Source organism: Vicia villosa, unplaced genomic scaffold (genome assembly GCF_029867415.1).
Source record: "Vicia villosa cultivar HV-30 ecotype Madison, WI unplaced genomic scaffold, Vvil1.0 ctg.002054F_1_1, whole genome shotgun sequence".
In the NCBI taxonomy this organism is placed as follows: Eukaryota; Viridiplantae; Streptophyta; class Magnoliopsida; order Fabales; family Fabaceae; genus Vicia; species Vicia villosa.
This window is the reverse complement of record NW_026705823.1, coordinates 190,778-262,866: the sequence shown is the minus strand read 5'-3', so window position 1 is coordinate 262,866 and position 72,089 is coordinate 190,778. Positions and strand designations below refer to the sequence as shown.

Here is a 72,089-nt window from a genome sequence, read left to right as displayed (position 1 = left end):
CCAATCATGCAACGCCCAGTCAACATTGGTAGTAAAAGGGTGTGGTGAAACTGGCTTTACACTTTTATAAGGGTGTCTTCTTAAAAAAAAGATTCAGGGGGACAAATCTGAAACACGCCCTAATGGGAGGGGGTGAATTGCATTTAACCCAAATAAAATTTGTAACGGAAATTGGTGACTAAATTATGATTGAAGATTATTCTGTGATAATAAAGTGAGTAAACGGTGAATCAATTGTGATTGTGGAATCACATTCTGTGATGATAAAGTGACTAAAAATATTCATTATATATTTCTAAATTAAACACTAAATTTAATATTACTAATTTTTAAAATATAAAAATACCTTATACATTTCTATTAAAATATTTATTATAAATAAGAATATGATTGGACTAATTAGGAATTTAAACTTGACCCAGTTCTCTAGTCATTTTCCTATTTTATATCAAACAAAATTGAGATAAAATAAGAGAATTATTGTTTAGAGAGTCAAACACTCAAACTTTCTATACAATATTTCATGTGATAGAATTTTGAATAAAAAAAATTTACAAAAGTATATTAACTCTTTAATTAACTTTCTATAATACTGCAAGTTTATGATAATATCAAAGTAGTAAAAAATATTTTTTTCATTCTTGTTATTTATTTTTAACTATAAAAATTTATTAAAAAATAGTTTATAAATTTAATTATTTTTTTGAAAAATTCTTCAATTATATTATTAGTTGTATTATTTTTAAAATTAAAATTAATATTGCTAATATATTTTAAAAAAAGTATCTAGTAATACTAATGTCAATTGAAAGTATGTTTTTCACAAGATATATGTTGGACACAATGTATGAGACAATTTGTATAACATTATTATAATTGATTAATAGATACTAGTAAATGAATCATTAAGCAATAAAGAACACAAAAGATTGTTAGCTCAGTTCGGTGTAAGTTGTAACGTCACCTACGTCTGGGAGGCTTCTAACCCAAGAAAGGAAATCAACTCTCAATAGTAAAAGTACACATAGTCTTTGATTAACAAATACTGTTTAATGCCTCTCTTCCTAGTACTAACCGTGAATTTCTATCCAAGACTCCCTATAGAATGACTCCACTCCTAATAGTCAGAAGGACCAATGGGCTTACTCTGAACTCTCCCAGTTCAAGACTGCTTTCCTAATACTACCCTTGAAGATTCATTCAGGCTACTCCTAAATAAAAGACTCCTCTCACTTTCACTCAAACATTTTCCCTATGTTTGGACAATTACAATATGATTGAATGGTGAAACAATCGTAACACACTAATACTATGTTCTCAAGCTTATATAATTAGTATCTTCGAACAAATTATTACAACAAAAACAATGATTGTACTAAAACAAAATTCTCCTAATGAGTAGATATTTTCTTTTGAGGTCTAGGTCTTCACAAAGGAGATGAACTCCTTATATAGCCACAAAAGTCCAGCTCCAAAAGCCCATCATGAATTTCGATTGGACTTCTAAAAAGTACAGAGTGATCAATCTTCAATAATAATGATTTCCAATCTTGATTTATCACTCTAAATAAATTTGAATCTCTTGATTATTCTTGCTTTATTTGATTTGGATTACATCCTCAAAAAAACACATGATCAATCAAATCCTTATTTGGAAGATTGAGATCCTTGATTGATACAAATTAATTATTCCACATGCAATCTTATTTAAATGAGATCTTTTCCAAATCCAAACTCAAGCTAGCACACTTATATCTATGATATAACAGAAAAGGAATAAATATTAAAAGGACAAGATATGCTTTAATTTATCTTGCTCACCAAGTAACAGTCCGAGACAGATGTCTCACAGATTGTTGGAACATCTGGCATGACATCTGTCCACGTAACAAAATTCTAAATTTTGAACAAATCAAATAAAATCTTTACTTTATATAAAACATAATTATAATTTCTCAAGTAAAGGATTCAGAATAAATCTCTTGCAAAAACTGAATCACACTCTAAATCATCTTCTATACAGATTGGAGATTTTCTCATCAAGCGTAAATTTAAATCTTATAATTAAAAGCAAATCCAATAAGATCTCTTCATGGAATATAAATCTTCAATCAATATCTTAGCAAATCAATTTCAAAATAATATTGGGTATGAAAAATTTGAACCAAATCTTCCTTCAAAGTGTCGCAGCCAAAAAATTACAGAGTCGCCAATATATTTTACTCATTCCTAAGGAATAAGGGAAATATTGATAAAAATCCTACAGGAAAGGATAAGAAGGTCATCGCAACTGAATAAGAGTTCGGAAGTTGGTTAAGTGAGGGGAAGGTGTTTGGCACCCCTCACTTGTGTTGTACTCAACGGGAACCTCCTATAGCTACGGTCAAGTGTTTGGTTAAGGGATGTTTGTTTAAATATTTATTTCTTGCCAAAATGTTTTAGCTACAAAGAAACGTTAAAATGGGAAGATAATTAGTTTTAGGTTAAAGGTCTCGCCTTGGTTTTGCAACCATGTGCCTACGTATTCTCATCAGGTGAGAAAGTTAGAGTCAACGTAGTTCGTAGTTTGGTTGGTTGGTTACTTTGATGGTGTAAGAATGTAATGAGTGGATTATTTACAAGTTGGTTGATAAGTGGTCTTTGTATCGTTTTCGTTCATTATTTGCATCGCTATTTAATCGTTTTTTCGTTGTATTTCCCTTCATTTCTTTGCTTTATGCTTTGGTTTGTAGCTTTAGTCTATTTCAGGTTCAAATAAGTTTTCTGGACGATAAAAGGGCAAGAATTTGAAGAAATACGAAGAATCGTGCGAAGGACAGATTCCTCCAGTACTAAAACCAGGGCTCTGTTACGGGTGCGCGTAACGCGTGTTATGGCCCGTAACAGGCCCAAGACTTGGTTCCCCCTTGATGTCTTCACCCATACAAAATCCAGAGCTCTGTTACAGGTGCCCGTAATAGAGGCTCGTTGAAAGTTTTGATTTCTTTCCTTTTTTGTCACTAGACATCTATTTTGGTACTTTGAGGTATTTTGGGATTGTCCTTTATGGCATTTAAAGTCTAGGATATTCATGTTTTACAATTTTGGCTATTTATTTAGTTTTGAGAGAAAGAACAGAACCGATTTTTATCGTAGAATTCTTGAAACCTTTTTGAATACTTTTATAAAAGTCTCCCTTGGAGCAAGGGATCCTCTTTACCATTTATTGCAATTTTATTCAGGTTATTACTATTGTTATTTTTTTCTCTTGCTACTATTATTATTGTTATTATCATGTTATTGCAAATTGCACCGTCGGTGTTATTTCTTACTATAAGTGAGTAGTTTCATAAGGATGAAGGGTCATGAGACCTAACTCTTAAGCCATCTATATATATATATATATATATATATATATATATATATATATATATATATATATATATATATATATACATACATATATATATATATATGATTTATTGCTTATGAGAATCCAAATGCATTTATTTTACAAACCTGAGTTTTTATAGTTCACCCTTGTTACAAAAGTAAAAGACTTCTCAGGTATCGATAATGATTCGAAAGAACTTGTATCGATACCCAATAACAGGTTTCTAAACAATCAAATTCGACGATACAAAAGTACTCGAATAAGATTGAGAAATGCTCCATTTCTATAGCTATGCAAAAGTAATGACCTTCTAAATAACTCTGCGCGAGCGAGAGTCGACGAGCGTCTTGTTTATCGAAGGTAGGACAACACGTTGGCGAAAGCAAGTGTTGTCCATATTTATCTATTTTCTATAAATTATACAAGAATTCTCATAGAAAAAGTAATTCAATTACACGGAATTGGTAGAGAAAGAGATCATGACCCCGAATCCTGTTTGTCTTAATTAATTCCAACTTTATCTCATTTAAGCTGTTTTCAAAATTGCTATTCTAAATAAGCTGTTTTGACTTAAGTGGTTTTTTACTTAAGATTTTTTTCCCAATTATTCGATTGCTCTAGCTTTACAAAGTTAGGATAGAAATTGGTACTTAACAATTGGTCGCTAAGGTTTGATATTTTTACTACTCTAACATTTGCCGTACACTTGCGGCATGACATTGTTGTGTAAAATTGTACCGTGTGTAAATCAAAATTGGTGTAAATGAGTGTCCTATTTATAATGTGAAAAATTAAGTTAAAATTTGTAAAAAGAGCATAAAATCAAATTAATCATAATCAATTAAAATAATCAAATGCCCAAAAAAAAAATTATTTGATATAAGATTTATGATTATATTTAATCAATCATATTAGTTTTTTTCCTAAAATTGAAGATCACTATCCTAAAAATGAAATACCTAAACAAGGAACAAAATCATTCAAAATAATTTTTTTGTATTTTATACTTTTGACTAATTTTTGCGTTGAATAGTGCATTAAATGAAAAAAAATCAATTTTTAAAAAATACCTAATTAATAAATACAAAAAAATTAATAATAGAAATAAAAAATAAAAATTTTGTGACTTTGCAAATAAAATATGAAATTCTGGTGTTTAGATCTCATATGTCCTAAGAGATGGCAAGACAATGATCTCTAAACAACACACAATGACAATGTATACAATAAAACAGGGCAGAAACTTAAAAGAACACATGTAATTGTCCACCCAGTTCGGTAAATAACAATACCTACTATGTGAGCTACCAAGCCAGGGATAAGTCCACTATGATAGTATCAGTTTGAAGTATTATGCAAACAACCTCCAGTTTGAAGGATAGAAAAACACTTAGAAAGGGGGGTTTGAATAAGTGTAGCTTTAAAAACTTGACAGATAAAAATAAATTGCACAGATATTTTTATCCTGGTTCGTTGTTAACTAAACTACTCCAGTCCACCCCCGCAGAGATGATTTACCTCAACTGAGGATTTAATCCACTAATCGCACGGATTACAATGGTTTTCCACTTAGTCCGCAACTAAGTCTTCCAGAGTCTTCTGATCACACACTGATCACTCCAGGAACAACTGCTTAGATACCCTCTAAGACTTTTCCAGAGTCTACTGATCAACACGATCACTCTAGTTACAACTTGCTTAGTTCACTCCTAAGACTTCCTAGAGTATTCTGATCAACCGATCACTCTAGTTCCTTACAACTTAATGTAATTCTAAGAGTTTACAAATGCTTCTTAAAAGCGATAATCACAACTGTGATATTTCTCTTAATCGTTTAAGCTTAATCTCACTAATATATTACAACAGCAATGTAGTGAGCTTTGATGAAGATGAAGATTCTGAGTTTAGATTTGAGCAGCGTTTCAGCAAGTTTGATATAAGTTGTTTTGGTGCAGAATCGTTAACCTTGCTTCTCATCAGAACTTCATATTTATAGGCGTTGGAGAAGATGACCGTTGAATGCATTTAATGCTTTGCGTGTTCCGTACAGCATCGCATTTAATGTTATACGCTTTTGTCAACTAACTCGAGCCTTGTTCACGCTGTGTCTACTGACGTAGCCTTTAATAGCTTTTAACGTTCCTTTTGTCAGTCAGCGTAGCTTGCCACTTGTACTTCCTTCTGATCTGATGTTTGTGAATATAACGTTTGAATATCATCAGAGTCAAACAGCTTGGTGCATAGCATCTTCTGATCTTCTGACCGTGAAGTGCTTCTGAGCGTGATACCATCTTCTGAGCTTCAGTGCTTCTGATCTCATGTTCTTCTGATGCTTCCATAGACCCATGTTCTGATTCTGCTTCGACCATCTTCTGATGTCTTGCCAGACCATGTTCTGATGTTGCATGCTGAACCCTTTGAGACAAAGCTTCTGAGCGCTGAATTATGCGTACTCTTTATATATATTTCCTGAAAGGGAAATTGCATTGGATTAGAGTACCATATTATCTTAAGCAAAATTCATATTATTGTTATCATCAAAACTAAGATAATTGATCAGAACAAATCTTGTTCTAACAATCTCCCCCTTTTTGATGATGACAAAAACATATATAAATGATATGAATTTGCGATCAGAAAGAATAGACGGCAAAAGACAAATTACACAGCTATAGCATAAGCATATGAATATGTCTCCCCCTGAGATTAACAATCTCCCCCTGAGATAAATAATCTCCCCCTGAAATAAATACTCGAAGAACTTTAATAAAAGACTTCCCTGATTATTTCGGTAGAGACGATCATATAAGCTTCTGTCTTTAGAAAATTCCTAGCTTCTGACTTCTGCTTCCATTGGACAGCTTCAGAACTAGAATTTCTTTAGATCCTTAGAACACTCACAGCTTCTGATTCCTGCTTCCATCTAGGACAGCTTCAGAACTTGAATTTCTTTGATCTTCTGAACATTCACAGCTTCTGATTTCTGCTTCCATTCAGGACAGCTTCAGAACTTGAATTTCTTTGATCTTCTGAACATTCACAGCTTCTGATATCTGCTTCCATTCAGGACAGCTTCAGAACTTGAGTTTTCTGGATCTTTAGAACATTTGCAGCTTCTGATTTCTGCTTCCCTCGGATAGCTTCAGAGCTTTGAATTTCTACCAACATCACTTCATGCTAGATTTGTATCAGAACATTGTTGAATGTACCAGAGCATCATCTGAGCATCTCTACATCCTGAAATGTTACAGAACAAAAACTAAACGACAAAAGTCAGCATGAATGAGTTAGAACATAAAATGTATGTTTGAACACATTATATGAATCAGAGCCATATAGGCTGATATAATGTATCAGAGCAAATAATGTATCAGAGCCATAACATTATATGTATCAGAGCAAATAGAATTTTGTCAGAATAAATAGACAAATATAGATCAAATTCTATTATCAGTGCTTCTGATTCATTCTTCTTTCTTGCTTCTGATTTCTGAAGCTTGACAGCACTCGGCTTGCTTCAGTTTCCATGGTTTTGCTTCTTGTGTTTGCTTTGAAGATTCTCTTCAGTATACCTGCAAAACACTTAAACCATATAGAACTTGCAGTTCTTGTTAGTAAATGCAACTGATTAAATCAAATCATTTATCATTTATCTTCTCCCCCTTTTTGTCATAACATCAAAAAGAATATTTCAAAAGAATTCAGATGCATAAAACGACAAATAAAATGAAACACACGGAGAAAGAAGATGATTTCATTGAAGTGCAAACAGCAGGTACAGAAGTACATGAAGATAAAAAGATCAGATGCACAAAGACAGATGCAACGAAAGGAAAGAAACAACACAGACTCAATCTAAGATGGCCCTAGTCTTGACAAGATCTTGGTCAGCATCTCTTGAACCATATTGTTGTGTCCTTCTTGCCTCACCATGAAAGCACTATACTGATCATTGAGTGAGCTTTGCTCATCCTGTCTCTTCTGAATTTCTTCTAGAGTCCTTGCAAGACGAGAAGATTCATCAGAAGAAGCTTCACCGCTTTCAACCACAGGAATGGCAGCTTGATCTGTAGCTTCCATGGATAGATCATTTGCAGGGATTTCCTCAACAGGAACAGTTTTGGCAACATGATCTTCAGCATCTGCTTCTTGCATAGAAGCATCTCCATATTCTGCAGCAGGAATTTCCGAGTCTCCATTCTCAAGTGCCTGAAGAATGGCGGCTAGATTCCTGGGAGCAGAAGGACCTTCAACTATTGGTGGGTCAACAACTTCTGGAATGACCAAGTTTGGATCTTTCTCAGACGGGTTTTCCCTCAGATAGTCAAAGAGAGTCTTGAAATCTCCGAGCAGAACAGGATATTGAGGTATCCAAACCACAATCTCCCTGCAAGGATTTGCTTCCAATGCCGCAGCGAGTCTTAATTGTTCCATCTCATCCAAGAAGGGCTTCTCTTCCAAAAGATATCTTCCTTTGAGACGAGCAAACCAGAAGTCTTCATAATTCCTCAGAATTCCACGAGGCCGTGGGGCAGCAGCTACACAGGCTTCCTGAAGTTCTAAAAACAGAGCATCTGATTCTCTGCGAAAGATCCTCCAGAAGTTCCGCATAGCAACATCATTCAATCCAGAACTTTCAGCGAGTCTGAGAGTATCAAAGGTACTTCTGAGATTCCTCTTTATGTTTTCAAAAACTACACCAATAGGATATACGGAGCGGGATTTTATTTGGGTTTTTGAAAAGGCAGGTTTGGAAGTGAAGTACGGATGAGGTTCTCTATCCAACCTATAAGAAGATTCTGCTTTAGTATCAGAATCTAACACTACCACTTCAGCTTCAGGACGAGGCTTGGGAGTGTAGTTGCAATCACGGAGCAGCTGCTCATGTGATGCAGAGGTTGGAAAAGGAGAATCACAAGGATTGTTTTGAGAGGTGGAGGGAGTATGTTCAAGAGTGGCGTTGAGAGAAGGTTGAGATGGAAGGAGAGTTTGAAGGGGTGGTATATCCAGAACAGGATTTATGGTAGGTGGAGAGGAAGGAATAGTTAAAGGAGAAGATGGAGGTGTAAGAACATGGACAAAAACAGGTGATTCTGATGTGGCTTTTTCTGGTTCAGGTGTAGGGACAATCTCTATTGGTGCAGCTTCTGAACAAACAGCAGGAACAGAATTAGGTTCAGAAATGCATATACCTTTGGAACCTCTCAGAAAAGCTTTGGCCACATCCTCAGTCTTTTTCTGCTTCTTACTCTTCGGCTCTTCAATAACCTTTGCTTTGCCGCTAGCGATTTCTTTCCTTCTGACATAAGCCAGAACTTCTGGTTGATTCTCAGCCTCTTGAGCAGCATTTTCTTCATCTGAGCTTTGAATAATCATCTTCCTTTTTCTGATTTTCTTCTTCTCAACAACTTCAACAATCTCAGCATCGTCATTTGACTTCTTCTTCTTTTTCTCAGCTTCCTTCTTTTTCTTCTCAAAATCAGCAGAGACAGCCTTAGCAACCTTTGCAATGACTTCTTCTGGGATCACTTCTTTATTGGTGATAGCAGCAGGATGATCAAACTTTCTTTTGGTCCTTTCCTCCTTCTTACGATTCACTTTAATAGGAGCACCTTTGTCTTGATCTTTAAGACTCTTATCCTCTTTTTGTGATTTCAGATACTTAGTTCTGACTTGTGGTACCTCACTGTTGAAGAAGGTTTTGAATTCAGCTAGAACTGGCTCTCTTCTGATTGTTGTTCCAGCAAGAGGTTGAGGAGTCTTAATGATAGCCTTAATCACGTTCATCCTCTTTAAGGTGAATGCGTTCAGACACGCCCCAGATGTGACAGCAAGGTCTTTCACAATACCTTCGGATTCTAGACTCTCAACAATCTTGGAATGCACCAGAAGGTTTGTAATGATTCTACCAAAAGGAATGATTGTTCCACCATTTTCTTTTCTGAAAGCGTTTCTGGAATCCTTTACTGCTTTCCACATATGGTTGAAGATAATGTAAACCACATCAACCTTCTTCTGAGTGGCAATGCAATAAAGAATATATTTTTGCTCATTGTTTATGAAGTCAGCGGCATGTGTCGCTTTCCTATGGTAGAAGCACCCAAGAATGATCTTTGTCCAGATTTTGTAGATATCTCTCAACTCCTTGACGTGTTTTGTTTTCTTGACATTTGAATAGAGAGTGGATAGAACCTCTTCCCAATCTTCCCTTTTATCGATTTCAAAAGCTCCTTCCGCGTTCTTCAAATCAAACATCACTCTAAGGATGTTTTCAGTAATAACAACAAACTTTCCATGGACGAAGGAAAGTATTGATTTTGGAGCAACCACCGCATGTGCCCAGAACTCCTTGACAAGATCTGGATAAACTGGGCCAACGAACTCAGCAAACAACGAGGTCCATCCTTGAAAGATGATGTCTTCTTTAAGATTAAATCCATGTTCTTCAAGGTTGTCAAAGTCAACAATAAGTTCACATAGAACTTCTAATTTGTTCTTGGGAATAGAGCATGCAACAACAGGAGTAAGTTGCAACGTTTCTTCTTGGAGATGATGAGGAACAGATGACTCAGCATTTTGGGATGAGAATGCAGCCATTGATGCAGAATGACCAAAAAACGAGCAAGAGAAGCGAACTGGGTTTTCGATTAGGGTTTTTAGACAACGGCTAAGAACTTTTCAAACGAGAGAATGCAAGGAGAGAGAGAGAGAGACAAAGGAGCGAAAAAGATGTACGATATGATTTGAAAAGAATATATAGAGACGGATTTGAAAAGAAAAAATAATAAGAAATATAAATTGAACAGTTCCAGAATCAAAGGAAATCAATTTTATTAAATGATGAGTGACGTGAGGAGAGAGAACGTGGTAAATGAAATGATTTGAAACAGTTACCTAGGTCGGCGTCTTTTCAACTGCACGCTTTGTACTAACCGTACAGACACGTGTTCACCATCAGATAATAGATGACAGCTGTAAATTTCAGAATAGACTTTTCGCCTTCAGATTCTGATTACTGCTTCTGATCTGATCAAGTTTCTCTTTTGGAAACACTCCTTCTGAAGTGTGCTGATATAAATCTGAATGATCTTCTGATCCATTACTTCTGATATACACAGCTTCTGGAGGTTCACTTCTTTGTTCTGCAGCTTCTGATAAGACAAAACTGTATCTGCAGAAATTCTTAAGCTCTTTGTTTCATCAGAAACAAGTTTATCATCAAAACAAATGTGTATTGATTCGTCCACAATCAATGTTTCAATGTTGTATATTCTGTAGCATTTAGAGCATTCAGAATAATCAAGAATGAAACATCAATGCTTTAGAGGCAACCAAAACAGATGGTTCCAAGACTAATAAACTTTCTTTTCTGAATTCCTACAAACATAGTTTCTTCAACAGATTTAAGAACCAGAACTTGGAAGACAATCTTTCTTCCTTTCAAGTGTTGAGACCAACTTGAATCCAGGTGACATGTCATGTTGATTTTTATCTTCCTTGTCGCCAAGAGAATCTGCAAAAGAAATAGTCTTTTTCTTTGGTACCCACATTTTCTTGGGTCCTTTCTTGTTAGTTCTCCTCAAGTTCTGATTGAACTTAGGTTTAACATTGTAAGCAGAAGGAGGAACAGCATGATAATTCCTAATGTGAGTTTCATGATATTTCCTAGGTTGTGTCACATGCTTTTTGGTGTGTGTTATGTGAAAACTTTGATCATGTGAAGTGTGCCTAATATCATGGGAGTGGCCATACTTGAACTGATCATACAATGGCTTGTATGTGATTTTCATTTCATCAACAGGTTCAAGTTTGTATGGGGTTTCACCCTCAAAACCAATGCCGACTCTTTTGTTTCCAGACACAGCATATATCATAGAAGCTAGCTGACTTCTGCCAATACTTCTAGATAAGAACTTCCTGAAACTTAAATCATATTCTTTCAGAATATGGTTTAGACTAGGAGTGGATTGTTCTGAATTAGAAGGAGATCCAACATTATTGGATAATTTTAAAAGTTTTTCTTTTAATTCAGAGTTCTCCAACTCAAGCTTCTTTGTTTCAAATTCAAATTGCTTTTTCAGCTTTTTGTATTTGAGACTAATCTGAGACTTGAGTTCCAGAAGTTCAGTTAGACCGGAAACTAACTCATCTCTAGTAAGTTCAGAAAATACCTCTTCAGAATCTGATTCTGATGTAGATTCTGATCCGTCATCTTCTGTCGCCATCAGCGCACAGTTGGCCTGCTCATCTTCTGAATCATCTTCTGACTCATCCCAGGTTGCCATAAGACCTTTCTTCTTATGAAACTTTTTCTTGGGACTTTCCTTCTGAAGATTTGGACATTCGTTCTTGTAGTGTCCAGGCTCATTGCATTCATAGCACATGACCTTCTTCTTGTCAAATCTTCTATCATCAGAAGATTCTCCACGTTCAAATTTCTTTGAACTTCTGAAGCCTCTGAACTTCCTTTGCTTGGTCTTCCAGAGTTGATTTAGCCTTCTGGAGATCAAGGACAGTTCATCTTCTTCTTCAGATTCTGATTCTTCAGGATCTTCTTCTCTAGCCTGAAAAGCGTTAGTGTATTTCTTGATATTGGATTTTAATGCAATAGACTTACCTTTCTTTTGAGGCTCATTTGCGTCCAGCTCTATTTCATGACTTCTCAAGGCACTTATGAGCTCTTCCAGAGAAACTTCATTCAGATTCTTTGCAATCTTGAATGCAGTCACCATAGGACCCCATCTTCTGGGTAAGCTTCTGATGATCTTCTTTACGTGATCAGCCTTGGTGTATCCCTTGTCAAGAACTCTCAATCCAGCAGTAAGAGTTTGAAATCTTGAAAACATCTTCTCAATGTCTTCATCATCCTCCATCTTGAAGGCTTCATACTTCTGGATTAAAGCTAGAGCTTTGGTCTCCTTGACTTGAGCGTTTCCTTCATGAGTCATTTTCAAGGACTCATATATGTCATAGGCCGTTTCCCTGTTAGATATCTTCTCATACTCAGCATGAGAGATAGCATTCAGCAAAACAGTTCTGCATTTATGATGATTCCTGAAAAGCTTCTTCTGATCATCATTCATTTCTTGCCTTGACAGCTTTACGCCTCTGGCATTTACAGGATGTTTGTAACCATCCATCAGAAGATCCCATAGATCACCATCTAGACCCAGAAAGTAACTTTCCAGTTTATCTTTCCAGTATTCAAAGTTTTCACCATCAAATACCGGCGGTCTAGTATAACCATTGTTACCGTTGTATTGCTCAGCAGAGCCAGATGTAGATGTAGTCTTTTCACTTTCATCAACCATCTTTTACTGAAGCGTTTTTCTCTTCCTGAATCTTTTCTAAACACGGTTAAGTGCTTGCACCTTAGAACCGGCGCTCTGATGCCAATTGAAGGATAGAAAAACACTTAGAAAGGGGGGGTTTGAATAAGTGTAGCTTTAAAAACTTGACAGATAAAAATAAATTGCACAGATATTTTTATCCTGGTTCGTTGTTAACTAAACTACTCCAGTCCACCCCCGCAGAGATGATTTACCTCAACTGAGGATTTAATCCACTAATCGCACGGATTACAATGGTTTTCCACTTAGTCCGCAACTAAGTCTTCCAGAGTCTTCTGATCACACACTGATCACTCCAGGAACAACTGCTTAGATACCCTCTAAGACTTTTCCAGAGTCTACTGATCAACACGATCACTCTAGTTACAACTTGCTTAGTTCACTCCTAAGACTTCCTAGAGTATTCTGATCAACCGATCACTCTAGTTCCTTACAACTTAATGTAATTCTAAGAGTTTACAAATGCTTCTTAAAAGCGATAATCACAACTGTGATATTTCTCTTAATCGTTTAAGCTTAATCTCACTAATATATTACAACAGCAATGTAGTGAGCTTTGATGAAGATGAAGATTCTGAGTTTAGATTTGAGCAGCGTTTCAGCAAGTTTGATATAAGTTGTTTTGGTGCAGAATCGTTAACCTTGCTTCTCATCAGAACTTCATATTTATAGGCGTTGGAGAAGATGACCGTTGAATGCATTTAATGCTTTGCGTGTTCCATACAGCATCGCATTTAATGTTATACGCTTTTGTCAACTACCTCGAGCCTTGTTCACGCTGTGTCTACTGACGTAGCCTTTAATAGCTTTTAACGTTCCTTTTGTCAGTCAGCGTAGCTTGCCACTTGTACTTCCTTCTGATCTGATGTTTGTGAATATAACGTTTGAATATCATCAGAGTCAAACAGCTTGGTGCATAGCATCTTCTGATCTTCTGACCGTGAAGTGCTTCTGAGCGTGATACCATCTTCTGAGCTTCAGTGCTTCTGATCTCATGTTCTTCTGATGCTTCCATAGACCCATGTTCTGATTCTGCTTCGACCATCTTCTGATGTCTTGCCAGACCATGTTCTGATGTTGCATGCTGAACCCTTTGAGACAAAGCTTCTGAGCGCTGAATTATGCGTACTCTTTATATATATTTCCTGAAAGGGAAATTGCATTGGATTAGAGTACCATATTATCTTAAGCAAAATTCATATTATTGTTATCATCAAAACTAAGATAATTGATCAGAACAAATCTTGTTCTAACACAGTTTACTGCCTTCTCGCCTTATCACTTCTCGTGCTATACTTATACATAACACTCGCCTAGGTATGAGACCCTTCTCAATCCCCCTTACTCTCAACCGTGATAATAAATTACAAAACTTTAGAAGACACATTTCCAAAACATAGTCACTCAATGTTTAAAAGCTTATGAATGAACACAGAACTTACTACTCAATGAAAACGTCCAACTCTTCTATCAAGATGATATTAGAGACGCTCACAATACACAAGACTCCACACACCCTAAAACAACCTACAATGTAAGTTCCACGAAATAACTAGGTTTGTTACTTGCTATTTAAAATAATCTTCTGGATATGATTTGGGCTTCAAAACACAACTGGGCACTCCAGAAAATACTCCAAAATCTTCTCCATGAAGATAGGGCTTCAATCATTAGTTTCCTAAATATTCTCCATATTTAGAAACTAATCATATATCTTGAAAACATAGAAAGTCTCTTATCCCTAAATCAAGCTCCACATAGGATTGCACAATATTCCAAAATATTCTGCACCTATAACTAAGAACAGACTTTAATAGATCCATGTGTACTTAACAGTCACAATGTCGGATGATCCTGCACAAGACATCTTCCTCAACATGTCTCTTCAGTAAAGTGGATAGAACATCTTGTTCAACATGTTCCCATAAGTTAGTTTTTCCAAACATAATGTCAACCATAAAACAGAGAATTAACAATCTCCCCCTTTGGCTTATTTTGCCTAAAACAACTTAGTGCTCTTTGCACACAAAAATAAGGGAACACAAATATTCCCAGGCCTGTAGAGAATAAATCACATAGCTTAGATTCCACAATCAGAGATGCAGCAGAAAAACAAACATGTAAAACATGTTAGTAGTCAGTGGAATCTACACACGGAAGTTGAGAGAAACAATTTCTCAACCAGACAGTAAATTGTAAAACATTATGTCTGACATCTCTACACACATGTGAATCCAGCCATTCTTCAAACCCGCTTAGGAAAAACAGGAGCACTCCCTCTCAACAACAGCACATCAGCAACACACCAGAGAGAAAAAAATCTTCTCTCTCTCAATCAGTGGTTAGTAGTTAGTGCATACAACACAACATTACTCCCCTTTTTAGCCATAATATGACAAAGCAAAGGCAAGTAAGTAACCAAAAAAAGAAAACCACACAAGTACATTATCATAGAGTGAAAAATGCTAAACAAACCCTGGGCCAACAAACAGTAAGATGCACTGAAATTCCTGGATCAAACGGATACCATTGTTAGTAACAAGAGATCTGGACCTTCACTAAAGTTACACTAGTCTCGTTGGGAGAGAGACGTTATTTCGATCTCCTTTCTTTCTCTTCAGTGCTTGAATGCAGCCCAGTCAGTAATTGCTACAATTCTTCACACACACAAATGCCCGGTTTGCTTCTTAGTTGTTCAAACTGAATTGCATCCAAAGCCTTTGTAAAGATATCAGCAAGTTGATTTTCTGTTTTTACATGCTCAAGAGATATGACTTTGTCTTCAACAAGGTCTCTAATGAAATGATGCTTGATGTCAATGTGCTTAGTCCTATTGTGTTAAATAGGATTTTTGGAAATATTTGTAGCATTGAAATTGTCACAGAACAATGTCATAACATGTTGTGTGACATTGTATTCAGACGGCAAGTGCTTCATCCACACAAGTTGAGAGCGGATATTACTTGCTCCTATATACTCTGCCTCAACTATGTAAAGAGATACACAGTTTTGCTTCTTGCTGAACCATGAGATCAAGTTGTTTCCCAGAAAAAAACATCCTCTAGAGGTACTCTTCCTATCATCAGCACTTCCAGCCTAATCAGCATCACAATAACCCAATAACTTAGAGCTTGAGTAATGTGAATAAAATATACCATAGTCACATGTACCATTCACATACTTTAGAATCCTTTTGACTTGATTGATATGACTTATTTTGGGTTTTGCTTTATATCTAGCACATGCTCCAACAGAAAAAGTAATATTTGGTATGCTTGCCATAAGGTAGAGGAGGCTACCAATCATGCTTCTATATAGACTTTGATCATCACTAACCCCTTTTTCATCCTTGGATAGCTTCAAATGTGTAGGAGCATGAGGTCTTTTGTGATTAACATTCTCCAACCCAAACTTCTTCACAATATTCTTTGCAAATTTTCCTTGGCAAAGAAAAATAAAGTATTCCATCTGCTTGATTTGTAACACAAGAAAGTAAGTTAATTCACCCACCAAACTCATCTTAAACTCAAATTGCATTTTCTTGACAAAATGTTGGACCATTTTATCCGACATCCCACCAAAGACAATTGCATCCACATAGATCTGAGCTACCATAAGTTTTCCATCCTTTTCTTTGACAAAGAGTGTTTTATCAATTACACCCTTTTTATACCCATGATGGACTAGAAACTCAGTCAACCTTTCATACCAAGCTCTGGGAGCATGTTTTAGGCCATATAAAGTCTTCTTTAGTTTGAACACGTGATTTGGAAAGGCGGGAAAACCGAACCCTTTTGGTTGTACAACATACACTTCTTCATTCAGATAGCCATTTAAGAAGGCACTCTTTACATCCATTTGGAACAACTTGAACTTTAAAATACATGCCACTCCAAGTAGTAACCTCATATATTCCAAATGAGCCACAAGAGCAAATTTTTCATCAAATTCCACTCTCTCAATTAGAGTGTGTTATAACATAGTTTGGTTCTACATCTTCGAAAGAGTTTTGATGATAACAAACATATAATTTTCAATAAGAACAAATATGCACTCTAATCGTATGATTTAAACTACAGAAGTTCTGAATAATGTAAAAGTGATTTCTCAGAAGCACAAGGCTGCATTGAGAGAAGTTTATAAGAATAAGATGTTCTAGACGGTGATTTCTCATAAGCAAAAGGCTGCATTGAGAGAAGTTTATAAGAATAAAAAGATCTAGACATTGAGAGAAGTACACAAGAACAAGAAGTTCTAGAGACCGGAGGAGTTTACAAGAACAAGATGTTCTGAAGACAAATAAAGAAAAGTCGTAATTTATGATACTTAAAACGCTTCAAGCACCAACAAGCTGCAAAGAATACTCTGATGATCAGAAGATCTAATGTTACAATTGTAAAATACAAGATCATCTCGTAACGGCTGGAACTTAATTACAGCGGACAGAATCTTCATTTTTGGAAACAGTATTAATCAACAATTCATCAAACATTCCAAAACAAGAAAAGTTGTCTCTCAACGGATCAAAAAGTTCACACTATATAAAGAGGACATCAGTGAAGAAAAGTACAACTTACGCACGCACTCAAGAGCTCTAAATTTTCATTATCATTTTATTTTATTCATATTTTTATATTGTGCTTATATTTTTGTAAACACCACAGTTGTGATATAGCTTATTAGAAGCAATTCTTAAGACACAAAGTTGTAATTGTATAAGTGTTACCTTGAGAAAATCGGATTGTGGTTGTTCTTGAGAAGACTTAAAGGGTAGTTTAAGTAAATTTGTAATCTTCGTTTTGATTAGTGGATTAAGACCTCGTAAGAGAGAGGCAAAATCGCCTTAACAGGGTGGACTGGAGTAGTTTGAGTTTAAACGAACCATGATAACCAAATGGGTCATTATTTTTAATTCGTTTAAAAACCCAATCCAACCCCCCTTATTGTGTTTTTCGTTTCTTCAATTGGTATCTGAGCAGCTAGTTCTGGCTGCATAAACTTAACCGTGTCAGAAAAAGATCCTAAAAGAAAAACACTATGAAGGAACCAGTTAAAAACAATAACAATGATAACTATGATGACAGAGAAAAAATCAGTGGCAGACCACCAATGTTCGATGAAGAAAACTTTGATTACTGGAAAGACAGAATCGAAAGTTTCTTTCTAGCTCATGACGCTGATCTCTGGGATATGGTAACGGATGGTTACAAACATCCGGTAAATGAAAGTGGTCAGAAGATCGAAAGAAAAACTATGATTGGTCAATAGAAGAAAGAGTTCAAAAAGCATCACAAGGCCAGAACCATACTTCTAAGTGCTATTTCATACACAGAGTATGAGAAGATCACAAATAGAGATTCAGCCAAAAATATTTTTTTAACTCTCTGAGATTGACTCATGAAGGCAACACTGTAACACCCTATTTTTATTAGATTTTATTTAATTAGGATTATTTGATAATTGGTATTGTTTGTGTGTTTATTTAATTATTGTTTGAGTGATAATTATTTGATTGTGTGGTAATATGTTACTTAGCTAATTAATAAATGGTAGGATTATATTAGAATTAGCTATTGGGCTTAGTGGGAATTAGAATCGAGAATAGTGGATGGGTTAAGCCCAATGAGATAATGAGAGTTAGAAGAGATTATGAGTTAACCTAAATTAGATAGGAAGATAGAAAGAAGAGTAGAGAAGAGAAAAGAGGCATAGAGAAGAGAAGAGGAAAAAGTAAAAGAGGAAGTAGATTCTTGAAGATTGGAGGAGTTTGAATAGAGGTAAGGGTTAGAATCCAAGTTCTTATAGGTTTATATGATTGGGTAATGTTGTGTATGCTTTGTATTCTTCAATTTCATGAATTTAGAAAATGATAGGGTTTATGTGAAATCAATTGGATTTTGTGATTTGTTCATGTACAATGTGTTATATGGATGACCCGTGGTTAAGAACATGTTTAGGAACCTTATAGGTGTGCTAAATTTGCTTTCAATTGATGTATGGATTATGTATGGGTTAATGGGTGTTGTATGAGGGAATTAGGGGAAAATGGTAAAATTTGAGTTTTCACGCAGCCTGGGTCGACCTATGCAGAAGCTGCGTCGACCTAAACAACCCAGAAAGTCAAAAATTTGTTTTCCTTCCGTTTACGTCGACCTGAAGGAGTTTGCGTCGACCTGAGAGATGTATGCGTCGACCTAGGGGTTCAATTTTGAGCAGATTCTGTAAAGACCATAACTTTTGATCCGTAACTCCATTTTATGCACCGTTCGAAGCGTTAGGAACCTAATGAGATTATCTATATGATAGGATAGAGTTGTTTGATGTTTAATGGTTTAATTTTTATGTTAATATATGGATAACATGTGACTTACTTATGTGTGCATTATGAACTAATGACTTGTGACTAATATTCATAGATGTGTTAAATGATGTGATATCCATGATATGTTAGGATGAATACATATATATACTATTTGAATTTGTCTTGTTGATAATGATCATTTAAATGTGTATGTGTTGAGATGTGGATTGAATAATGATGATGCTAGAATTGAATACATGTGATTGATTGATGTGTGTTGAGTGATGCATTGTTTGGCATTGAAGTCATGTTGTGTATATTGTGCAATGTTGAAAGATGTGATTATGTAGTTTAAGAGATAGATATCGTCTTAAATGCATGAGTCTTGTTTTGTTGCGCACTTACACAAACATGAGTCTTTGAAAGTGGCAATGTCGGTTAATCTCGCGAAGATTATTTGCTTGTCCCAAATCTAACGCCGAATGGGATTTGAAATCTTAACATCGTATGGAGCTTTGAGGTGGTTATCTAGTCTATAGATGAAAGACAATCGGCATGATCGAAAATGATAACGGATGGGATCCACATGCATATCGCATTGAGTCACACTTGATTCGCACGTGTCGGTGTGAAATGTTGTTGTTGGTGTGATTTAGGTGATATGAGTTATGTGGAATGATGTTGGTGGATATGCATATATGTGGATTTGTGATTCATTTTATATGAATAGTTGTTGTGTTATGAATGTGATATATGTGATTGAAACATATGTGATGTAGATGTGAATTTATATGTACTAATGATATGTGTATATATGTGTGGATATGTGAATCATGTTTGATTGATGATGATACATGGGTAAGAGAGGTGATTACATGTATACTTGTAATATTAATGACACGATTCCAATGATGTAATTATATTCTATGATGTTTTTTGAAATGGGATAGAGATGAATATGTGCATTTGGTGATATATGTTCATACTTACGATACATCGGTGAATCTTATACATGTCTATATATTTTGGAAAAACATGTATATGTGATTATGTGATGATAACTTGTGTATTTAGAATATGATTATGTTTGAATACAATTGTTACTTCGTGAATGTTGTCGAAAAGGATATGTACTTAGAATCTACATGTTGGTGAAACATGATTATGTACATTGTTTAGAAATCATGTTTGATTATATGGAATTGAATGAGCTAGGTTGTATGACATGAATATGTGAATCTTGATTAATTTCATATGATGCATGTTTATGTTAAGAGTGATGAATTCTTGAAATGTATTCTTGTTGTGTTTTATATTTCCCATATTATGTTTATCTATAAAAAGTTGAATTCTCACCCTTCTGTTTGAATGTTATCCTTTGTTGGTAACGTGCAGGTTTTCGAAGATAGTGGTGCTTCGAAGGAGGCTTAGCTTAGAGATTTAGATCTCTTGTAGAATGTCGTGACTAAGTAGTCACTTGTGCTCTGGTCATATGTAACACATGGGATTTGGGTTTTATGTTTTTATGACTCGATGTTATGAGATATTTGTTTACTCATATTGTATTCGTATTTGAATATGTTATTTTGTTAATGTGTGGCCTTGAGCCGAGATATTGAGACATGGTGGATGATGTATGGGAATCATCCGATTTTACCATTTAATTGATGAGATGATTATTCCGCTGTGGTTTTGCATGTTGTTTTAAATCCCATGTTATTTGGAAATGACCATTGCATGTTTAAAGATAAAATGTTTGTTTTATTAAGAAATATGTGTAACGCCCTCATGAGATGCATGCTTCTTTACTCTGATTTATGCAAATGTATGCCTTATTTGTTTAGTATAGAATTGGGGGTGTTACAAACACTCAAGTCAAAAAGACCAAAGCCCTTGCACTCATTCAGAAGTACGAAGCTTTCAAAATTGAAAAAGATGAAACAGTTGATAAATGTTCTAAAGGTTTCAAATTCTTGTTACTGGATTGAAAGTTTTGGACAAAGGATACTCAACAGCTGATCATGTAAAGAAAATCATTAGAAGCTTACCAAAGAAATGGAGACCCATGGTCACAGTGTTGAAGCTTGCCAAGAATATGAATGCAATATCTCTTGAAGAACTTATTAGCTCCTTAATAAGTGAAAAGATAGAACTCGAAGAAGATGAACCCTAGAAGAAAAGTAAGTCTCTTGCTCTTAAATCTAAAAATAAGTTTAAAACTAACGCTTTTCAGGCAGAAGAAGAAAGTTTTGGAGGTTCCTCATCAGAAGAAAATGAACTATCTCTTCTCTCCAAAAGGGTCTAACAACTCTGGAAGCATAGACAAAAGAATTTCAGAAACCCTAGAAGAGCAAAAAATCACTCTGGTTCATCTTCTGGACACAAAAAGTCTAGAAGCAAGGAAATTGTATGTTACGAATGCAAGGAACCTGGTCACTACAAAAGCGACTATCCCAAACTACAGAGGGAAAACCAAATAAGAGTTGTAACAAAGAAAAGAAGAAAAGTCTTATGGCCACATGGGATGATTCAGAATCTTCTGGAGTAGAATCTGAATCAGAAGATGAACGTGCCAACATTGCATTGATGGCCAGTATATCAAGTGATGGCAGCTCATTCGAATCAGAATCAGACTCAGAAGAAGAAGAGGTATTCTCTAACTTTTCCAGATCTCAATTAGAAGATAGCTTATCTGAAATTCTTGAAAAATATCATAAACTTTGAATCAAATACAAAAACATGAAACACGGTCTGGTATTTGATTCTGAGGAATCTAGAAAATAAAAGCAGAAAACTCTGAGTTAAAAGAAAATATTTTCATAATAAAAAGTGACAACTCGATTATTAAAAACGAGTTACGACAAACTCAGAAAGATTCTGACTCAGAAGTTTCAACTAGTTCTGATAGTGTCATAAAATAATATGATCACAGTTTTCAAAATTTTATAGCTAAAAGCATAGATCGAAGAAAGATGGCTTCAATGATCTATGGAGTCAGTAGAAATTCTAGAAAAGGTATAGGATATGTGAAACCTAGAGGAGAAGAACCTTATCAACCTAAATACATTGACGATATGGTCATAAAAATTACACCTATAAACTCTTACTTCACATATGGTCACACACATGATATTAAATATACTAGCAACTCTTATCTTACAAATTCTAGTGAGAAGTCAAAACTCAATTAGAATTTAGTAAAGTCTAACAAACAAGGACCCAAAAAGATATGGGTACCTAAGGATAAAATAATCTATGTTGCAGATGTCCTTAACAGCAAGATTGAAACACCAATCATGGTACCTGGACTCTGGATGCTCTCGACACATGACGGGAAGAAAGCATATGTTCCAAAATCTGGAACTTAAAGCTGGAGGTTACGTAGGTTTCGGAGGCAATCAGAAAGGAAAAATAATTGGCTCTGGAACTATTGGTAACGGTACACTTCCCTATATATATAATATTTTGTTAGTAGATGGATTAATGCATAACTTGTTATCCATAAGTCAATTAAGTGATCGCGGTTATGATATAATCTTTAATCAAAAGTCCTATAAAGTAGATAGTCAGAAAGATGGAACTATCCTCCTTAATGGTAAGAGAAAGAACAACATTTATAAGATAAAACTTTCTGAACTAAAAAGTCAGAATGTAAAATGCCTTATGTTTGTTAACGATGGGCAATGGGTCTGGCATAAGATTGGGACATGTTAGTATGAGAAGAATATCTTAGATTGAAAAACTCAATCTAATCAGAGGACTTCCTAACTTGAAGTATAGATCAGATGCTCTGTGTGAAGCATGTCAGAAAGGCAAGTTTGCAAAACCTTCTTTCAAGTCTAAAAATGTTGTCTCTACCTCTAGACCATTAGAAATTCTGCATATAGATATCTGTTTGGACCAGTGAAAACTGCTTCAATCAGTGGTAAGAAGTACAGATTAGTGATCGTAGATGACTATAGTAGATGGACATGGGTAAAATTCTTAAGACACAAGGATGAGTCACATATAATGTTCTGTAACTTCTGCAACCTAGTTCATAATGAAAAAGAGTTTAGAATTGTAAAAGTCAGAAGCGATCATGGTGGAGAGTTTAAAAACAGATGTTTTGAAAAACTCTTCAATGAGTACGGCATTTTTCATGATTTATTGTGTCCTAGAACTCCTCAACAAAATGGAGTTGTAGATTGCAAAAATAGAACTCTACAAGAAATGGCCAGAACCATGATCAAAGAGACTAACATGGCTAAACACTTCTGGGCAGAAATAGTTAACACAACGTGCAACAATTAGAATATAATCTCTATAAGACCAATTCTGGAAAAGACTCCTTATGAATTGTGGAAGAACAAAAAGCCCAACATTTCATATTTTCATCCATTCGGATGTACCTGCTTTATATTAAACACTAAAGATCAATTAAACAAGTTTGATTCTAAGGCTCAAAAGTGTTTAATGTTAGGATACTCTGAACGCTCAAAAGGCTACAGAGTGTATAACACTGAAACATGAATTGTGGAAGAATCCATTAATGTAAGGTTTGATTATAAGCTTGGTGTCACCCTAATTTTGACCCCCCCTGAGATGTCACATCTCCAGAATTTTCATCAAATTCAAAACAAATACTCAGAGCACTCACTTATTCATCTGGTGTTTAATCGAGGATGTTCAAAGGCAAAAGAGCTCAGGCAAAGGATCAATCAATAAAAGGATTAGTCTCCAATATAATCATAGGACTAAAAAGCTTCATTCTATTCACCTATGATTGATTAGACACCAATCATCTGGACTCAAGTTTGCTTGGTTCCCCAATCTAGGGTTTTGAGCCCATCAAGGACTGCAATCAGGGACCACATTTGGGAAACCCTAAAAAGCTCCAGGGCATCACTCAAGGGCTTCAATCATCTTCAAATGATCCATATGACAATATCCATAGGGCATTACACTTCAATTCAAGATCTACAGTCATCAATTTCATATGGTCGACAATTAGGGTTTTCAGACTTAATTCACTTGCACAGTTGACTTTTAATCAGGACATGGATCCACCATTTAAAAAATGGCTCAAGAACCTCTGTTACTTCAATATAATACATTCATATCATCTATTTGAAGAGGAGAGATTGATTCAACACAGAAGTCCAAATTTTCACTTCATTTGAAAAAGTCAACTGTACAAGATCACCTTTGACTTTTAGGGTTTTGGGTCAAGACATGACTTTTAAGGATCAATATCATCAATATATGATTATTGAAGTCATTTGACCAAAGAAAATCAAGAAAATCAATCAAGAATCAAAAAGTCAAAGATTGACTTTTCATACTTAGAAATTTTTCTAAGTGTTTAAAAGTCTTTTTTTTTCAAAACTTTGGAAGGGAATATCTCAAAATTTCAAGTACAAACTGAAAAAAACTTCCAACATCAAAGTTGTAGATTTTGATCCAATGAACAACTTTGTCACATATGATTTTTTGGCTAGAAATCAACCATTGAAGAGATATGGAGCTCCAAAGTTGCTGCCTTCATAAAACAAGCAAAAAACCCTAGTTTTCTTCAAACTTCAAGCTCATTTTTCACAAATTTCCCAATTGATTTTGAAGAAACTCCAAACTAATGAATTGGTCAGTACATGTTAAGGGCTTTCCAAATTGTTCTCAACCTTCTCCAAATTCATTTTGAGCTAAGAGATATGATTGATCAAAGTTAGGCATTTGAAGTGAAATTATAGGTCATGCCGAAGTTTGAAATTTGCAATTTTATGCAAGTGCTTACACTAATTGGTACCTCTACACCTCAAAAACATTGCAAGGATAGGAGAGAATCGTTTGCATCATTACACAAATATTTGAAGGGAATATTCCAAAACCAAAACATGTGATTATGTAATGATTGCATTTTGAGAATTTATGGCCAAGTGGTGAATCACCAAAGGAATCTCTTCCCAACCAATTGGAGCTCATTTATGCATCAGAATTTTCCCCTAAGATCAAGCAAAACCGATGGCTAGGGAGTGGTATCAAAGAGCTCATCATTGCACTTGGGATATTCTTTGAATTTCTTCATGGCCAAGAAACCAAAACTACTTCACTAAGCAAGCTCACTCTCCCAAACTACTATGCACCATTTGCCTATAAATAGAAGTGGATACCTCAGTAATAGACACACCAAAGCAACCATAATTTTTTGCTTTCTTCATTTCTCCCTCTTGCTTTATAGTTTTCAAAAGTTCTTTGGCAAGAAGAATCGATTTCTTCAAACCAGAGCTTCTCTTTTGAAAGTAAGCCTTATAACATCTTAAGGAGGTTCATTGGAGTTGATCCAAACATCTGGATCACTTCTGTAAGTGGGGAAATACCATTGTTGCTTTCATTTTGAGGCTCGTGCAGTTGGAGGTCCATAGAGCAATTCAGAAGGTGTCAAGCAAGTCCAAGCATTCAAACACATTCCTTAGGGTGTAGTGAAGCTATCTAGATGGTCGCAGCTCATCTGTAGGTGCAGATTCATCAACCTCCGTGTTCACTTGAAGCTCAAGCAAGAGGGTTCGAGTAGAACAATTCAGAGGTTCTCAAAGTAATTCAAGAGCCCAGATAGCATCCACAAGGTCCCAGGAAGCTTTTGTGATCATTCATTCAAAGCCAGAAGCTTTCCATCATTCACACGACCTCCATTTTCAGAGGTATTTTTTCAGACTCTAACACTCTTATTTAAGTACTCTTTGCAATTTATCTCGATACCAGTTCATTCAGTGTCACTAGAGGATCAAAAGTCCTCTACTCTCATGCATTTATTCATCAGCGTCATCATTTAATTTTATTTTTGAATTTTTAGGGTTCTTCACGTATTTTGTTTAATTCAGTAGATATAGTTAATATAAATTTATATTAGTCATATATTTGGAATCGTGAGTGAATTTAGAGCAAGTTTGCTCTTTACATCTTTGCAAATGGTGGAGAATTGAGAGAGTTTAGAAATTCAAAATGGGAGAGCTTGAGGTTGAAGACAATGATGGTGATGGCGCCATTTTTCAAAATTCCCAGGTCTAAGTTTATTATATTTTGAATGGTTTGTGTTTAACCTACGAATTCATCGTAGTGTCTCAATGGTTACAGCGCGCATCCAATAGCCTTTGCCTTGCCCAAGGTCTGGGGTTTGAACCCCCCTCAGACCTTTTGTTTTGATTTTTATTTTTAACTCATTTTTAGGCATTTGTTTTCAAATATAATAAGCTAGAGGTGTTTGTTTAACAAGCCACGCGCGTGGTCCAGATGGTAAGTGTTTTGAGTGGTGACCTTGAGGGCGTGAGTTCAAGCCCTTTGGGAGACAAAACCATATTTTTATCACTTTTCCCATTCAATTTCTTCCCAACTTTAACCATTTGGTTCATACTTCAAATTAAATCATTTTCACTTGATTTTTCACACACTCTTCATTTAATATATCTATTTTATGAACAAACAAAAAAATCACAAAAAATATTATTTATTTGATATTTTTTTATTAGGTTTAAAATAAGATATTTTTAAGTATTTTAAAATACTTTAAATATGGTTTTCACTTGATTTTCAAAACCTAATCTCTTGTAAATATTTTTGTGATAAAACCCTAATCATTTAGGTCTTAATTAGGTATAGACTTTGTATTTATCCTAATTAAGTTGTTTTTTTTTGTCATTTTTCAAACTGTTTTCAAACTTCGATTAAACAGACGATCAAGGTTTTCATACAACAAAACCTTGTATCATTTCAAATCATTTTCCACTGTTTCTTATAAACAGTAAATAAATCTATGGGCCTCTAATAGAGTGTAAATCCCAACCCCTTTTCATTTTATTTTTAAATACAGTCAATAAATATATTTTCACAACAGTATTTCATTTCAGTTAACTGTTTCTTATAAACGGTAAATAAATCTTTGGGCCTCTAATAGAGTGTAAGTCCCAACACCTTTTTCTTTTCATAGTTTGTTTTCAAAAACTGTATTTACAAAATCTTCTTTCTGTTTTCAAAACTTTCTTCTGGTATTTGAAGGGCATTATTCCCGGTGAAACTCTTCAGATACCTATGTGACTTATGTCCATCCTCACTTCTTCTGTTTTCAAAAACCTTTAACTGTTTATAATAAATATTCAACTATTATCAATAAACAACAAAATTGCTGGTAAGGCTTTGTACATACATCTTCAAAGGCCTCCACTCCATTCAGGTTAGGTTTATAAGCTTTCAATTTACAGTCTTTATTTAAATTACTGTCAAATATAAACTGTTTATATATTAGAACTACGTCTGAGTGTAAATCTTAGGACAGTTAAACTATATATATATTATAGGAATATGGCCTAGGATTGAGAATGTCTTCTCGGTGAAGGCTCTTTCCTAATTAGAGATCTTTAGTTCAAACCCTCAAGATGAATTATTCCCGGTGAAACATCTTGAAAAAGCCTTAGAACCCAAAATAGGATACATCCACCCAAGAGGAATTATTCCCGGTGAAACCTCTTACCCATTTGCTTAGAGACAAAATAAGTTCAAAACCACATAGCTTTCTCTTGTGCTATAACAAGGACCCTTGATGACCCTCGATTAGCCTCCTCTTGGGCTTTGTACAAGGAACCACAGGCTTCTTAAAAGCATTCTCAGCTTCCTCTTGAGCTTGTATACAAGGACCCATCAGGTTTCTTATAAACATAGGAACAGGTCTTTAGTCACCTTTTAGCCTATCCTGGTGAGTTTCTTCCACTCTTCAAACCAGACTTTAAACAAGCTAAGAATGTCTCATTCTCACATTGAGTACACCTTTTGGAATGAGAGACATGGACAGTCTCTGTCACCCTTATCTTCATTAATTTTCCTTAGCAGAGTCTAGGTTCTATAATTGTCTATCCTTAGTCAGTGTCAGCCTTAATCATGGGCTTTAAATAAGAAGTCTCAAATAGTAATCATTTTTCCAAAAACCCCTGGAAAGGGTCAGCCTCCATTCATTCTTTCAAAAGACAAACTCTCCAGCAGAGTAAAACCCCTGGAAAGGGTTAGCCTCCAAAATCACTCCTTTAAAAAATCCAAATTCCCTGGAAAGGGTTAGCTTCCAAAAATTCAATTCTTCAAAAGATAATCCCACCAGTCTCAGTCAGTAAAAGACAAATTCCCTAGTAAAGTCATTTCCTAGAGTCAATAAAAATCAATCAAAAGCCTCAAGCTTGGGCCTCATACAAGCCAGCTAAAAATCAAATCTTTCAAACAGTAGATAGACATAGCTTATCTCTATAGAGAGATGTTTCTCCTATCTCACCACATTCAATCAAACAAACATTTCAATTTCAATTTCAATTTCAATTTCAAACATTCTCCCATTTAGGACTTTGAAAGGCATGCTCTGAGGAAAACAAACCCAGACTTGTACACTTTCCCTAATTTGGATGAGAATCTTTCTTTCATTCAAGAGACACGCGACTGGCATACTTGCAAACATACAAGTAAGGTACCTATCTTAATGAAATGAATCCAGCTTTTCTGTCACTCTTTTAAATGTTTGTGGTGGAATAGTAGAAATACCTCTCTGTAAAGATGATTTCATGTCTCTTTACTGTAAACAGAGATTTAATTCAAGCTTCAACCTTGAGCTTCAAGCAAGGCATCAAAAACAAGTAATTTCCCTAGTTAGTTCCCCGAACTACAAAAAGCCCTGACTTCCATTAGGGATATGTAGGCATGAGGTTCACAAGGAATCTCAGCGAGCTAATAAAAAACCAAAAATAGTCTGTCTGTCTTCTTTTTAAATTCAATTCAATTCTCTCTCCTAACACAAAGGAGAAACTTTCCCAATCAATTAGCAATAAACACAAACACATAGACACAGAGAAGGTTCCCGTAGAGTACTACAGATATGTAGGGTGCTTAAACTCTTCCCTATGTATAACCGACCTCCCGGACTCCAGAATTTCTAGTCTAGGTGAATCCTCACACTTAGCAAACTCCTAGGGTTTATTTGAGATCTTTTTCCCCTTTCCTCCTCGTAGGATAATTAAAAAGTTCGTGTGATATCGTAGGAAGAACTGAAATAAAATTCATCCCACCCCGGGCGCATTCTCCTTCCAAATTCCGCGTGAAGGGTCTAGCGTGCCGTCCTCCCAAGTGAAACGGGGAGGTAAAAAAAACGACTCCAAAATTGGCCCTCAAAAGTCAAAGTAGTATGAATCTCTTGCAGATATAGAAGTTGAAATTGCAAGTACTGAAGACAAAACTTCTGAAATAGAAAGAAAAGAAGCTCAACAAAACTTTGAAAAAGTTAGTACGAGTGTAATATGGTGGGAGAACTGACTTTTTTTAAATGTGCGGATAGCTGCAGTCGCCACCGACTTTTATTTTATCCAATTAAGAAAGGAAAAAAGAACAGGAAAGACCTTTGAAAGATTTTGAGTTCGGGGGGGTAGGTTATATAAAGGGAAGGTATGAGCACCTTTGTATCCATGGTTATCCATGGGCTCTTAATTGCTAAGCTCACTTTTAATTGTTTGAGAGTGCAGTGTGTGTTTAGAAAAACAGTTTGTAAAGAACTTGACTTTGTAATGATTCATCATTCGAATATATACAAAGTATTTGTCTTGAAAGATGTTTTTGAAAAGCAAGGTATGAAAAGCATTTTAGTTTGAATTTGTTGTGAGCAAGCAATTAGGAACTACCTACCCTAAGTTTGTAAGGTCTATCTTGTTCTTAAAGTCTTTCGTTTAGGAAAGGGGCTATCCATACCAATTATTAGGCAGGTAGTCCTTTCGTTGGATGTATTCGGGACATTGAATGGTCATCGTATAGTCATAGAAGGCAACATGTGAGGATACCTTAGCATTCGGAGGGACTGTCATCATTTAATCGAGGGACAGGATCATTTAAATTGTAGGCAACATCGAAGGGACTATGATCTTTAAATCGGAGGGACTATGATGATTTTTGAATCGTAGGCAACATTGCTAAAGGTACCCCCACGTTCGAGGGACGTGACCATGTTAATCGAAAGGCATCGAAGAGAGGGTTACCCTAAAGGTGAGTGTGTGAACAAGGGTGTGTTAGATTCAGTTACTTTTATCTTGGATTTAGTAATCTAACGGTTGCTTTTATATTTACATACAATCCTAAGGCATACATCTAAGCAGTATATAGCAGTTTATAAGTACGGAAAGTAAAAACAGAAAAGTAAAGGCCATAATTACTATTACATCAAAAAACCTTGCGACCTATACACATTCTAGAATTTAAGTTTTGAATTTTAAGTGAAAAAACTTAAATTAATTATTAAACTAATCCTAAGTTAACCTAATTCTAAACTAATCGAATTAATTTAATTAAACCTAATTATATATGCAATTAACCTAGACTAAATTAATTAATAACAATAAAAAATTAATTATTTACTAAGTCCTAATTATTTAAATTTAACTACTAATCTAATTAAATTATAGTCTAAATCTAATTAAATAAATTAATTAAGAGAATAAAATAAAAGGAAATTACTTGCTAATCCTAACCTAATTTGTTAAAAGGTAAAATAATGATTAGTGTAGGTTAATTAGTTGGTTAGAAGTTAATGGTTAGTTTTAAAAAAAACAAACAAAAGAGAAAAAACAAATAATATAAAAAGATCTGGTTTTAGATCTGGTTTTGATGGAGATCAAAGGGATCTCCAATGAAGGCGCACCGTAATCATGCTGGGAGTGCAGCGTTGAATCTGTGATGGACCATGGTAGGGACGCACCATGGTCCTTTAGATCTGGTTTTGATGGAGATCAAAGGGCTCTCCAATGAAGGTGCACCGTAATCATGCTGGGAGCGCAGCGTTGAATCTGTAGTAAACAACATGTTAATTGATAATAAAAAAAGAGTGGCCTGAATAGGGATCGAACTCAAGACCCCTCGTTTACCAACGTGCGCCTCCTGCCAACTGACCTGTATGCTTTAGTTGTTAATAACCTCAATGGAATAAAACAAATAAAAAAGGGATGGTTAGAGGTTAAATTCAGACATGAAGTCTGGGTGGGTCCCCCTGTGTCACGAGCGACCAATCAGAAGCGAATGGAGGGGCTAGGTTTGTTGACCAGCCAATTAGGACGTACGATAGTGCCACGCGTACGATCAAGAGTCAGCCGTTACTATTCATTTTCTTCCCACAGTTTGGCTACGATTTTGCTCCGTCTTTGGCTACCATTTTGCTACGAATCTCCTTAGCTATTCCTGCACATCTTTAAACCTACAAAAAAATGATTCAAACAACAAAACTAACAACCTAGATCTTCTAAACATATTGCTGTGAGTCTAAAGGAACCTTCATTTTGGTCCGGGACGGTCCGGAATATGGGATACGAAAGCTTGCAAGTTCAAACCCTCAACAATGGCGAGTCTCGATTCAAGGCCTAGAGCTCAAATATAACATGTCAGACCTGCTTTAATACATCTCAGGAACTCATTAGTATCATTAGTTTTTACTAAAATGAAACTTTAATAAGAAAACAAAAAAAGAAAGTATGAATGAACATGATGGTCATGGAGTGCTCGTTCCAGGTGTTGCAAGACTCTGATTACGATTTGTTCTTACCCTTTGATGCCTCAGGAAGAGGTTAGAGTACTTGGTTTGGATTGAATAGTGTAATTTCTTCAAAAAATCGTAAGCCCTAGTTTGTGAATTTTTTGAAATCTTTGAGAGATCTTTGAGGCAAGGATTTTCGTCCTCCTTAGGGTCTGAATGAATTGAGAATATATAGAGCATGAGATTAGGGCAACAAGTTTGGAAGGAATCAATTATTTTGATTGAAAAATATTTGATTTTTCTTTTGCACCAAGACTTTCTATTTTTGAATCCCATTATATTTTCTACATATTTTCACATGATATTGGCCTTAGGATTGGTTTTGATCTGATTTGACTCCATAAAAAAAAGAATGATCATCATATAATCATTTTAGGATTTTATTTGATATTTATTTGAAATTAATTGAATAAAATAATAACACAAAAATAATTATATTTGACTAATGGACCCCTTTTAGGCTTAGTGCCACGTGGGGAACTCCAAAAATATAAGCCCATTGCTCAAAAGTTGGAAATTTGCCAATTAGGGATTTGCCCTTTTCTTGAAAATCGACCAACTTGTACCAAGCATATCTCTCTCATTTTTAATCATATGGAGGTGTTCTTATACTTTTTAGAAAGCTCAAAGAGTACTATAAAAGCTCCTTTTGGTTTCACCTTCATTTAGTTTACCATGTTCATTTACCATCCTTTGAGAAAAGGTGTCTTTTTGTTGACTTTCAAAAGGACCTATAATGTATTAGCTTGTATATTTCAAAGAGTGCATTTCTTGAACTTGGGACCAACATCAAAGTTGTAGAGGATGAAATTTCCTTGAGAATAAGATTTGGTTGGAAAAATTTTGACAAACCATTTGAGAGTTATGGCCAGTTAAAGTTCAGTTGACTTTTAGTTCAAAAACCCTAATTTGGAAACTTTGACTTTTGCTGACTTCTAAGCTTTTCTTAATGAATCATGATCAACCCTTGATAAAATGATGAGTGTAACTTAATAATATTGATGTTGACCAAAAATCATGACTTTTGACTGTATGTTGACCGCAGTTGACTTTTAGGTTAAACTAGTCGACTGTTGATCATTTGTGCACTTGAGTGGGCAATCTTGTGAATCAAAGCTTGAAACTTGGTATGAGGATTCTTTGAAGCATAAGAGATGACATGAAGTCCATTTAAGGCCTCAGAATTTCAATTTCCCTTGATTAAATGGAAATCCTAATTTGGAGGCATTATCTTTATGGTTTTAGATTTTAAGTATTCAATGATCATAAGAGTTTGAAGTATTTGTTTTACCAAAAGAAATTGAATATGAGGCAACACGGGTGGCTAGATTTGTTAAAGGACTATGACTTTAGCTTGAATTATCATCTTGGAAAAGCCAATGTTGTAGCCGATGCTTTGAGTCGGAAGGCGTTGCATATGTCGACGATGATGGTTAAGGAATGGGAATTAATAAAACAGTTCAGGGACTTTAGTTTAGTTTGCGAGAGGACACCGCGGAGTGTTATGTTGGGAATGCTGAAAATTAACAATGAGTTCTTGACTAGAATCATGGAAGTTCAAAAGTTGGATGTGAAGTTAGTAGATGTGATGGTTGGAGGTAATCAATCAGAAAATGGTGACTTTAAGGTGGATGAACAAGAAGTACTAAGATTTTGCAATAGGATTTGTATTCTAGACGATGATGATGTGATGAAGATGATTCTTCAGGAAGGTCATCGAAGCAGTTTGAGTATTCATCATGGGACTATTAAAATGTATCAGGATTTGAAGAAGTTATTTTGGTGGCCTGGGTTGAAGCGTGATGTAGCACAGTTTGTGTATACGTGTTTGACTTGTCAGAAGTCGAAAGTTAAACATCAGAGACCCCCAGGAATGATGCAACCGTTAGATGTTCCAAAATGGGAAAGGGATAGAATATCGATGGACTTTGTGATGGGGCTGCATTGTACTCCTAGAGATCATGATGTAATTTGGGTGATTATTTATTGATTGACAAAATCGGCTCATTTTGTTCCGATTAATATCAGTTTTCCTGTACCGAAGTTGGCGGAGATTTATATTTGTGTGATTGTGAAGCTTCATGGTGTTCCGTCAAGTATTGTGTTGGATAGAGATTTAAGGTTTACTTGTGAATTTTGGAAAAGTGTGCATGATTCATTGGGTTCTAAGCTGAGATTGAGTTCGGCATATCATCCATAGACAGATGGTCAGACGAAGAGGACTATTCATTCGTTAGAGGATTTGTTGAGAGCTCATGTTCTTAAATAGGGAGGTTTGTGGGATACTTACCTTCCGCTGATAGATTTCACTTATAATAAGAGTTTTCATTCTAGTATTGGAATGGCTCCTTTCGAAGGTTTATACGGTCGGAGATGTAGAGCTCTGTTATGTTGGTATGAATCAGGTGAGAGTGTAGTTCTTGGACCTGAGGTTGTTCCGTAGACTACCGAGAAGGTGAAACTAATTATGGATAAGATGAAGTCTTCTCATAGAAGGGAGAAGAGTTATCATGATAAGCGAAGGAAAGATCTTGAATGTTAAGCGGGAGACCGTGTGTTTTTTAGAGTCACTCCAGTGACAGGTGTGGGTCGTGCCTTGAAGTTGAGGAAGTTGACGCCTCGGTTTATCAGTCCATATCAGATTTCTGAGAAAGTGGGAGTTATTGCATATAGAGTGGCTTTACCGCCTAATCTTTTGAATTTGCATGATGTGTTTCATGTTTCGCAACTCCGAAAGTATATTTCTGATCCTTCTCATGTGATTCTGATGGACGATGTGAGAGTAACAGATAACCTTATAGTTGAGGCGGTACCTGTGCGGATGAAGGATCATGAAGTAAATAAACTGGGGGGGCAAAGAGATTGCTTTAGTAAAGGTCGTTTGGGGAGGAGCTGCCAGAGAGAATGCAACGTGGGAGCTAGAAAGTAAGATGTGAAAGTCATATCCAGACATATTTGTATCAGGTAAATTTTCGAGGACAAAAATATTCTAAGTTGGGGGAGTTGTAACGCCCGTTTATTTTATCTGATTATTTAATTTGATGGTTGTGAATTATTTGATGAAATGGTTGTTTATTTGTGAATTATTGATAGTTTTTCTATTTTATTATATAGTTGAATAATAATAATAATAATAATTATAATAATAATAATAATAATAATAATAATAATAGAATAATTAATTAATTAATTAGTAATTGGGCATATTATGGTGTTAGCATTAGAATTAGTGGGGGTGTGTGGCTAAGCTCAATAGTGAAATAGAAGTTAGTGAAGGGTTTAATAAAAATAAGAGGAAAAGAGAGAAATTGGAGAAATAGAAAATTTTGGAGATAACGTGAAAGAGGAGAAGAGGCACAAAGAAGTCAGGGCAAGATTTCATTGAAAGAGTATAGCACCTTCAATCCAAAGGTAAGGGTGGGGATCTAATTATATAAAATTGGGTATGATGATCTGTATGTAGGAATGAGTTTTGGGTTTGTATTGATAACTTAGGTTTTGATGAGGAATTCGTGAAATTGATGAAATTGATGAATGTTAATGATGATTCTTGTTAATATGTGTTGTATATGTATTGTAGGACTTACATTGCATGATAGTTTGTATCATTGTTGTGTTTTCATGGAATTTTGCATTTTGACCGTAAAATTGGTGCCAGATTTGACGTCGTAGAATTGTGTTTTTAGGGTACCAATAGATGTTATATGAGTAGGGGATTATGAATATATGATTCTTTTGAAAAACCAAACTGTTTAGGATGGGTTTCCGGGCGAAAAGGTGGTTGTGGCAGTAGCGAAGCAGTTGCAAAATTTTTCTGCATAATCGACAGTGCGCTTAGCGAGCTCTGTCGTGAAAATTTTTATTTTTACAAAACTGAATTGGGTCTTGAACAATAGTGATTTATCAAGGATTTAAGTAAATTTTCCAGAATTTACTGGAGTCCTTTGAATGGTTTTTGAGTCAATTTTCAATGAAAATCATTTACTTAAATTTGTTATGCTTTTGTGTTGGAATTGATATTTGCTTGAGGAAGATGTTTGAACCTTGTTGCTAACTGTTATTTATGATTGTACGATGTGGTTTTGCGATGACGAAGAAGTGATGGCCTATGTTGGCGTTTTTTGAAGGCTTATGCCTTATGGTTTCATTTTTATGATGTCGCATTGTTATGTTGCATAAATTGCATTTGTGATGGGGGCTTATGCTCTGTAAGATGGCCTGGATTGGAAAACTAAGATGAAGGCTTATGCCTTGTTGCTGCCTCTATTTATTGGCAATTGTGATGAGGGTGTATGCCTTGTTGGTACCACATGCATTTGCATAGTTATTGGTCTAGTTGCATTTTACATGATGATGAATGATGATGAGCTGTTTGGTGATGAACCCTTGTATAATTAATGATGTGATGATGATATGTATGTGTGGACTAATTGTGTACTACTTATTAATAAACGATGTTGATGTGTTGTGAAGTGGTTAATCGTGTATGACTTTATTCTCATATACTTGCTATCATACGCTTCTTTATATTGTAATGATATCTCACCCCTTCTGTTTGAATGTTACCCCTGTGTTAGTAACGTGCAGGTGATCAGGAATGAAGGATAGCTAACACTAGAGGGGGGATGAATGCTATCAGTTTTAATTGTTGGATTTTAATTTGATTTTTGAAGTTTTATAAAGTAATGATGTTGACTATTGTCGAACTAAGTTATTGTTGGTTTTTAATTGAATTCTTAATGATTTGTGTTGTGTAATAAAGGATGTTTTTAAAGATTATATCGTTTTGATCGGTTCATTCATTTTAAATATGCTATGTATCTATTATTAAATTATGAGCAGGTGTCGGTATTATGAAGAAATGTGACATCCTGGTTTTGATGGATTGTTTGAATGAGATTTTTTTACTATAATTTTTTTAATATTCGACGGGGTAAATTGGGGTGTTACGAAGCCTCTTATGGTTTTCTTCCCAATTTGACATTCACCACAGATCCTTTCTTCAACGATCTTCAGTCTGGGAATACCTTTGACAGCTTCACTTGATAAGACTTTCTTCATACCTTTCAAGTGTAGATGGCCAAGCTTTTGATGCCATAGCTTAGCTTCGTCCTCATTTGACATCAAACATATTTAAAAATATTCAGTTTCTCGGGACTCCATAAGTAGCAATTATCGTTTGATCTAGTTCCCTTCATGATAACTTCACATTCCTTATTTATTTACAAGGCATTCAGATTTACTAAATTTAACTTTGATACCTTGGGCACGTAGTTGACTAATACTTAACAATTTAGCAGTTAGTCCATTAACAAGCAAAACATTGTCAAGACTTGGTTGTCCTTCATGGTCCAGCTTACCCAAACCTTTTATTTCACCTTTTGATCCATCGCTAAAAGTGACATAGCTAGTAGATTGTGGCTTTATATCTACCAAGAATTTCTAGATACTGGTCATGTGTTTAGAACGCCTACTATCAAAATAACAGTCCTCTCTAGTAGAAGCCCTGAGAGAAGTGTGAGCTATGAGGGCAGTCACAGCCTTTTTGGGAATCCACTTCTTCTTTCCTTTAACACCAGCCCGTTCCTTTCTGGGTTGTGGAACCGTCCTGGGATTGCCATATAATTTGTAACAAAAGGCTATTGTATGACCAAACCTTCCACAATAATGACATAATTGATTCTTACTTCCTGGGAAATTCTTCTAATGCCTTTGCGGATGTTGAAGCTTTCGATCCGACATCTTCTGTTTTCCTCCAGCTTGAACAAACTTCACTTCAGCCACTTTATTTTTTGCCTTTCCTCGATGGGTATACCCAATGCCTTTACTATTTCCAGCATTCTTATCCAGCACATTAGAGCAACTGATAATCATTCTAACAGACTTAGTCATGTTGTCCAATTTTGAATTGGGCAATATAACTCCCTCGTTCAGTACAGAGATTGTAGATAGGTGCTTCACTTTCTCATTTTGGAGTTATGCAATAATCCCTTTTTGATCTTCAACTTGTTGATAAGCTTTTACACTTCTAAGGCACAATTCCTTGTATGTTGTCGAAAGCTCCTCAAAAGTAAGCTATTCACAATCTGATTCTTCATCACAAACTCCGGATAGCGCAGTAACATGCTTGGCAGTTTCAGTGTCACTCTCAGACTCATCTTTTAACCATGACACGACTAGCCCTTTCTTCTTCTTCTTGAGATAAGTAGGACATTCAGCCTTTATGTGTCCATACCCTTAAAACTCATGACACTGGACTCCTTTTCCTTGGTAGGACTGCTCTTTGTTCTTGGACCTTTTATCAGCATACTGATTTTTGCTGATGTCGAGATACTTATTCTTGATATTTGGTATCGACTTCCAGTATATCTTTTTAAACACCTTATTAAATTGTCTACCAAGTACCACTAGGTCTTCAAATGGATCTTCACCTTCATCTTCTGAACATTCAACATTAGACAAAAAGGATACACTCTTCTTCTTTTCAGAATTTTCACCAAGCCCTAACTCAAAGGTTTGAAGAGATCCCATAAGATCAACCTTCATGTTTTTTATATCTTGGGCTTCTTCAATAGCAATGACCTTCATGTCAAACCTCTTAGGAAGAGATCTAAGAATTTTTCTGACCAGCTTGGCATCAGACATCTTCTCTCCAAGTGCGCCAAGGCATTGGCAATTTCAACAATATTCATGTGAAAGTCATGAATACTCTCATCTTCTTTTATTATTAAGTTCTCAAACTTAGTGGTAAGAGTTTGAAATCTTGACATCCTTACCTTAGAAGTTCCTTCATGAGTAGTCTTTAAGATTTCCCATGCATCTTTGGCAACAGTACAACCACTTATAAGTCTAAAGATGTTCTTGTCCACTCCATTGAATAGGGCATTCAATGCTTTGGAATTTCCTAGCCCATCTTTATCATCTTCATCATCCCAGTCTTCCTCTCCCTTTGGTAGGTCAGTAAGCTTACCATCCTTGTCTTTAGCCAGTAGGGGACTCCATCCTTTGACCACTGCTCTCCATGCCTTGCCATCCATGGACTTGATAAAAGCCACCATACAAGCTTTCCAATAGTCATAGTTTGTTCCATCAAGAATATGTGGTCCATTCACGAACCCTCCTCCTTCCTTGTCCATTGTACTAGAAAGAAACTTCCCTGAATCTCACCCTGAGTCAGAGCATGATGCCTGCTCTGATACCAATTGAAATTCGGGTGTTTAGATCTCACATGTTCTAAGAGATGTCGAGACAATGATCTCTAAATAACACACAATGACAAGGTATACAATAAAATAGTGTAGAAACTTAAAAGAACACGAGTAGTTGTTCACCCAGTTCAGTATATAAAAATACCTACTCTGGGCTACCAAGTCAGGGATAAGTCCACTATGATAGTATTAGTTTAAAGTACTATGAAAACAACCTCTGGTTTACTGCCTTCTCGCCTAATCACTGCCCATGTTATACTTCTACCAAATAATCACCTCGTTATGAGACCCTTCTGAATGCACCTCAATCACAACTATGATAATAAATTACAAAACTTTAAAAAACACACTTCTAAGACACAGTCACTCAATGCTTATGTATGAACACAGAACTTACAACTCGATGAAAACATCCAACTCTTCTATCAAGATGATATTAGAGAGGCTCACTATACACAAGACTGCACAAATCCTAACACAAACTACAATGTAAGTTCCACAAAATAACTAGGTTTATTGCTTGTTATTTAAAACAATCTTCTGGACTGGATTTGGACTTCAAAAAGCAGTAGGGCACTCTAGAAAATACTCCAAAATCATCTCCATGAAGATAGGGCTCCAATCATTAGTTTCCTAAATATTTTCCACATTTAGAAACTAACCATATATCATGAAAACAAAGACAATATCTTATCCCTAAATTAAGCGCCACATAGGATTGCACAATATTCCAAAATATTTTGCATCTGTAACTAAATACAGACTTCAACATATCCATCTGTACTTAACACTTAGGATGTCGGATGATCCTGCATATGACATCTTCCTCGACATGTCTCTTCAGTTAAAGTGGATAGAACATATTGTTCAACATGTTCCCATTAGTTAGTTTTACTAAACATAATGCCAACCATAAAGTAGAGAATTAACAAAATAGAAATAAAGGTAAAAAGAGAAAAATGCGAAGAAAAAAAAGGGAAATGTGGGATTCGAACTCAAGACTTCGTGCTTGTAATTCCTTACACTCAAGTCTTTACCAAATGGGCTATCAAAATCTTTCAAAATTAAATGCGACTAAAAATTCATATGATGGCGAAATACCTAGACAAAATTGGAGTATGACACAAAGCATATTCAAATAAAAAATTTCTTCAATGCAAATCCAATCAAACCAAATCTTGTTATTTAAACCAAATCCAAATCTTTTTAATTAAACCATATCCAATTAAGTCTTCTTCAACATTTATGGATTATGATTTAATAAAATATTTTTCCAAACTGATTTGGATTAACAAGCTTTTTCCAAAAGCATTCTTCTTAGAAACAAACACAATTATGCTCAAATTTACTTATAAAATTTAGCTAACAGACTGAGGTCAAATGTTGCACCTCATGCTGGAATATCTTATCCCTCATAATGTCTCTTCACATATTACATCTTGTTGTCCATGTTGTTTTACCTCAAACAACCCATTAAAGGAACAACAGAGAGTATTCAAATTGTGTTAGAAAATTGTTACCAGAAATGGCGTCATCTGCATATACAGAGGAGTTGAATAACTAACTTACTAACTAACCGATGTGAGACGCGGATGTCTGTTGGATGTATTGGAGGAAAGGATCGGTTGCTTCTAGATCATTGAAGGTTCAATAGTTGGGGGATCGTTACTGTAATATCCGTATTTATTATTTCGTATTTTATTTTATTATTTGTGAATTATGTGGATTAAGTGTGTTTACATGTGCTTATGTGGCTTTATGTTATTTATTGAGTTTTGCTAGTAAATGACATAAGTTGGTGATTAGATTAGTTATTGGGCCTATGATAGGACTAGCATTAGAGAGGTGTTAATTAGGGCCCATTAGCAATTAGAAGATAGTAAGGGTTTAAGAAAACAAGGGTTTTAGAGGAAAATAGAATTAGAAGCTCATTCGGGATTTTTGGTGAAAGAAGAGATGAGAGAAGAGAAAGAGAGATTGAAGATTAGAGTTGGCTTCAATCCAAATCCCAAGGTAAGGGTGAGGTTCTTTCTTGCTAAAGGGATGTATGATGATGTTTAGCGTGGGGTCTTGATTATGTTGTATCCATGGAATTGTATGTAGAATTGTAGGGTTTATGATGAAAATGCATGAATCTTTGATTGGAAATATGTTTTAATTGATGTTTGATGATAGATGATGATAGATTTCATGATTATATGTGTTTAATTGCTATTTAGAATGAGTTTTGGGTGATGGATGAGTGATTACGCAAGTCTGTCATTGCTGTGATTTTTCAGCATAATCGCACGTCCGCTAAGCGAACACGAGGCCACTAAGCAGATGTTGTTCGTTTTGAAAAATAAAGATGGCTCACTATGCGGAGCCAGTCCGCTAAGCGGAGCCTGGTTTGCATTTTGCTACTGTTTTAGTCCGCTTGAAGCAGGGTTATTGGAATTGTATTTCCATAAGCTGTGAAAAACTTGTTCAAAATTTGACAAGATGTATCTTTTGAACTGTAACTTGTTTTTAAATGCCGTTTGAACTTTCATGAAGCTATAATTGATGTCCTTCCATTGTATATGCTTTGAATATCCTTGGAAATCTTTAAGAATCCTTTCCTTGAATTGAATTGCTTTATGTTGTGAATGTTGTTGTGAAGTGAAGTATTGTTGTATGATGATGATGCAACATAGCGACATGATTGTAAAGTGACGTATTCTTATGAATGATGATGATTTTGTTGTTGTTGTTGAAGTTCGACATTTGTTTGAAAATGTTCGATGGTTGTTTAGATGATGTCATGACGTATTGTTATGTTGTATTTGTGGATGTGCATCATTGAGTCGCATCCATTGCATATTGCATGCGTGAAACTTATGGCAAACACGGCGGCATGAAAACTATGGAAAACACGACGGCCTTAATGGCAAATAGCGACGATGTGCCCAATGGCAAATTTTGAGACGATGGGAGTTTTACTCCAAATGGTACCACATGCATTTGCATAATAAGTCGAGTCACATGTGAATTGTATTTGAGTCTTATTTGATTATGTTGTTGTGACTTGATGAAGATATGTTTGTTGTGATGTGATGACTTAATGATGAGATGTTTGTCGTGATGTATTGTAATCTTACTTGTGGATTGCATATATTGTCATGGTTGATTGTTGACATGGTTGTCGTTTCATAAGTTGATTATGTAATGTGAATTGTTGTATTGAGTGTTGTGATAAGAAGTGGTGACCAATGTATGATCTTTTCTCTTGCTTTGAATATTATCATATGTTTCTTTATAATGAATGTAACCCCTTCTGTTTGAATGTTACCCTCTGTTGGTAACATGCAGGTAACGACGTAGAGTAGTTGTTTACCTTTTAGCTCGTGTCGGTGTTTCTATGCTCTGATACGTAGCACTCGGGGGACGTCTAGCTTGTTTTGACTATGTCATGTTGTCTTGTCGTTTTTATTATTATATTTGGATATTGTTATCTCTCATTGGATTATGTTGTTATGTCCTACACAGATATGTTGGATTTTTAGTTGCCCATGTTTGGCATGTATGACTTGAATATTATTGTTGATGTTGTTCCGCTGCAATATTATGACTATTTGAGTATTGATGTTTAATGGATGTGAGTTTCCTCCGTATTACTTGCTATATATGTGTGTGTGTGTGTGTGTGTGTGTGTGTGTGTGTGTGTGTGTGATTTGTTTTACGATGTAATTGTGATGCCTCAAATGTGATGTATGTTTTGAGACTTTTATACTCTGATATTCCTGTATATTTGCGGGGTAGATTTGGGGTGTTACAGTTACAGAAGCATTAGTATCCGCTTGAGATGGATCCAGGATGTTATGCTTGGTGGTGGTCGGACTCAAAATGGAGCCCACTTGAATCAGATTAATCCAAGGAGTCATTTCCTTGCGGTAGTCCGATCTCTAAAGGTGAGACCGGAACCATGAGTATGTGACCGGCCCAAACAGTGTGTATGGATGCCAAATAAATTTTATCCATAAAGCCTCAATATAATCCCTTATGATATAATTATAGACATCTTAAAAGATTTACAATTTGCAAGTCATGTTCAAATAAGTTCGTCAGCAAAGTATTATCAAATTATATTGTTTTATAGTAATGTGTATTTTTAAATTGATATACATGTATTTTTATATGATAAAATAAATAAATATAATAAATATGAATATTTTAAGTTTTTTTTCAAAATTTAGATTTTTGAAAAAAAAGATACTACTAGGATTATAAGCTTTTTATTTTAAGATTAAAAATGATTTTCAAAAAATCTTAAACACTTTTTAAATGATAAAAAAAAAAATAAATAGAAAACCTATTACTGATTGAAATGTATAGTTATCAAGATCATACTTAAAGTTCTGTTTGAAAAATGATTTTTTGTTCAATAACAAAAGCCTAAATTATTGATTGAAATGTATAGTTAAGTATTTGTATGATTAGACTTATGTTAGTTTATCTATTGCCATATAATTTTGCGATATTGTTTGAGAAACTTAATCAAAATAGTTTGATATTTTTCATATATTTTTCTGAATTTATTTTATAAATTCTTCAAGATAGTGAAAACAACTCTCTAAATATACATATTTATTTATAAGCCCTATTTAAATAAACGGTTATGATATATGCTGAAAAAAAAAAAAAAAACTGTATTTAAACATACCCTTATTCAGATAATCTAAACAATATAAATCATAAATATTGTAACCATACTGCCACAGGAACAAGTTGTACAACAGCAATTATTTACAAAATGGGCTGGCGTGATGAATGTAAATATTAAAATATATATACAAACATTCCAATCTCCTTCACTATCATCCAAACTGTTGATATTTGTAAATATAGTGTTAAGAATATTTGTATATAGAATAGTCCCACATCGACTATATTATGTAATTAGCTGTAATCTCTCTATATATAATAAAGTCTCCGTAGTGCTTTACAAGACACACGGTTTATTCACATGCCTCTTAGTCTTTCGTATCTTAACATGGTATCTAGAGCCTACTAAGAGGAAATTCTTCGCCGTGTTTTACCCGGTTGATCTACTGTCTTCCGGTGAGAAATTTCCTTCTGCAAACCGTGTCATCACTCCGGTTTGTCTTTTTTTTTTTTTTCGGCAACTTTTTCGGTACTGTTCATCGCGCGTACTGTTCACCGGCGCGGTACTGTTCATCGTGTGTACTGTTCATCGATCGGTACTGTTCACCGGCGCGGTACTGTTCATCAAAAAAAAAATTTTTTTTTTTGCTCAGTTTTGTTCTCTGATCGCAGATCCGCTCTCGGTTTATTCTTCCGACTCGCAAAAATCTACCCTCCAGTACAAACAGCCCCGTTCTTGTTAACTTGAAGCTATGGGAGACTCGTTTACTAAAGTTCCGCTAATCCCATGTGAAAAACTAACCGGATCAGCAAACTATAACATATGGGCTCGTGCTGTCGATATGTGGTTTCACGGTCAGGGATTTGAAGAGCACCTAACCACAAAATTGTCTGCCGTTGCAACCGACAAACTCGCTAAATGGAAGAAAACTGATGCCTCTCTATGTACTGTGTTGTGGTTTTCCATAGCACCTAACCTCCAAGCTCAGTACCAAGCCTACTCCACTTGTTATGAGGTATGGGAAAAGGCCAAGAAAGTCTTTTCCAACGACGTTCACTCTCTATACAGTGTCATCCACAAACTCAACACACTGACGTTGGAAAATATGGATGTGCAAGCTTATCTGAGTAAGCTTGATGCCTTGAAAGCCAGTTATGAAACCCTCATGCCTTACGCAAAAGATGAAACAGCTCATGCCGAACAGCAGAGTAAATATTTCATGGTCATGGCACTTAAAGGACTACCATCAGAACTCGAATCCGTTCGTAACCAGATTTTATCAGGTACTATTGTTCCTAGCTATGATACAGTTAGTGAACAACTGTTGCGCTTGGCTACACCTCATGAGTTTGGTCCGGTTTCTCCTCCATCTATTGCTGCTCCAACACCAGGTGACACTGCTGCCCTTGCATCTCTTGGAAACAATCACAATCGCCTTCGAGGAGGGTCATCCAACTCCAAACCACGTCCCAAGTGTGACCATTGTAATCGGCTTGGGCATACTATCGACCGTTGCTGGAAGCTTCATGGCAGACCTCCACGTCAGGTAAATACAGCTCAAATTGATTATCCCGATACTATGCAGACTTCACCTTCACTTCAAAATCCTACGCCAAGCTACGACGATTTTCTCAGGTGGTGTAAGACTAATCAGAACTCTGGTTCCACGGCTTCGGTTGCACACATTGGTAATTCATCTGTTTGCCTCTCTCAATCATCTCCTCTTGGTCCTTGGGTCCTCGATTCTGGTGCGTCTGATCATGTTACCGGTAATAAAGGTTTTTTCTCTTCCATCTCTACCTCTGGTTTCTTACCTAGTATAACCGCCGCAAATGGTTCTAAAACCCAATCCCAAGGGATTGGTACTGTTCAAATCCTACCATCTCTCTCTGTTACTTCTGTCCTATATGTACCTAATTGTCCATTTAATTTACTGTCAGTCAGTCGTTTAACTCGTGCCCTTAATTGTTCTATCACCTTTACTAATAGTGCTGTTACTTTGCAGGATCAGAGTTCGGGGAAGAGGATTGGCGTCGGATGTGAGTCTCAAGGCCTTTACTACTTCTCTGCGTCATCCACCACATGCTCTGCCACAGATTCTCCACTCATTATACATGCGCAGTTAGGTCATCCAGGTCTCCCCAAGCTCCAAAAGATGGTGTCCAGCTTATCTAAATTATCTAGTTTACATTGTGAGTCTTGTCAGTTGGGGAAACATACTCGTAGTCACTTTCCCAATCGAGTCAATAAACGGGCTGCGTCCCCTTTTGCTTTAGTTCACTCCGATGTTTGGGGTCCTTCGCGTACTGAGTCTACTTTTGGGTCTAGGTATTTTGTCACTTTTATTGATGATTTTTCACGTTGCACGTGGCTATTTTTAATGAAGAACAGATCAGAATTGTTTTCTATTTTTGAAAATTTTTATCAAGAAATAAGAACCCAATTTGGCTTGTCTATCCGTACCTTAAGAAGTGACAATGCACGCGAATATTTATCTCAACAATTTCAAATTTTTATGTCATCCAATGGTATTCTGCACCAAACATCTTGTCCCCATACACCTCAACAAAATGGGGTAGCCGAACGTAAAAATCGGCATCTCGTAGAAACCACTCGGACCCTACTTCTCCATGGTAATGTTCCTCTCCGGTTTTGGGGGGATGCGGTGCTCACGGCATGTTACCTCATTAATCGCATGCCCTCATCTGTCCTTAATAATAAAATCCCTCACTCAATCCTGTTTCCAAACTCTCCTCTTCACCCAGTTCCTCCTCGAGTTTTCGGGTCTACGTGTTTTGTACACAATCTCTCCCCTGGTCTTGATAAACTATCAGCTCGATCACTAAAGTGTATCTTTCTTGGTTATCATCGATCCCAAAAGGGATATCGTTGCTACTCACATACTCTACAACGATACCTCGTATCGGCCGATGTTACCTTCTTCGAGTCAATTCCATACTTCGAGTCCAGCCAAGTAACTCCGGAACCCCTTCAAGAAAGTACTCCTACACCTCTTCCGGAAGTCTCATTTCCCCTTATCCCCCACCATTCAAGCCTTACGGTTGACCCTCCCACTACTCGCCCATTTCAAACATATCAGCGTCGCCAACCCACTTCTGTCGTACCTATTCCTGAGGCAGTACCTGTCCCTGAGGTCATTGCAGACTCTCCTCCGACGCCTTTGCCATCACCGGATCCGATCCCGCAACCTGAGTCCGATCTTCCGATTGCTCTTCGAAAAGGTATACGTCAAACACGAAATCCTTCTCCACATTATATTGATTTATGTTATCATCGTCTTTCTCCTTTGCAGTATACTTGCTTGTCTTCTTTGTCTTCTGTTTCTATTCCTAACACTCCAGGTGAAGCATTATCTCACCCTGAGTGGAGGCAAGCAATGATTGACGAAATGTGTGCTCTTCAAAGCAGTGGTACTTGGGAACTGGTTCATCTACCCCCTGGGAAATCGTTAGTAAGTTGTCGTTGGCTTTACACAGTGAAGGTTGGTCCAGATGGTAAGATTGATCGTTTTAAAGCTCGTTTGGTAGCCAAAGGATACACTCAGATTTTTGGGTTGGATTATAGTGATACTTTTTCGCCTGTAGCAAAGATGGCATCTGTTCGACTTCTTCTAGCCATTGCAGCCATTCGACATTGGCCTCTTCATCAACTTGACATCAAAAATGCCTTTTTACATGGTGATCTTGAAGAGGAAGTATATATGGAGCAACCACCTGGGTTTGTTGCTCAGGGGGAGTCCTCACAAATGGTTTGTAGGCTACACAGGTCTCTTTATGGTCTTAAGCAGTCTCCGAGAGCTTGGTTTGGCAGATTCAGCACTGTAGTACAACAGTTTAGTATGGTCCGTAGTGAAGCTGATCACTCTGTGTTTTATCGTCACTCTGCCCAAGGGTGTATCTATCTTATTGTATATGTGGATGATATTGTGATAACTGGCAGTGATCATCAAGGAATACTCCAGTTGAAACAACATCTCTCGAATCAATTTCAAACAAAAGATCTTGGTAAACTCCGTTATTTCTTGGGAATTGAGGTGGCCCAATCTAAAGATGGCTTGGTGATATCCCAGCGGAAATATGCTATGGATATTTTGCAAGAAACAGGGTTGTTGAACGCTAAACCAGCTGATACTCCTATGGATCCAAGTGTCAAATTGCTACCCAATCAGGGGGAGCCTCTATCTGATCCAGGTAGGTATAGGAGATTGGTTGGAAAGTTGAATTATCTCACAGTCACTCGTCCGGACATCTCTTTTGCAGTTAGTGTGGTAAGCCAATTCTTAAATTCTCCTTGCCAAGAACACATGGATGCTGTTGTCCGGATTCTGAGATACATCAAGTGTGCTCCAGGAAAAGGTCTCGTGTATGAAGATAAAGGACATACTCAGATAGTTGGATACTCTGATGCTGATTGGGCAGGGTCACCCATTGATAGACGATCCACTTCTGGGTATTGTGTACTTGTTGGAGGAAACCTTATATCCTGGAAAAGTAAGAAACAAAATGTAGTTGCAAGATCAAGTGCCGAGGCAGAGTATAGGGCCATGGCATTGGCAACATGCGAACTCATTTGGTTAAAACAGTTACTCAAAGAACTTCAAATTGAAGAAGCAAGATCAATGACACTTATTTGTGATAATCAAGCTGCATTGCACATTGCTTCAAATCCAGTCTTCCATGAAAGAACTAAACATATTGAGATAGACTGTCACTTTGTCAGAGAGAAGATTGAATCAGGCGAAATTGTTACAAGTTTTGTCAACTCCAATGATCAATTAGCAGATGTGTTTACAAAATCCCTGCGAAGTCCCAGAACTAATTATATATGTGGCAAGCTTGGTGCATTTGACTTATATGCTCAAGCTTGAGGGGGAGTGTTGATATTTGTAAATATAGTGTTAAGAATATTTGTATATAGAATAGTCCCACATCGACTATATTATGTAATTAGCTGTAATCTCTCTATATATAATAAAGTCTCCGTAGTGCTTTACAAGACACACGGTTTATTCACATGCCTCTTAGTCTTTCGTATCTTAACACAAACCATGAATGTTACATTAAAAAAAATAGAATTTGATTAAAGGCAACAATAACCTTTGAAATCAAACTCTTACTAATAATGTAACATGTGACAGAATTTTTTTAATAATGATAAATCGTGTACACCAGGACATAGATTGTTAATTTATAATCACTCTTTGCTGTTGGCACGATCCCTTTTTTGTCCACCAAGAATACGGGAAATCTGTAAACCTCTACTGAAAGCTTGGTTGAAAAGCATTCTTGTTTGAAACTCTGAAACAAATGGGAACCAGGCCAAGAAAGCTACTGGTGTGAAGAGAAGCAAGCCCATTATAACTTCATATCCACGTGCAAGCGCTCGAACCGAGCCCCAAAGTCCAGATTTTGCAATGAGTGGTTTACAAGCTTGTGCAATCTTTATGAAATAGAGAAAAGAAAATGTAATCAGCAAGAGCAATGAATATCTTATTATAAAAAATAATAATAGTAATAGATCTGATCCCTGATTGGACCTGAACGTTTCGTAAAACCAGGTTTCGCTCTTTAGAGGATTTTGTAGAAGACAGATACTAAGTAAAGAGAATGCAAGAACAGAAGAATAAAAAAGTTACTGACCAGCAGCATTCCCCAGCCTGTTGGCATGACTGCTAGAATACAGATTATTATGTCTTTAATTGTCATCTTAACCACTGCTATTAATATTATAAGGATGGCAAGGAATGTTATGAAAATAGAACCCTCAATCAATCTAAATACAAGCTGAAAGTCTGCACTGAGGCGGCGCCTGCCAACAGATATACCCTGCAAAAATACAGCAGATAGTATAGAAATGGTTAATTTATTTCTTAACCATATAATTCAAGTATAAAGTGATGTGTGTGGGGTATAAGAAATCCGGAGAGCAAGGCTAGCACAATTTACTTCTCATCTCTAAATTTACTTCATTAAAAAATACTTATTTTTTGCTGAAGTGCAAGTAGTAGTAGTCCGCAAAATTCCCTGAATAAAGGATTATACCAAAATTTCATGATGCAAAATATAATGATTTAAATTCTCACCTTCATTAAACCCAGTATTAGAAAGATTATCATCCAAGAAATAGCATATACCTGTAATCCAATGGCAACTGCAGTTATATTCATATCCTAGTTGCTAGGGTTATGAACAGACAAAGGATTGTTCCTAATGAGAGTTACATGCAAACAGAACTTACCAGAACACTTTTATGTGAATTAGTGATTGAAAGGTGATATACAAGTCCATATTGATATATGAAAAACCGGAGGGCTAGTATTATCTCAGTAGCAATACCACGCATTCCAGAATGCCCGAGATGCTCGTGCTCCTTTTCCCACCAGGATTCCCAACTTTTTTCGGGAGGTACACCAATACCTCCGCGATTGCTTATCCATTTATGCCAATCGGTCCAATCATCAAGTATCTTCTGCCATTCAAATCCCGATGGATTGAAAAGGAAAGGAGCAAAAAGCCATGTTCCTGCCATGAACCATATGGTTATGGTAATTAAAATATAAGCAACAACTCCCCGGTATGCATGGCCAAATATATGGTAGACCACAAGAAGAATCACTAATTCAATCCCTTTAACAAAATGACTCCGAGAATAGAGCCTATAATTGTCAGCAAACTTGGCATGGAACACCACGAAACCACGACCAGTGCCTCTGTACTGTGCACCTCCATGAAGCAATGTCCTGCCGTAATAGTGTGTTTTTGTTCCAAGAGAAAATGTGAAAAATACAGGAGCCAACTGTATCTGCATTAATACAAATTCACTGAACGCCTCACGAAAACCCTTCTCCAAACCAATTTCCATTAACATAGGCAAGGCCAATAAAAATCCAATTTGCACAACAGATTGAGAAGCAAGAGCTACTTGAAGAGCTTTGTTGTCTCGAATTGCTTTTATTTTGTTCAGTCCTTCTTCGAGTCCACTAAGGGAAAGATAGAGGCGGCCATAAAGGAATACATAAACAGTGAGGACTGTAAGCTGTTAATAGAAAAGTCAGTACTTATTATAACAAATCATAATCAAATACCAGTAGTGAGTAAAGGAAGTTCTGACTATACCAGGGTACTGAAGTAGAAACCAATGGTGGTGAAATAAACAGATAACATTCGGAAGAAATCGAATCGGTGTCCAAGCCTGTATATGTCCCTACTCATTGTCTGCTCACCATTCCCATTAGCTATCTTTGCCTCAAACATCGATATCTGGTTAAGACCCACATCCCTTCCTTTACCAACTTGTATGTACTCATGATGAGTGACATTTCCTTCACGTAACGTAGAATTGAAACCTGCAGCGAACGGACAAAGTTATGCTACTGATACTTCTATAAAAGAAATAGAAACAAATTCTGCGCACATAGAAAGAGAAATTAAAACACATGCCTGCAAATATATCCTCACTCAAGTTAATGACTTTAGAAGCCTTGCTTACACCGCCTCTTGTCAGGTGGAAAAGTCTATCAAATACATCTGGGTGGCCGTAATGGAACCTCACTCTGAAGGAAAAACACAAAAGCATTGCAAAGAATTTCAAAAACATAGTATTTTATCCTCAGGAAATTAATGAAAGCTTAAAACTAGAAAATAGAACACGATGTGAAATGGATCAGTAAAACGGCCAATTTAGGTAATCACACTTTTAATTTTAGGTTTACATATTCATGTTATAGAAAATAATTTTAAGAAGGTGAAAGGTGGGCTATGGCTAGCCAAATTTGATTTTATAAATAACTAAATACTCATTCTTATCATTCTTGTACTATAACTGTGACGCTTCAACTATTTGTCCCAAAACCTAGATTATTAGTATGAATAGGAATCTTGAGTCAAAATTTTGCATCATGCGTCATAGTGAGCATTCAAGTATTAAAAAAACAGAGACTTACTTCAGAGGATTAGCCAGCAATCTTTGCCCAATTGTCACAAAACTGGTTTCCTGATTGGACATAAACCATGCAAGCGATGAAACACTGCAAGAAACATTAGATAGATAAAGATTAACAGCGTTTGTTCGTAGATTTTTGGTTATATCAGAAATGACACCAGAAAACACCGAAAAATTTATACAATAGATCATACCTGCCAGTAAAAATATGCTCTCTGAGTCCAAGTATAGTTGGATATCTGGGACCACCATGTTTCTTAAGAAATTCTTGCAGCAAATTCCTCATTTTGAAAGCTTCTTCCATATAGTTATCCTGTTACACAAATACTTAGCTGTCACAATTTTTTATTTGCAGGCTCTTTCTTCTTTCTTCCATATATATAATAATGTAAGACCTGATTCATATCAATTGTTTGCAAGCCCTCCCCTCGTGTGAAAATGATGGCATGGTTTTGATTTTCTGGCTTTCCCTCACCCAATATTGCGGGTCCAGGAAGCTTTATTCTGTAAATTACCTACACCAAATAACCAAATGACAAATTTGAAATCATCACTCAGAATATACATTGTACTTGAATTTTACCTCTTTAGTTACTGCAATAAAAAATATTTGAGAAAAATCTAACCATCTGGAATTTGTTTGATCATTTTCCATAATAACTAATCAAAAAACAAGGAGAAACTACTTTATTATCTTTTTCCTCTTAGCAGGAAAAATGATAGAACCAGTAAAATCAAAGTAACGAAACTGTATACATTGAATGGAAACGATGAGCTCAAGAGCTCTACAATGGTGGAAATGGAAAATGAACTGATAACCAGAGTTCTATGAACTCCTAACCAGAGAATACTTTCTCCTAACTGAATGCTAACAACTTTCTTAATGCCTTCTCGAATCCCTTTCCCTCTCTTCTATAACAGAAATTCCCTTGCTAACAAAATATTGCAATTTATTGACTTCAGCTATCATAATTTCAGGAATGATCTTTGGACAATACCTGGTCCAGACTTTGAACTGCTTCGGATGAATCAATTGATTTGGTTGGTAAAGCAGCTTTGGCTAGTGCTGAATAATAAACCTTGTCTATTTTTCGGGAAGAATCTTGGCTAGGCTCTTCAACCTCATCAATATAAGCAACTCGAAGAGAAGGATACCTGCAATTGTAACATTAGTCAAATGTAACAGGACAGTTTTTGCATAAGCGATAACTAGTAACGTGGTTGACTTGAAGGCTTACTTAGTCATGAGCTTTAAAATTTCTTTTGCCCTAGGATCACCAGATCGCTTGTGAATACTATATTGTTGACATGACACTACATATGTGAACTTCATGTCGGCTAATGATTGACATTGTGTCCATAGCGACCGCTCACTTGTTGGATTTTCCTTACTCTCTAGTTCTGCAGCCTTATAACCTTTCATTAATTCTGTTTACAAAATGAAATGACAACATTAAGTTAAGCTGTTTAATAAGGTAATGAACCCCCTTTACTTCTCAAATGAATCTTTCTCCATGTACCTTCATCCTTCGCCATATCAAGAAAAGCCTGTAGTTCCAATGCTTGTCGGAAATACATCATTCCTCGAACTTCACATGGTCAGAATTAAGTGAAAATGCAGAAGAGGACACGCATAATGATACAATGCAAAGTATAACATCAAATTACATATCTAACATGTAAACTAATTTTGGGAGGGGAAGGAAGGATCTGTACCAGTTTTGGTCAATGTCTGGCCTCTGTACGATGCCCATAGACGGAGTTCTTCTTCTAACTCTCCTCTGAGTTTCTCATCACTCTTGCAATCAAAACGTTGAAGGAAATTTTTCCATTCATCTGTGAAGTATATCATGGTCAGAAGCAAGAGTATGCTACAGCATTGTGAATAGAGTATGAGCATTGTGCATAGAGTATGAGCGGAATACAGTACCCCATTAGTGGTTGTTCTAATGTGGTTATTGATCCCACTAAACTTTACAAATTTTCCATTCCATAATATTTATCCATTGTTCCCATGATATTTCAGATAAAGACTCCAAAATGAAGGTGTGCTACACTGATATCTAGGGGAAAGACAAACCTGGAAATATCTTTTGCAAGTAAAAGAGGATAGAGACTCCATCTTCATTTGGCTCTTCCAGATGTTCTAGGGAGAAAAGAACCGGTTCATCAAAGTATGGAGTCAAGACACTACAAAATAAAGATATATAATGTTTTAGATGGAGATTTTTCCCAGAAGATGGATTAAGTCCTACAGATCTCTCTTCTCACTTTTGTTTTAAAGTTTTAAAGATTTTCCAGTACTTAAAGATTTTCCAAAATAATGGTAAAATCCCAAACTTGAACAGAAATTATATTTGTACACCACTCTAAATTTGCACTTTTATTGACTAATGACTTGACACGTCAAATATCTTTAAAACAAAAGAAAGTTTTATACTATTATTAGTTACTGGATATACAACAGCAGATTTTGCAGATATTTTAAAACTTTTAACAAAGATTTTGCCGATATTTTAAAACTTTTAAGAAAAATAATGATTTTTTAAAAAATTTTGAATTCTCATATTAACTCCACATGTTAAGGAATCTAAAATAGAAAAATTGTATTAAATATGATAATGTTTAAACTTTTGAACAATTAAACGTACGATTTTAAATAGAATATTTCTATTTCAGTATTTCGAGTTCTTTAACATTTGTCCTTAGGACACACGTTAGCATTTTCCTTAATTTGAAAAGAACTCTACGCATTTCTCATATTGGGATCAAGGATTTGGCGAGGGCAAGGACTTGGTAAAGATCCATTCACTGAACGGACAACCTACATACCCGGAAAATATTTTAGAGACCCAAACACTTGGTCTCACTCCTTATTTAGTGGGCCCGGCATGTTAGATGATGTATTGAAGATTTGAAAAATGCTAGCAACGCACTATGCACTGCTCCCTTTCCAACACTTCAATAGGGCGGAATTTATGTGGAATCCACTATTAGATGATGTATTGAAATGAGTGCATCTGCTGACAGAAATGCTAGCAACAGACTATGCATTGCTCTCTTTCAAACACTCTTCTATTGGGAGAAATTTGTGTGGAATCCACTAAACCGTGTTCGTACCATTTCCTATTTGGTGGGATCTATTAAGAAAGGTGATTGAGCATAACTCATCCCTACAAAACCGGTTAAAATCTCTGAAGATGTGTGATAGGATCAATTTAATATCTAAATAGGGAAAATAGCAGAAACAGGATAATATAAGAAAAGACTGACTTTTATTTGAATTTCTCTAGAGTTCAAATGGGATCTAGGGTTACAAATAAAAGTAGAAAGCTGTAGAAAAAATGCAGAAAAGATAGAAAGAAAAAGGAGGCTCTTAGAGAGGCCTAGTCTCTCCCATGTGGTATATCCACTACTAATTTCTGCGTGCCCTAATGATTGCTGCAGCCAATCATTAAATACTGAAACCTAGGAATTATTCTCCACTCATCTACTGCCAGCTGGCAGGCCCATGTGCAGCACCCACTACAAAAGATTCTGCTCTCTCTCCTTGCCCTTTTGTCTTTTTCTCACATAAACCTTACCATACCTATCAATTCTCCCCCCTTCAAAACTCTCCTTGACCTCAAGGAGAATGTTTGGAAATTCTGCTCCCATCTTGTTTCTTAATTCCCACGAATTGTCGACGTCAGGCAGGTTCTTCCATTTCACCAAAACCTCTATTTCTCCCAGCTCATTTCTCCTAGAAACTATCATCTTCTCAGGAGGAGGTTCTAAGTGCCACTCCTCATTCATACAAGCTGGCAGGGGCTGTGATTCCAGAGAAGATGAGACAATTTTCTTCAATAAAGAAGCATGGAGAACTGGGCGTGCCCTAGTGTCTTCAAGTAGCTTCAGTTTATAAGCTACTGCCCCTATCCTTTGCAACATTCCATAAGGGCCATAGTACCTAAGGCTTAGTTTTTGATTCACTCTCTTAGCTAACTTCTTCATCTTATAAGGTTGTATCTTCAAGGACACCTTTTCTCCTACTTCATACTCAACCTCCCTTCTATGCTTATTGGCTTGGCGTCTCATCACATCTTGAGCTCTAAGCAACTGATCTTGTAACTCCTTCAGCATAACATTTCTTTCAACTGTCAATTTGTTAAATTCATCCACAGCATAAAAAGGTGTGTCTCCTCTTATTAACATAGGTGGTGCCCTACCATATAAGGCATCAAAAGGTGTAGTCATCAAAAAGGCATGGTAATTGGTATGATACCAATATTCAGCCCAAGCTAGCCATTTAGACCATTGTTTAGGCTTCAGACCAGTTACACATCTCAAATAGGTTTCTAAACATCTGTTCACCACCTCTGACTGAGGGTGATATGCACTGCTGTATTTCAACTGAGTCCCAGCCTGCTTCATTTCACCCACAATCTTCTCTATCTCATTTGTTTGGTAGAAGGGATATCTATAGGGTCTCAGATTAGGAATAGTTGCTCCAGGCTTTAGGATGATAGCATGATCATGCTCCCTAATAGGTGGTAGCCCATTAGGTAGATGGAATACTTCTTCAAACCTGTCCAGTAATGTCTTCCATTCATCATCCTCTACTGCTGCATTTTCTCCTTCAGCTTGCACAGATTCTACCAGCATTCCTCTTCCTTCATCATTCAAGGCTTTCAACATTTCTTTCATAGAAGCTTGTTTGGTACTTAGTACAGGGTCACCAAAAATACAATGTTCAATCTCCTCCTGCTTCCATTTCAGACATAACACGCCAAAATTTGCTTCAATGCTGCCCAAACTGGCCAACCAATCCATCCCCAACACCAATTCAGCTCCACCTAACTCCATTAAGAAAAAATGTTGATTAAAGTCAACCCCTTGCACATTGAAACTCAGCCCTTCACAAACACCTTGATATTTAACCCTCTCTCCATTTCCCACCTCTATGACATAGGGAGGAGTCTCCATCAACTGTATGCCCATTCTCTCTACCAGCCTAGCATCAATGAAATTACTAGTTGCCCCTGAATCAATGAGGGTTATCAACTTCTGTCCTTGTACAGTAGCCCAAACCTTGAAGGATTTATTAGAAGTGAACCCTTGTTTGCTCTGCAGTGACAAATGTAAGGTTTTGAGTTCTGTCACTAATTCCTCCACTGCCTTAGTTTGAGTACTAACTCCCCAATTCCCCTCTTCTTCCTCACTACTAATCTCACACAGCTTGAAACTCATATGCTTAAATTTGCATATGTGCTCCCGATTCCATTTGTCACCACACTTAAAGCACAATCCCTTCTTGCTCCTCTCCTCTAACTCAGCAGGATTCAATCTCCTTCCTTTGTGTCTCTCATTTGCTCCTCCACTGATCTTCTCACCATCCTTCTTAGAGCCACCTACTTCTATAGGATCTTTGATTTTCAGCAGTCCTCCTCTATCCTTCCACGAGCTCCCATTCTTTTGGCAAACTTCATTTTTTTCTTCAATTAATAATGCTCTATCCATGAGGTCAGATAAACCTTGACTCTCATAGAGCTTTAGTTCATCCTGAATCTCCTCCTTCAAACCATTCAAAAAAATGGAATCTAACATTATTCTTTCCTCTCTTCTTAAAGGAGCTACTAACCTCTCAAACTTCTCCATATACTCCACAACAGTCCCTTTTTGTTTCAAACTCAGCAGGGGGGCCATCGGGTTTTGCATCATACCCGGTTGAAATCTTCTCATCACCGCAATCTTAAATTCCTCCCAAGTCCTTAGTGGTGCTTGTTCTTCCCACCACTGATACCAATTCAAAGCTCTATCCTCCATAGCCAGTACCACTGCGTCTAGCTTGTCACGTACTTGTATCCCGTTCAAATGGAAGTATCTCTCTACGCGAACCAGCCAACCAAACGCGTCATCTCCCTTAAAGATTGGAATTTCCAATCTTCGTCTGTTTCCCAAAAACCTAGACCCATTTCCGCCACCGTGACGACGAATTCTGGGTCGAGAATCTCGTGACACAGTGCTTCTCTCACTTCCTTCCTCATCGTCGTACTCGTGCTCGCTCCCATATCTATGTGTCCTTCGTGGTCGATCCTGAAGCAGTTGGCGTATCTGCTCCATTGTGACTTGGGGTTTCGCTTGTTGTTCCAGAACCAGCAGTCTGATTTGATCTAAGGTTCCTTCGAAATTGTTCATTCTCTCTTCAATCATGTCAACTCTGTTTTCCATGATGCTTCTAGTAATGACCATTCACTGTGTAATGAAACCAAGGCTCTAGATACCAAATTGATAGGATCAATTTAATATCTAAATAGGGAAAATAGCAGAAACAGGATAATATAAGAAAAGACTGACTTTTATTTGAATTTCTCTAGAGTTCAAATGGGATCTAGGGTTACAAATAAAAGTAGAAAGCTGTAGAAAAAATGCAGAAAAGATAGAAAGAAAAAGGAGGCTCTTAGAGAGGCCTAGTCTCTCCCATGTGGTATATCCACTACTAATTTCTGCGTGCCCTAATGATTGCTGCAGCCAATCATTAAATACTGAAACCTAGGAATTATTCTCCACTCATCTACTGCCAGCTGGCAGGCCCATGTGCAGCACCCACTACAAAAGATTCTGCTCTCTCTCCTTGCCCTTTTGTCTTTTTCTCACATAAACCTTACCATACCTATCAATGTGTTAAAAATCTCACATCGGACAATATATGACCTAAACATGTGAGAGAAATCCCATCCTACAAGCCGGTTTTAGCCGGTTTTGTAGGGATGACTTATGCTCAACCACATTTCTCAATACACCTCATGAAAGTGGGTCGCACTATTGATGATTAACAGACCGGTTTCTCTTGAAGCTTCATTTACAAAACCATTTGGTTATGGATTGTTAAGGGAAGAACCAATGCTTAACGAACTTGCATTTGCTGCTATGGATGAGTTGATCAAGATGTCTCAGCCGGATTCCTCTCTCTGGATTAAGGGTTCAAATGGCATGAATGAAGTGCTTAATCATGACAAGTATGCAATGATACAAAACCAAATGGTTTTGCAACTGAAGCTTCATGAGAAACCGGGGCCTAACTCAACCCTACAAAATCGGTTTGTAAGGTGAGGGGTGTCATTCTATATAAACGCTTTAGAGGCTCTATGTTTAACCAATGTGAGACTCGGAATCTTTCCAATACACCCCCTCACGCCTAGCATTCTTTTTGCGCTTTGTGTGTGGATATCAACGGTGGGTGGCCCATGGTCTGATCAATAGGCTCTGATACCATATTAAGAAATGTGGTTGAGCATAACACATCCCTACAAAACCGACTTGTACGGTGAGGATTGCCCCCACATGTTCAGTTCATGTATTGTCCGATGTGAGACTCTTAACAGGACCCATTTCCAAAGTCGGATGTTCCAATTAAATTTCACAAACATGTCAGAAAAAGTATGTTAGAGAGTGTGCCACATTACAAGTTGATGCTTAAATATGTGAAGGCAATCAAAAAATAATTTGAGCTTACGAGAAGGACAGCATATTCCGAACTTTGGGAGCAGATGGCATATTCATAAACAATGAATTACTGAAGAAGGATATACGCCTCTTAGCATCCAAGTTGGATGGTACATCCATAGCAGACTCCTTGACAGTAAGCAGTAAATGAAGCCTTTTTATCTGTGAAGATAGAATGAAAGAAATTAAGTGAAAAGGTAATATCATTATTTCTATACAAGAAAACAGAATAAAAGAGACATAAAAACACCTTTAAGTCTATAAAACTTACTTTCTCTGTCCACGCTTCAGTGTCGGTTGTGACAGGAAACTGAAGTGTACCAAGAAATTGATATTGTTGATCAAGGGGCGTCATCCTTTCATCCTTACCCAAAGCACCGCCGTGGCTTGACTCTTGCAAACTAGCATGTGTGTGACAATGAGTTATGAGTCCAAAATGATCATCACAACTAATCAAAATAGCTAGGGACTCAAAGTCCCAAAGAACTCACCCCTCAACATCTCCGTCCATTATGTCTCTAGTCACGATTTCTAGCATGTCAAGCAAGAGAATCACAATTTGATCTTTGACCTCTTTTTTGTTTTCCAACTGAAGAAACAAACCAAATGTTGTCAAACTCCAAAACTTGATTGAACACGACGTAATATTTAAGTCTACAAAACAATTACCAAACATTCTATCAGTTTAACAAAACGATCATATAGATCAGGGAGAGCACTCAGATCCAGATCCCTCAGCAGGTCTCCTCTTTCTATAAGCTCATCAACTTTTTGAAAAATATTCTGCATAACTCTGCAAATTATGAAGCCATATTATACAAATGTCAGTATTTGAAACTTTACCAAACTTCTCTCCTTTCAGATTCAATTATAAGCAAAAGTAACTCATTACACACAGATTAAGAAAGAGGTTAACCTTGTTTAATTTTCTTGATGTAATCAAAAATAATATTGCATTTCCTAATCTACCCTTTCTTTTCATTTATTTTTGTATGAGAATTTGTTTTATTGAAAGATAATTTTGAAAATAGTAGAGCATTAAATAGACTGAAGTTATAGTTAGATTTTGCATATATTATGGTACACTGAATATGACTACTTTTTTTGCTCATATTCAAGTCCAGAGTAGTATTCAAATAAACATTAACTTACAATTTCTCACGCACTCCTAGAACCAAGAAGTTAATGATATTTCTAAAAGAAGTATAGCATTCTTGAACAGCAGACTTCATGTACTTGTCCCTTAACAATCTTTTTTCCAGCTCCTGGCCTTTCCCATAACTGTCTTTGGCCATAGACACTGCTATTGGGATCTGCATAGAAAATTCAAATATTTGAAAAGATTTAAACAGGATAATGATTAGTCTTACACAAGCTCACAGAAAAATTGGCCAGAAATAAATAACCTTGCTAGCAAGTAAGAACGGAGGCCACTGAATGAGGTTCAGAGAACGGTCAGCCATATAGGGTACAAGCATGAGGTCCATTTCCCTAAATATTTTATTGCAGTAAAACTAATTAGCCACAAAACATAATGACCTTTCAAAAACACAACAAAGTCTCAATATTGTAGTTATTTAGGGTTCACCATGGACAAAGAACTGCAATGTAAAAAATTGTTTAGTCATAGCACAAACTACCTGTTATCAATTAGGTCCTCTTCCCTCAAGCTAGTAATTATCTTGTTCCATAGTTGGGCAAATCTTGCAGCTTCCTTCTCTTTATCAGTAGAGACCTGAAATAACCGGTTCTCCTAGAAGTAAATATATGTCCATATATGTTGATAAAGGACGTATACATTTAAAAGGGGGGTGGGGGATGCAATGAGAATATATATCAACAGAGTAGAGAAAACCGGTATCCTAGCTTGTTTCTTAAGGATCTTTGAATAGTAATGATTGACACCTAACATCACAAGTGTTGGGAGGAGTCCCTCCATAATTGATGGGAGACTTTAATCAATGTAATCTTGATGATATCAAAGCATAGGAAATCATTAACGTGAATATTCCAAGGTCATTAAATTAATTCTTAACTCTATAGAATATCCCATTCATCTTACTACAAGTATAAACACGTTTCTTAATTTGAGATGAAGCCGCATCCCTTCACTACATTCTCTGACCTTATAGACGAGACTAGTACAAAGGGGCACCAAAGGCTAGGATACCTTACAATTGTGCTGAGAGTCCTAATTTAGATGTAAAATGGCTTTAAAAAGTGATTATAGGTGGAAGGCATCATTCATTTTACAAGTCAGTTTTGTAAGTTGAGTTAGGTTCAACCCCTAAGAGAAACTATCATTAAATATAAAGCTTATTCTCATACTAATTTTAATAATGAAGAATCATTTCAGAACCTGATCAAATTTACGAGAAAAGGTCGCCTTTAGTCCCTTTTTCTTTTTCTTCTCCGTCTGATCCAAGGGAATCAAGCGAGCATTAAATGCACCCGGAATTGAATCAAAGCGAGATCTTAGTAACTCCAATGTCCGAATCTGAAATTATAATGAGAATAATGATTTGTATATTATAAGATCCATAGATCTGCAGCCACTTCTGCAGGAAAAACCTAGATGGCTTCCATTAGCATATTTTAAATAATATAGTTTGTGACTCAGTAGCATGCAGGTACAAGAGATATAACATTACAAAATGATAAATGAATTCAAAATGGAACATTTAACCTGAATAATCTCTTAACTTCTATATTGATTTTAGATTTTCTTATCCCACTTGTTGCAACCATACTTGCATAAACCGTTTTTAGGGTTTAAGGGTTTAGGATTTCAGCTAAAAGATTCTATATTGATTTTAGATTTTCTTATCCCACTTCCGCAGCCATACTTGCAAAAACAGTTTTTTATGCTTAAAGCTCCTTTGCTGCTACTCTGCAGCAGTCAGGCCAGAGTCATAACTAGGAGGGGAAAGATTCAAATTAATTTGCAATGTTTAAAAATGTTGATGATAAATTAGATAAAACACAGCTATCAATATTAGCATAAATCATGTTAAGAAAATTTCTATTTTGAAAGAGTATATTGTGAACTAAAAAAATTAAATTTAAAAATTATAGGTGAATTTTACACCTAGAGTGAGCAATACAACAACAAAAAACAAAAGCCATCACCAAATAGGTAGGGTCACTATGGAAAGGGATGTAATATTCAATTTGTGAAATAATGAGCAGAATATGGCAGAACAGGATAATATACAATAGACAAACCTCTCCCAAACGACGAAATGCACCGTATATGCCTCCAACTATTGTAGCATAAATAGCATACCAAATCTGTGTATCCATAAAGTAGACCTGCAAAAGGATACCTGATTGATTATCACAAAAGCACAGCTTTAATACGACTAGTGAGGCGTGCCACTGAAAAATAAACTTACAAGCATGATGGGAGCCCATATAGCAATAACTACACCAATATTGTTTTTGGCTGCACATAGTAATATGATGATATCAAGAATAATCATATATATGAACTACATACATTTTTCATTTATTCCCAAAGTTTTTACCATGTGGAAAGAACTCGTGCCAGCTATAAACTGACACACGGGCCCGCATGATGGCTTTTGTTGGGCCCACAAGAGGCTTAATCTGCAGAGTAAAGAAAATGAACGGTATGAATTAACAAACACACGAATACATATTTGTTTCTGATTAATAAACACCCCGTAAAAATCTCAGCACCTTTGTAGTTATAGAAGTACATTTCTAAGCTTATGATTTTATAGATCATTTAGAGGCTCGGAGAACCAGACGCACATTTATTTTTGATTCATACATGCATACTCTCATGCTAATATCGGTGTACACGCTTACATTGTAATCATTCTAAGTGCCAACAAAGTAAAATGATATATTACGAGATCAGATATTTACCTCAAGGTAATAACTGAATGCTAATTTAGATAGAATTAGGAGAACCCAGAAAGTAGAGTACCTAAAAATTAAGATAGTTACATTCTAACCAGTCAGAGATGACCGGTGAATATGATTACTGACGATTAAAGAATCAAACTTAATTCTCTTACTTGAACAATGAAATTGGACCCTCTTGCATTCCTCTTCCAACAAAGAGTCGGGGCTGCAAATTGTTGAAAAAGAAGAATAAAATAAACAAGATACTAAATAAATAAGGAATAAAAACTAAATATATGTTACTTTAAACAACTACATCAATAGTTTTAATCATCTTTAAGAATTCTTCAAAAAAATATCATTTTTAAGAAAGAATCTATACCATATCTTACTGATGATAAAAAGGTATTGGTTTATAAGAAATAACCTATTACCATTATAAAACACAAATATAAATTCACAAACAAAATATGCATCTGCTTACCTGGGACCACCACATCATGAACTTCACGGCACCATAGTTCGACCTCTCAAGATACCGGCGAATGAATGGAAACAGAAATAACAATGCAGAGAGAATATTTGGAGATAAATAGATGAAGACAGCCAAAATGAACATAGATGGAGACCCTGAACCATTGCCAAACCAATTCTTTATGGTTTGTCCAAAACCCGTTGGATTTTTCCAACTAAAAGCGTAAGTGACAGGTAAGATTACGACCCATGCTGCAGCTGAAATAGCTTTAAATACATATCGCAGCTTGACATGAAGCGACATGACATTCCTTGCTTTCCAACTCAAGACTATGTCAAGAAGAGCTGGAAAAATATGAAAGGCATCTTAATCAAGCAGTAACTTAGATATTTTTTAACCAAAATGAGAAACTAAAATATAAAGTGGAAATCAAGACACATATTTTGATACAGTAAAACTAACTTAGAGTGCATTTTTCTGTTTCTTAAGTACATCTATTGGAAACAAGAGTTGTAGCCCTTAGAAACATGAAAGCTGATGAGGACTAAAAATTAGGGAGAAAGAAAATATATTATATTTTTTTCCATATTACAGAAAAACAGACAAACACAGAAAAAAAGACAGGTGTTGGTTTTATCTACCTTGTGCAAGCTTCAATATTGCAGCGGTTATGAAGATGCTGAGAACTTTCTTGAAAACATCACCATCAAATATGTTGCTCAAATTGCCAGAGTCGTTCCAAGCAATGATTACCATTGCCTTAAATAAAGAACGACATAATCAGTTCAGTTTGTTAAACAGAATTGATGCAATTGCAGATTGAAGTGAGTAGAGATTGTAAATCAAAAACCGAACTGAGAACTACTATTACCTGTAAACATAATATATAAAAGCTCCACATTCTGTCAAAACTTCTAAATACATGCCAAAATGAGCGGATCTCAACAAAATTAACTTTACCCATCCACCGTTCGTCACCATAAGATTTGTTATCCTGTTTTCCAAAATCAACCGCAATTTGTTATGGAAATAACATGGAGAGATATTGCTTTGCTCATATACAAGGCAACCTTTCGATTGATCAAAAGAATTTCAGAAGGAAATAATTACAATACAAGTAATAAATGAGACAATAAATAATGAGTTGTTGGATCTTTAATTGAAAAACATGTGGGAAACAACTCTAATATATATGAAGTTCACATATATGATACTCAAGCCATAAATTTAAGCACCAGACTAAACCCTATCAATAAACAAAAAAAGTAAGCCCCGCATTAACAGTGCCAAGTAAATATCAATTTCACAGTATTTAGATGTTATCCTCTCCTTTTCCACCCTCTATATCTAAATTCCTGTAATTTCAAAAGTACACTTATTTTTTCAGATTAAAAAAGTTCATATTTATTATATACCGAACCCTAAATGGGCATGGAGCTATGCTGTGAGGTGAGCATACAAGAATTTCACTTATAAATACTATATTCTTAGGGTTGGTAACCTTTACTGTTTCCTCTAAGTTTTACTTCCACTCATTTGTTAATAAGAAGTTATGCCATACCTCTTCTTTGTTATTTCCACGCTGTGCTTGACGCAAAGGCACGGAGAAGAACTCGGAATTAACACGCATAGGCCAACCTAGACGGAAACAATCAACTGACCTACAATTTGGGAATGAATTTACAATCTTTTTAATGATAAAAAAAAATTATATGGGAAAATAGGAAGATCAAATGGAAGCATAATACCAAAAAAATTCATTTAAATCATCATAGTTTCTCCAATGAGAATGCTTTGCCTTTCCTGCTTTACTCCTTTTAGCTTCCTGCAATACGAAAAAACATTATTAATAGAACAAAGAGAAAGCAAAATGTTGAAAGAAAACTAAAACAGTTCTTCAGCTCATGAATAAAGCAGAAGCACACCTTGTATATTGTATCATATATTGGTTTTATTACTTTCATCAGAAATGCTTCATTGTCACCCCCATAAGCAGGCTTTACAGGTTCACCCGTCAGCGGACTAACATTTCCAGCTAACATCCCATACAACTCAAATGCCATCTGGGTAGGTAAAGATAAAATGATGCTTAGAATCAGCTATTAACGTTCGCATTGATAGCAAAGACATGCAAGTGCTCAACATACGTGGAAAGTAATTAAAAATATCTTAGGAAGAGTATGTAGGTAAAGATATAATGATGCTTAGATTCAGTTAATAATGTTCACATTCGTAGCAAAGACATGCAAGCGCTCAACATACATGGAAAGTAATTAAAAATACCTTAGGTAGGGTATGTAGAGTGTACCAAAATAAAGAGTTTATATAAATCATTTTAAAAATACCTCTTTAGACTTTTAATATTACTTACATGATGGTAGATATAACAAAGGCATTCTGGCATAAATCTCAAATTTGCAGCTTCCCCCCATATAAGAAGATATAGACCCATGTATAACAATTTGCGCTGTTGCATTTCCTGCTGAATAGTTGGCAACCTAAATATCATCATCAAAAAAACACTTTAGAAGAGCATATTACAAATTCCTAAAATAGCCATGTATGCCTAACTATAAATTTCAACTCAAATACTTCACAAAACAAGCATTTGACGTAATTAATATATAGTAAGACGTGCAAATCTCACCAAAGGCTACTTTTGCGACCTAAATATTTACACCATTTTTTGTAGCTTCTAAAGAGTTTCTTCATCACTTCATTTAAAGCACGGTCGTCCAACTGAATTTGAAAAGAGCAGTTTGTAAAAAAGCAATAAATTTTACTATGTCCAAATCAGAAATAAGGGTCCAAGCCATAGTCATTCACTGCAACAACTAAGAGGGAAAAAAACCTTGGGTTGTTGATCATGTTTTGGAAATTGTCTAATATGTACATTCGCAAGCAAAAGAATCAAGTGCTCCCTTTGATTTTCCACATTACCCTTCTGCATAGATACAAGGAGATAATATTTGAACGAAATATAAAAAACCAAATGGTGGTCATAAATCAATTTAATCTCTACCTGGAAACCAAACATCAGCTGCAGCCAATCCAGAATGTCTTCATTAACCTTGTTTCCGTGATTCGTCGGCCATGGCAAACCCCTAGTATTACGCAATGCAGAGCATGCAGCTTGAATCTGTAAACCAATAAATAAATGTAAGTAATCTAGTCAACACTCTGAAAACATTTCAAACATAAATTATTTATTATTCATCAGATAAAAGTTAAAACGATATGTTGATGCCAGACTTTACAATCTATAAAAAAATTTATGATGAAAACAAAAACTAATTCTCTCTCCTTAATAGTAAACATGTAAAGAATACATCAACAGTCGATAAATTTAATACCACTACCAACTTTCTTAACTCTAGTGATTTAGTCAATAGGGTCCTATATTTAGGGACAGAGCTATTTTTTTATATTTTGCTATTGGCTTAGTAGCTAAAACATACTCAAATAAACATTTGCGGAGAGGGGGAAATTTGGTGACCCGGGCTCAAACCCGGAACTCCACACAAAATGTCGTCGCAACTAAACCTTTAGTCTATAACAACGAGAACAACAAGGACAGAGCTAGTAACTTCAATGAAAACTGAATTAAAATATAGTAAAAGAGAACAAACCTCAGGATATCTCATTATAGCCTCTTTTCCACTTTCTGGATCAAGGGGCAAAATATTATAAGGTGCGTATAATTGTTTCTTTTCCTCAACCCTGTTATGAACTTCCAAAATCTACAATAAAATATTGGAGTGTGAAAAACAAAGGAGAAAAAAGGAAGAATTTTAATATCGTTCAATTTATTTGTATACTCCATTTGGTTACTAATAGAAAGCTAAAATGCTTAGATCTGAAACAGCCAGAGACACTTATTTTACCTCATCAGATACTTCTACAGCCTCTGTTTGATTAACAGCTTTCAAAACCTCAAATAAAACAGCTGCAGTTTGATATGCTTTTGTGAGCTGGGCACTGGAAAAACATATGAAGTTAATACCAGTATTTCCTTTTTGTTGAACAAAATATACAAATCATATCAACAGAAATAAGGAGAATTCACAGATAATGTATAATATAAGAGAGCTAAAGTTAAAGTCAAAGTCGAAACTATCAATTGACTTCAACTAAAAACTCACCGGTCCTTATCAGCAGCATTTTGTAACGCTTGAATATACTTTTGGTAGTAATGCCGATAAAAGCTCTGCATTTCACGAGCATCACTCTTTGCTCTTCCCTCCAGAGTGGTGTCATTTTCCTGTAAAGAAAGGAAAAATACTAGCTCTTATTCAAGTTTCAAATGAAAGACATTCTAATCTGTGCAATAGTAACATGGGATCAAATTATTTGTTCTTTCTTCTTTTGTCAGAACATTAATATACTCAAAATCCAAAAAAAAAAAACAAGTAAAGTAAAGAAGCAATTAATATTCATTGATCAAACAAGGGGAAGATCTTAAAATGATTGAAGTTTGAAAGTATAAGAGAACTAAAACAAATGTAGAAATTCATAACAAATAACATCAGAAGTTTACCCTTTCTAAACGTTGAAGAAGAGCTGTTTTGAATTGACGAACACCACGTCCACTAGATGTGGGATCTAGTCTGTGAGCTTTTTCAAAAGCATAAAACCGACCTAGTTACAAAACAGGCAAGTACTTTAGACAGAAAATACGCAGATCAAACTTCATAAAGCATTTCATTGTTGTGTCAGTCATATTATGAGGTTAACATACTATCCAAATAGAATAAATCAAAAGAAGAGAGCGTCGAAGTAAAATATAAAAAGAAGAAAGTTACAACATACAACAGAGTGGTTTCAAATTCAAAAAAAAGTAAACATATTGTGATCTAGCCAATAAAAGGAAAGAAATAATGAAAGTTGTGCAACAAATAATTTCAGTTGCTTATTTACCATAACTTCATAGTACTATTTTTCTAAGAGGCAACAAATTAAGAAAAACATAATGTGCCCATAAGTATGAGCATCATTACAAAACAAAATATAGCATTCAAGCAAATTTAGGTTCAAGACAACATTCAAAGAAAATAAACATCAACTCACAGAGATAAGCAACTCTCTTATTGCTTGCTTCAACTTCATTAGCAACACGGAGAATAGGAGCTATCTCTACCAACGAGGAAGGCACCACTTCACTATCCAAAATCGGGTCCGCTCCTAAATTCCCAGCAGTCTGAGTCCGCAGTATCCGCCTCTGCGGCTGCTGCTCCGACCCCCTTCTATAAGACATATTGATAGAAACCTCAAATCAACAATCAACCTAACAACTCCTACAAGAATCACCAACAAAAACATTTTTAAAATATCAAATATTATCAACAAAATCATATAATAACAACAACTATAGGAAACCGTGTTAAGCTCATTTATTCAGCTCATTTAGACTAAGTTAATTGGTTTCGATTTTTGAATGGTCAAAAGCAATTCTAAAGGTGTAAAATTGATTTTGAATTGATTTTAACATGTTTTTTTTCTCAAAAGCACAATTGATTTTGTTTCCAGAATTGATTCTAGGCAAAGCTAAGATTTATAACTTTCAAGTTTAAATGTGATTTTTAAACTGAATTTTGTTATTCAACTTACTTTTAAATACTTTTACATAAATGTATCAAAAATAATTCCATAAATGTATCCGAACATATATCAGTATACTTTCAGCTCATTTTTAACCGAAATCAATTCTACAAAATCAATTCACTCAGAATCACTTCTAGTTTTCGCAGAACCAAACAGAAAAAAAGGAAGCATGAGATGCAAAATTGAGTATGATATGATTACACTACGCTAACGATCCAGACTGAAGAGAAAATTCCCAAATTCACCAAAACACTGTTTTACAACCAATAAAAACTGAAAACGTGAAAGAAAAATCTAAATTCAGATCATAATAAAGCGAATTGAGTTGAAACAAACCTCAAACGCCATGGATGAACATCTGAAAGAAAACGCAATGAATGAATCAAGCGAGAAAGTTTCTTCAGTGATCTTTTCCAGTAACAGTGAGAAACTCGTTAAGCAAAAGAGTAATAAAAACTAAAAAGAGTGAATCAAGATAAGAGCATCTAAGCAAATGAAGATCAAGTTCACCAATTAAAAAATCAGTTAAATAAAGGTCTTTATAAGTCCAAGTGTGAATTAAAAAAAAAAAAAAAAAGCAGAAAAATAACCTTTATGAGAAAGTGAAACAAAATTAAAATGAAAAATAGAAGAAAATAAAAAGCTTACGAGTTGGGTATGTTAGATTGTATGAGAAAAATGAAAGAGAGTTATGGTTGCTGTTAGTGTGAAGAGCGAGGTAAGTGAGTGAGTGAGTGTGCGGAATAAGCGAAGAAAGAGAGGAATAGTAACTGCGGATTTGGGATGCATTGTTGTATCAAGTACGATTCACGCTTGTTTCTTTTTAGTCATTGCTCTTTCAGCGGGTGAAGATTATTCTCCAATTGGAAAATGCCACGTCATTGTATGGAGCATTGTAGCTTTGCTTTTCCGAAGAAACATTTTACGAAGAGAGAGAATAAATATCACTCATTTTATAATCAATATATATTGAGAAAAGAAATCTATAATGTTTGACTGTCGACGTGGTTTTGCCTGTATTCGAGGTTTTTCTTGTATTTTAGTATTTTGAAATGAGTATATTATTTGTTACTAATAACGGTTATATTTCGATTTTAAAAAATAGAGTATTTCATTTATTCCTAGTTAAATTGGTTTATTGTGATATTGTTAAGTTAAACGTTATATTATTCAAATTCAAATTTTTATAATTATATGAGTTTATAATGACTTTTGTCACTTTGTTTAATAATAAAATATAAAAGAGAGGTAGAGACATAGGCGGATTTAGCATACGGCTAGGGCGGGCCTATGCCCAGGCTCCACATGTAGCTACGGTGTTATAATACACAGTATTTTCACCCAGCAAATGCAATCCCTAACTCACCAATTCTGCAAGTTTGTTTTTTTTAATACTACCCTGGCCGGGCTCCACATGCACGTTACTTTTTCAACACATAGTGTTTTCAACTTAGGTATTAGTTATTTTCTATAAATAAATAACTACATAATTAAAAGAATGAACTTTAAAACATATAATATTTTTATGTACATAACTTGGAAACAAACATCAGCTTTATTTTCTTAAAACTAATTTTAAATAATTTCTTTTTAAAAATTAATAATATAGAACTGTTTTGATTTGATAAGGAGATTTTTTAGGTTTTTTAGATTATTCATAAATTGGTATTATTATTAAATTGGTATATAGCGCTGTTTTATTTTGATTACACCGAGCGAGAGATATTCAATACATTTGATGATATAAACATTATTCGAACATTTATCGCAAAAAGTCTCGGAAAGTACACTTGTCTCGTAATTTTATTAAATCCGCTATTGTAAGATTATATTTATCTATTTTATTTTAAACTATTTTTTTTTACAAAATGACGAGTCTCTTTTATTTTGATTGATGCGTATTTATATATTATATACAATATAATTTTGCGATCTTTAAATTTTTGCCCAGGCTTTATAATTTTTCTGGCTCCGCCACTGGGTAGAGAGGAGAAAATCAATATTATATTATCTTCTTTCAAATGTCATATACATTGCAATGTGAGTCTCTATTTATAGGACCTAAGGGAGATGGAAAATCACACATATAAAGTATGGAATAGAAAGATGAAAAATTATGAGAAGAGTGGACATCCACTAATATAAATATTCATAACACCCCCCATTGGATGTCCATTGAGGATATGCCTCGTCATAGGCGACGCCAGCGCCCGGCGGCCTAGGGCAGCTGCCCGGGCTCTTCCTTATCTCGCCTGAATTTCAAAATCGCATCGCATTGGTCTTTTTCACTTAAGAAATCGAAAGATCGGAGTCAGTCGTCTCTCTTTCACTCAAATAGTGATCGTGTTTAGATGCCGGATCGTCACGAATTCTCTTCTTCTTCTATTTCTTTTACTTTAAGCTCGATTTTCGATGTGGAATCATTGTTGTGATGTTGTTCATAGTTGTTGCAGGTTGTGGTTTATGAATCAGTGAAAAATTGTTGTTGAATTTATCGTTTCGTGCTATGCATACCAAGTGTTCAGTGAAATGTCTGAACCATGTTCTTTTGTTTTTTTTGTCATAGGTAAGATTCTTTTATCATTCTGGTCTTAAATTTTAATCTTCATTGGAATTACACTTATTTATGAGCAATAGGTTATAATAAGAAATGAAAAGTGATTTGGGTTATGTATATTTGTCTGAAAATGGAGAGACTTTGATATATGATATTAAAAAAATGCGAATGGTTTCTAGAAATGGCATCACCTCCTTCTTCTATCACTACCAACAAGGTGAACATTTTATCTTTCCTTTCGTGTATCATTCATCTATCGCTAGCATCCTGTTGTTAATTGCACAGTTTATGCACTCATTAACACTTAACAGTGATTTTCCTCAATGTATTAGATTGTTTGAAAGCATGCTTATGGGATTTAGCTTGGTCCTTGTGTAGCACAAGGAAAAGGACTGTCTTGTTGCATTTGGGGGATTGAATAAAGTGGCATCAAATCATCTTTAACAAATGTTAAAGAACCTGTATCACTATGAGTTTTATTTTAGTTGAACTTCTAGATTTCATCCTTTTTTTCTTGGCTGTGACAGGTTTAAGTGTTGAAAACAGACTACCACCAAAGGTTCAAGTTCTATACTTGAAGAACATTCATCATCCACTCAACATAGAAATGAATCTTCTCGGCGTTTCATCGACTCTATTGTTAGACAAAATCTGGTTTCTGCAATAAAAGGTAAGGTTTACTTCAAAATATTTGTAAGGTAACAGTCAA

At 35.7% G+C, this 72,089-nt stretch overlaps 1 protein-coding gene across 1 annotated transcript; it reads right to left on the bottom strand.

Moving 5' to 3' along the window:
- Positions 1 to 48,386: 48,386 nt before the first annotated feature.
- LOC131637595 (callose synthase 1-like) lies at positions 48,387 to 69,629 on the bottom strand. The gene is made up of 44 exons (XM_058908194.1): positions 69,472 to 69,629; positions 69,160 to 69,231; positions 68,290 to 68,516; positions 67,760 to 67,860; positions 67,365 to 67,483; positions 67,107 to 67,200; positions 66,852 to 66,962; positions 66,245 to 66,361; positions 66,074 to 66,166; positions 65,870 to 65,961; positions 65,594 to 65,720; positions 65,148 to 65,285; positions 64,971 to 65,047; positions 64,784 to 64,883; positions 64,094 to 64,216; positions 63,864 to 63,981; positions 63,232 to 63,566; positions 62,921 to 62,973; positions 62,769 to 62,829; positions 62,402 to 62,483; positions 62,270 to 62,319; positions 62,100 to 62,186; positions 61,234 to 61,371; positions 60,515 to 60,609; positions 60,281 to 60,365; positions 60,027 to 60,187; positions 59,544 to 59,667; positions 59,366 to 59,463; positions 59,146 to 59,275; positions 58,885 to 59,036; positions 53,470 to 53,579; positions 53,106 to 53,225; positions 52,910 to 52,978; positions 52,628 to 52,817; positions 52,388 to 52,544; positions 51,785 to 51,904; positions 51,584 to 51,702; positions 51,391 to 51,474; positions 50,888 to 51,000; positions 50,564 to 50,793; positions 49,686 to 50,483; positions 49,531 to 49,581; positions 49,088 to 49,273; positions 48,387 to 48,887 (listed from the first exon to the last, which is right to left on the bottom strand). Exons 3-44 carry the CDS (start codon positions 68,474 to 68,476, stop codon positions 48,642 to 48,644), a joined length of 5,841 nt encoding a protein of 1,946 aa, XP_058764177.1. The 5' UTR covers positions 68,477 to 68,516; positions 69,160 to 69,231; positions 69,472 to 69,629; the 3' UTR covers positions 48,387 to 48,641.
- Between the last annotated feature and the right edge of the window lie 2,460 nt (positions 69,630 to 72,089).

What these genes read in the sequence shown, in the direction of transcription:
- LOC131637595 (XM_058908194.1), bottom strand. Translation starts at nt 68,476, where the DNA reads ATGTCTTATAGAAGGGGGTCGGAGCAGCAGCCGCAGAGGCGGATACTG. An exon ending in AGCTGATGTTTGGTTTCCAG is followed by an intron (nt 66,167 to 66,244) that starts GTAGAGATTAAA and finishes GTATCTATGCAG; the next exon opens with AAGGGTAATGTGGAAAATCA. An exon ending in GTGGAAATAACAAAGAAGAG is followed by an intron (nt 64,217 to 64,783) that starts GTATGGCATAAC and finishes TTTGGAAAACAG; the next exon opens with GATAACAAATCTTATGGTGA.